This window comes from Clupea harengus, chromosome 4 (genome assembly GCF_900700415.2).
Source record: "Clupea harengus chromosome 4, Ch_v2.0.2, whole genome shotgun sequence".
Lineage (NCBI taxonomy): Eukaryota > Metazoa > Chordata > Actinopteri > Clupeiformes > Clupeidae > Clupea > Clupea harengus.
Genome location: NC_045155.1, coordinates 25,767,179 through 25,839,267, shown reverse-complemented (window position 1 = coordinate 25,839,267; position 72,089 = coordinate 25,767,179). Strand labels below are relative to the sequence as shown.

At 42.4% G+C, this 72,089-nt stretch overlaps 3 protein-coding genes across 3 annotated transcripts; 1 reads left to right on the top strand and 2 right to left on the bottom strand.

Annotated features, from left to right (window-relative positions):
• Positions 1-7,030: 7,030 nt before the first annotated feature.
• LOC105900906 (sialidase-3-like) lies at positions 7,031-12,263 on the bottom strand. The gene is made up of 2 exons (XM_031565591.1): positions 12,010-12,263; positions 7,031-8,008 (listed from the first exon to the last, which is right to left on the bottom strand). The coding sequence occupies exons 1-2, from the start codon at positions 12,190-12,192 to the stop codon at positions 7,031-7,033; spliced, it is 1,161 nt and encodes a 386-aa protein (XP_031421451.1). The 5' UTR covers positions 12,193-12,263.
• Positions 12,264-46,563: 34,300 nt separating this feature from the next.
• On the bottom strand, positions 46,564-50,350 carry LOC116220349 (sialidase-3-like). The gene is made up of 3 exons (XM_031566865.2): positions 50,181-50,350; positions 48,934-49,199; positions 46,564-48,090 (listed from the first exon to the last, which is right to left on the bottom strand). Exons 2-3 carry the CDS (start codon positions 49,183-49,185, stop codon positions 47,155-47,157), a joined length of 1,188 nt encoding a protein of 395 aa, XP_031422725.1. The 5' UTR covers positions 49,186-49,199; positions 50,181-50,350; the 3' UTR covers positions 46,564-47,154.
• Positions 50,351-58,576: 8,226 nt separating this feature from the next.
• Positions 58,577-60,289, top strand: LOC116220237 (piggyBac transposable element-derived protein 4-like). The gene is made up of 2 exons (XM_031565590.1): positions 58,577-59,150; positions 59,535-60,289. The coding sequence occupies exons 1-2, from the start codon at positions 58,577-58,579 to the stop codon at positions 60,287-60,289; spliced, it is 1,329 nt and encodes a 442-aa protein (XP_031421450.1).
• Positions 60,290-72,089: the final 11,800 nt, after the last annotated feature.

Below are 72,089 nucleotides of genomic sequence, written 5' to 3'. Positions count from 1 at the left end.
AGTGCTGCAGATTTGTGCCACTTTCTCTCAGCCGCTCTGAGATTGGAGCGCTGCGTTCGGAGGGTATCACTCAGCCACGAATGAGACTGGGTAGAACGAGCAGGTCTGGTGGAAAGTGGACACAAAGTATCCAAGCATGAGCTCAGAGTGGAGCAGAGTGATTCTGTGGCATCATCGACACCTAGTGAGGAGAAAGTGGATAAAGGTGGAAGAGCAGAAGAAACCAGAGAGGAAAAGTGGGTGGGAGAGAGGTTGCGGAGGTTGCGCCGGAACGAGACCATCGGAGGGGGGACAGAGGGTTGCTCAATGAGCCGAACATCGAAGCGAATGAAGAAGTGGTCCGAGCGATGCAGAGGGGTTACCGTTAGGTTGTCCGTGGTGCAGTTCCGAGCAAGGATGAGGTCAAGCTCTTTTCCTGCTTTGTGAGTTGGAGGAGTGGGGACCTGTTGTAGGTCGAACGAGTGAACCAGGGTCCGAAAGTCAGCTGAGTTGGGATTGTCTAGGTGGATGTTCATGTCGCCAAGGATGAGTGTTGGACACTCCTGCTCAGGGATGGATGACAGCAGGGTGTCCAGCTCATGGACGAAGTCACCCTGTTGTCCTGGTGGACGGTAGATAACAATCACATAAGTTTTAACAGGAGCAGTTACCATAATTGCATGATATTCAAAGGAGGCATACCTGTTTGAAGGCAGCAGTGGAGTGAATTTCCAGTTGTCTGAAATCAGCAGCCCCGTCCCACCTCCACGACCAGATGGCCGGGGAGTATGGGAGAAGGCATAGTTGGTGGAGAGTGCTGCCGGGGTAGCATTGTTTTCAGGTGTGATCCATGTCTCCGTGAGAGCTAAGAGCCCTAGGGAGAGGTGGTTGGCATAACCTGAGATGAAATCAGCTTTCCTGACTGCAGACTGACAGTTCCACAGGCCAACAGAGAAAGAGGTTACAGCCGAAGAGGTATGTTGAAGTGAGCGGAGATTACCCAGGTTGCGCTGTCGTCTGCTGCGCTGTGATCTTTTTTGACAACCAGTGACAACAGAGATGCTACTGTGACACATGGCTATGGCAGAATCAAAATGAAAAGTTTACCTTGTTTGTGAGCCTTGTTTCGGTGGACTTGTACAGGTAGACTTGCACGTCTTTACCCAAAAAGGGCTGAGCACGAGGGCTGACACTTCCGCTGACGCTTCAGCAACAGCCCTATGGAAGTAGCATGTTCACTGATTGCACCCGGCTGAAGGCCCTCCCAGTTTCTGCCTTGCCAAAGTGACCTGATTGCTGTGGGAGTGTCTTTCAACTGCAACCCAGCAATTAGTAGCCTTTCTTGATTTGAGTGAAACCAACTGAAGCCAATGGTGGTGGCAAGTTGGAACAGTTTCAGAGTAGTCTTGAAATACTTAAAATACAATCTAAGAGTGAAGCAGTACAGTTAGATATAATTACACACACAGTCTAGTAGCCCTGTAGCTCCTCTGAAGTGTCTAAGACTGGAGTCAAAATAAGCACAGTAAGCACAGTAAGCACAGTAAGCACAGTAAGCACAGATCCAGCAACCCTGACTTTATGTCACAATAAAAGTCTTGCCCAGACCCACCCAGTGACCATGTAGGAAACAAGGAGAGGAGTGTGTTCCATTCTGTCTCTGTTTATCACTGCTAGCGTCACTCCACACCCAACATAACTTCTACATCAATCTACTCCTTCCCTCACATGGGGAAGAGCAGGTGGCCAGAGAAGGTGGTGTGGTGGTTATAGCTGTCATAGACCCGTGCATTGGGCCACAGCTTCAAATAGACCACATCTCCCACCTCCAGCAAAATATCAATGATACTAACCATAATCAAGATAAGGGACTAGGCCTCATTATCATGTCATCCAGAAATAAGAGCAAGAGCTGCTGTTTAGTAAAGTCAGATATCCTGCTTTCACCCCTCTGGTACTGGGTACTGGAACATATAAGTTCATAGGGGAGTATAATGTTTCTTAGGATCCCATCATATCCTTAGATGTACTACATCAAAGTGTCCACTAGGTGGCGCCAGATACCCAGTAGTCAGAGAGGTACCAGTGTGTGAGCTCAGCAGTGGCTCAGACGGAACATAAAGAGGATCCTCTTCCTCTGGCTCTCCCCCATAGATGTTTCTCAGGCCCTTCTCACAAGTGCACACCGTTTTACATTGATGGAATCAAGTAAACACAAACAAACAAACTAAATCTCCTGCCTGTTCCTCTGTACCAATCTATGTCTGCATAAGGTCGAATAAGGCAAAAATATGAAACATTTCTATTAAGTATTGCAAACCATCAAATTGTAATGCAACTCCTACACCTGTCAATTCAAATTCTGAAGCTCAGCAAAGCTATGGAAATCATTTCACTGCAACGGCATGTTGTACAAACCTGTGCCGTTGGGCATGGTTACATGCACTGTGTGTGAGTGTGTGTGTGTGTGTGTGTGTGTGTGTGTGTGTGTGTGTGTGTGTGTACATGAGTGTGTGTAAGTGTTTGTGTGTGTGTGTGTGTGTGTGTGTGTTTGTGTGTGTGTATGGGGCAAAACATGGGAGGGTATTGGCCAGCATTTAACTATCCTTGCTATCTCTAGTTTAGGGAACCCTTTTAACAGTTGGCAGCTGCTAGCACGTGATAAACTCATGTTAATATGTTTGAACATGAACTCATGAATATGAACTTGTTGATATGAAGCTGTACAGGCACCCAGAGGGTTTCTACCTTTCTCTGCTATAATTGAAAGTTAAATCGAGGAGACTATAACATCGGCTAGATAACTAGCTGTCATTTCATGCCAATGGCACTCATCCATTTAAAACATTTAAGGTCATTAAAAAGTTTCCTTAACAACTATATATAACCATAGCAACCAGGAAACACAACGTCAGCTGCAATGTTTAATTTCTCAAAATCAGCTCACAAATAAAAGTCTTGGGTTCAAAGTGATCACAACCACTTGCGGGTGACGTTACATGGCTTCACATAGACATTGAACAATCTTGAGAGAAATAATGGGACATCGACAGAGCAAGGGCCGACTCTGATACAAATGAAATGTTAGCCAATGAGGGGGGAGATGTCCCCCCTTACCCTTCTCAAACACATACATTTAATGGTTGCAATTCCCACTGCAAGCATTTCAGAACGTATCGTTCATGGAACTAGAACATCAACTAACAATTAGACTTTCAATTAGCAACACTTAATGTCCATTCCCACACCACAACACTAAATACATTTTCAAGAAATGGTCTTCGCTGTGAGTGAGAATGGGGTATTTGTGTGTGTGTGTGTGTGTGTGTGTGTGTGTGTGTGTGTGTGTGTGTGTGTGTGTCTGTGCATGTGGGGAGGGGTGTAAGTGTAGTATATTCCTGCTTGAAATGACCTTCCCTACTTTATGCAACTTTGAAATGGCTAGTAGCGCCCACACCACAACTACATGGCATGGCGTAGTGTTCAATAACCTGCGATCAATACACCGGTTTGTTTTATGAAATGACATGAAATACTGTAATGCGGTTTATATACAGTGCGGTTAATAGGCTGAAATACTCTAATACGGACCAATACACCGGTTTGTTTTATGAAATGACATGAAATACTGTAATGCGGTTTATATACAGTGCGGTTAATAGGCTGAAATACTCTAATACGGACCAAATACTCACTTTATAATACTCTCATACAGGCCTATAATAATCTCATACATGCCAATAATACTCTAATACTGGCCTATAATACTCTCATACTGGCCTATAATACTCTCATACATGCCAATAATACTCTAACACAGGCCTATAATACTCACTTTATAATACTCTAATACAGGCCTATAATACTCTCATACAGACCAAATACTCACTTTATAATACTCTCATACAGGTCTATAATACTCTCATACAGACCAAATACTCACTTTATAATACTCTCATACAGGTCTATAATACTCTCATACAGACCAAATACTCACTTTATAATACTCTCATGCAGGCCTATAATAATCTCATACATGCCAATAATACTCTAATACTGGCCTATAATACTCTCATACTGGCCTATAATACTCTCATACATGCCAATAATACTCTAACACAGGCCTATAATACTCACTTTATAATACTCTAATACAGGCCTATAATACTCTCATACAGACCAAATACTCACTTTATAATACTCTCATACAGGTCTATAATACTCTCATACAGACCAAATACTCACTTTATAATACTCTCATACAGGCCTATAATACTCTAATACAGGCCTATAAAACTCTAATACAGGCCTAATACTCACTTTATAATTCAATTCCAATTCAATTCAATTCAATTCAACTTTATTTCGCCATGTATACAGATACTAGGAATTTTTTTGGTATTCTCCATGCAGGCTATAGTATCACCAAACTATCTCCTGCACGAGATCTCCACGGCCGCTACACAAGCGCCATTATGAGAATAATACTCTCATACTGGCCTATAATACTCTCATACAGGCCTATTTATACTGTAATACAGGTCTATAAAACTCTAATACAGGCCTAATACTCACTGAATAATATGCCCACACAGGCCAATGTTTTGAAAGGCTTTTGCCCTTGTATGTTGCACCCTGTTACCCCAAAGTAAATAAAACTCACTTAAGGTGGTCTGAGTCCTACCTGATACCCTGACACCTAGAATATTCTAATATCACTCCATCTACTCGATTCCTCTCGATCTCATACTCACTGTACATTACAGATGGGAAGTGGTATGATGTGAGCATGACACACATGGTATCTACAGCCAGAGATACCTGAGGCAGAGGTCAAAGTCAGTCATTTACATTTAGTCATTTAGCAGACGCTTTTGTCCAAAGCGAGGTACAAGGGAGGGAACAGTCAAGCTAAGAGCAATAAAAAACATGGTGTAACAATAAATACTACTTTACATAAGAATTAGAAAAACGACCTAGAAAGGAAAAAGAAGTGCAGGAATGTAACTGCTGAAGTGCAAGTTAAGCGCTAGTCAAGGTGCCAGTTAGGAAGGGAGGTGCTCTCTGAAGAGTTGGGTCTTCAAAAGCTTCTTGAAGGTAGAGAGGGACGCCCCTGCTCTGGTAGTACTAGGCAGTTCGTTCCACCAACGTGGAACTACAAATGAGAATAGTTTGGATTGCCGTGCTTGCACAGACGGCAGTGCCAAACGACGCTCACTAGACGAGCGCAGCGTCCTGGGTGTAACATTTGCCCTTACAAGAGCATTTAGGTAGGTGGGAGCAGAACCAGCAAGCACTCTGTAGGCAAGCAGTCAAGGTGCGCTAGTGCAAATTGCAGTCTGGGTAATGTAGTTTAATGTCTTCACCAACACTGGAAATGCCTACAACCCCAATACAGGTATGACTGTAAAGACAGCCCAGATTCAAACTGTATAAATCATACTACTGTCATGCTGACATCATAGATATGTTGTATAATCATTTTTCTATTTTCCCTCTACTGTAGGTGTCTTCACGGCTCCAGTCAGAGGCGTCTACTACTTTGCCGTATCTGCGCATGGAGATGGTCATGCATCTATACCTACAGGAGTCTCTCTCCATAAGAATAAATAATGGAGACGGTCATGCATCTATACCTACAGCAGTCTCTCTCCATAAGAATGAAGAATGGAGACGGTCATGAATCTATACCTACAGCAGTCTCTCTCCATAAGAATGAAGAATGGAGATGGTCATGCATCTATTCTATACCTACAGCAGTCTCTCTCCATAAGAATGAAGAACATGTTGTCATTGCTTACAATCACCAGCCAAGCTACAGTATAAGCCCCTCTAATGGAGCTTCTCTGCTGCTGGAGGTGGGAGATGTGGTCTATTTGAAGCTGTGGCCCAATGCACGGGTCTATGACAGCTATAACCACCACACCACCTTCTCTGGCCACCTGCTCTTCCCCATGTGAGGGAAGCAGTAGACTGATGTAGAAGTTATGTTGGGTGTGGAGTGACGCTAGCAGACAGAATGGAACACACTCCTCTCCTTGTTTCCTACATGGTCACTGGGTGGGTCTAGGCAAGACTTTTAGTGTGACATTAAGTCAGGGTTCTTTCTATTTGGTTGCTGGATCTGTGCTTACTGGTAAAATCTGTTGTTTTGATTATTTAATCAGATTACAGGATTGAATGGTCTGTACGTATTCTGCTAAATCAGGTTTTTTTGCATTGTTATCTACCGATTGTTTTGCTGGATGTTAAAGGACTTTTATACACTATTAGTATGTTAACATGCATTTGCAGGCACTATAGTTATGAAACCTTCCTTCAAAGGCTTTGTCATTTTTATTGCTTACTCAGATATATTCGTATCAACTCACTGCGGTCCTTCATATTTCTCGTTACCCATTTGAGTTTATACTTGTTATATTCGCAATCATTCTTGAATGCAGAATCTCTCTCTCACACACACACAAACCTCCTTGTGTCTAAAATTTGCGTTGTTTTTAATGAGAGCACTTCATGAGAGATTGGTCAGTTAAGTTACGAGAAGTAGACCAAATGACATAAACACAAAGAGTCCTGGGAGGAGTGACTGGATATAAACACTTATATTATTTATTACTTTTAAACAAAAAATAAATTCAAATCAAAAATCAAATAAACTATTTATTATATTTACAGCTGATGGAACATGAGAGTTGGGATATGACATCACGGTCAAGTCACAGGAAAGAACATCAGCCTCTCAGAAATATGTCTCAGAAATAATCAAACAGCAGAACTAATCAGACTACAACACATCACATTTCATTTTCACTTTTCATTCAACATTACCAAACGACTGTAACTATGGAGTTAAAATAGTTTCAGAATTCAGAAATATATGTCACATGTTGAATGTATTAATACATTTAAGTGGTGAAAACAATTGACCCCACTATTTACCATTATTATTATTTAGTTACATATATATTTTTATATATTATTTACTATTATTTAGAAGCTTGTTCCTCTATGTGTCTGTGGTGGGTCTGTAGTCAGTCACAGAGCAATGGCTTCACACAATTTCCCCTCTGTCTACATCTGAATGATTAACTATGTGCAGTATCTCCTTGAGATCGAACTCTTTGAAGACAATATGAAGACGTTTCTCATGGCCACACTCCATCAGACAACCAAAGTGACCCTCCTCCTCACAGCAGGTGAGGTCTGAGTATCCACTGACCCCTGGGTGGATGATGAGGGGTTTACCCCAGGGGTCGTCGTCCTGGAGAGACTTTCTCAGGTAGACCCCGAGAGCCAGCCTGTCCCCGCCCTCCCCTTTGGTCGGGTGGCTGAAGAGCAGAGCCGTCTCTGAGGATCTCCCTCCTCCTGCTGGAAGCTCCCTGGCAGGGAACCCCAACACACTCCCCTGGCAGCCTTTAGGCCTCTCCTTTAGCGTTAGCGTTAGCTTGTTTAGCTTAAAACTTTCCCCGCCGTCGTCACTCAGTGCCTCTACTCGTGGCTCCGGTGCTCCGGTGCTGCGAGCGTTCAGATACACCTGCCTCCTACCCTCCCTGTCAGACACCTCAGCCAGCTGGCACTCCAGGGACTCCAGGGCGATGGGCTGGCTTGCCTTCCAGGTGTTCAGGTCCTCGCTGCGCAGCACCACAGCATGGGTGCTCAGACACTTACAGCAGCACCAGCAGCACCAGCAGCACCAGCAGCACTTCACCTCCTTCACATAGGCAGGCACGAGTAGTGTGCCGCTGCTCAGCTGGATCCCGTGGCCTGGTCCCACAGCGAAGGTTTGGTAATTGGTAAAGTTGACACTGCTCGTTAAGTCTGTTAAATCGCTCCAGGTCTCCCCGCGGTCTGTGCTGGTGACGTAGCATAAACAAGACTGGCCTGGCTTGAGGTCCCATTCTGGAATTTTCCCCTTGAGGCAGATGAAGAACAGGAACAGTCTTCTTGACTTCCTTTCAAAGACTGGACAGGGGTTCATGGTGCGGTAGCCATCTTTGAATGCCTCCTTCACGTCCTCGGTGGGAGACCACTGGAAATAACATAACAAGTTTGAAATGAACAGTGGGCACAAAAAGACTACAGTGTACATGATTTATTGGCCACTACTGTAGTTTCTATTCCATTCCATTCCATTGGGAAGCTTCTACCAAACAGTGTTCAATGGAAGGTGTCAGAGGCACTGACCAGTATGAAACCAGAACCTAGCAGTGCTCCTAGTCAGTCCCCCCAGGATTTCGCGGGCCTTTTTTTGATAGTTGCAGCCTAAAATTACTGATTTTGCGGGGGCTTTTCCAAAAAGTTGCGGTGAAAGTTGCTGTGTTTTTTAGGTGTTTGTTGCGATGAAATTGCGGGAGCAAGTGAAAGTTGCGATAAAAGTTGCGAATTTCCCTCTTTGTAATTATAATTGAGTTATTTGTTGGAAAATAAATAATTAATAAACAAACATTCTTTAAAGAACAAAACCATTGAGAAATGGTCCTCTAAATAACCTTACCAACATGCCAAACAAAAGATTACCAGGACTACAAAAATGTAGCATAATAGGCTGTTCTGCCCTCTGCTTATTTAGGTCAGAAAATGTATATTGCTTGAATTGTTGTTATGGAAACGAACACAGTATAGTAAAGGACTTTTACTTTGACATCATTCAAATGTTCGTCTCGTGGGAATGGCAACAGTTATCTAGATACATAGCTAGTTATGCTAAACACGTAGGGGGAACAGTACTTAGGATTTACTTATCCACAACGAAGTGCACCTGTTGGCATTACAGAAGGAAATTATAAAAAAAATCAGAATCTTCAGTGTGGACATGGGCTGTGTTCAATTTCCATGTCTGGTGTAGCTAATCTCATTGTTTACAACGGATTAGAACTCTGCTAGTGTCTGCATCGTGTCCACAGGGCAGAATTTCCGCCCTTGGTGTAGCGGAAGGGAGAAAGTTGTGGGAGACGACAATGATTTGTCAAATTTGCGGTGAATTCGCGGGAAATCGTTGAATTTGCGTGAATTGGTGCGATCGCAACATCGCAACTTCCTGGAGGGTCTGCCTAGTGGTACTTACCAGTGGTCAGTGAAAGGTGTATACCATCTGGATTTCTAAATAAGAAGAGGCGCCATATACAGGTGACCTATACAGTAACTCTATAGGTGCAACAAAACCATATCAGGACTTATACTCTGAGCTAAATATGAAATATACTGTCACCATCCACAGTCAGCATCTGCCTACAGGTATGGGGTGTAGACGTGGCAGGGGAGTAGTATTAAAACACAGATGTGAGGTGTAGGTGTTCTCCTGGGTACCTGCAGTGAGTGGTAGTATAGTTCTAAAACACAGATGTGAGGTGTAGGTGTTCTCCTGGGTACCTTCAGTGAGTGGTAGTATAGTTCTAAAACACAGATGTGAGGTGTAGGTGTTCTCCTGGGTACCTGCAGTGAGTGGTAGTATAGTATTAAAACACAGATGTGAGGTGTAGGTGTTCTCGTGGGCATGGACGGATTAGGAAACCACGGGCCCCTGGGCCTGAATATTTTGAAGGCCCCCCCCCCCCCCCCGCGAAAAAATAAATTGTGCGCCCGCAAAACACGCACGCACACGCACACACAAACACAACCCAATGTGTTGGATTTTACGGTCGAATTAGATACTTTGGCTATTGTATTGGGAAAGTAAACAGGTCAAAGTTTACTCTGTAACATCCACCTTCGGTGAGGTGTGCACTGCCCTGCTATTGTTTCTGACAGGGGCGTTTCTAGGATTCAAAGAAAGGGGGGGCTTAGCCCCAAGGGGAGTGGCATGTTTGTGTGCGGCAATTTTTCTTTTTTAAGGCCCATTTGGGGTCGCGGATATCCATTGTTTCAGACAGTTCATAGATTGGTTTAATCAGAAAGAGTGTGATTTTGCTCTGTAGTTTTGCTTGCATTCAGTATATGATAACACAAGAGACAGAATGACAGGGTCATAGTGAAATTTGACAACACAAATATACCAGCTGTGGTGAAATGACCTGTTCTGAGCACCAAAGCTGTCCTGTGGGTAGCTCTTCAGCTTAACCTGTCTGGGCCCTGTGTCTTTTTCACCTAAATCATTAGTTGCTGCAGCTGCTTGGTCTGTCTCTTACTCTCTCTGACTCTCTGCCTCAGCCTCTCCTTCTGCATGACCATTTAAGATAAGTTCAAACATTGAAACATTAACTGATCGATATCCAGAAGCCAATTGTATGACTTGGCATAAAAATATCATGTAATAATCTAGTTTAGGCTAACCCTTGGAGTAGCCTAGGCCTGACAACAAATGCCTATACATTTCTACCACAGTAGAAGAAAATAAAAAAAACTCCACTCATTCCCTTCTAGACCTGTAGACCACTAACCTCCATCACACCGGCTCCTTCAGCCCTGTCAATCTCCTGCTTCTCTCTCTCATCTGACTGGGCGGAGCTTCCACCCCTCCTAAAGAATGTTCTTATATCCATCTGGTCAATGAATTGGATGATATACCGGACAATAGCGTTATGACTTATGAGGGACACTTAGGACACTTAGTATGACATTTAGTTTTCACTAGCATTAACTGATTATAAATAACAACATTCTATAGGGACTGATAATATTGTTTTGAAATACTAGAGAGATATATCAATGCAAAGAATAGAGAGATGTCGATAGTTATTTCTTGTGTTTCGAATTCGCTCGTTCACACTCTTGCTAACTGGTGACAGTTTCTAACAAAGTAGCAAGCTAGCTTAGTTTTCATATAGCCCACTACAATATTCGCTTTCATTTGCCTCATATCAAGTAAACCTAAAGCAGGTAACACTCGTTAACAACTACAGATAGCCACATTCTGTAACTTCTTGTACTTACAATTTCACTCCGTGCATCATTTACTTTGAAATCCTTGTCTATAATACTGGCTGTCGTTGACGAGAGACGGTACTAGTGCCCGGGGTTTATATCGTAAAGTATGATGAAAGGCTATTGGATTATAATTTGAAGGGGGAGTAAACATACAAACCAGAACGCACGCACATAAGTAGCATGTTAGAGTTATAAATAACTTGTCCGTGTCAAAAACAATAGTTTAATTATTTTTTTTTTTTTTTAAGCCAATAATGCCAAATGATTTGGGGGGGCTGAAGAACATTTTAGGGGGGCTTCAGCCCCCCCCAAAATAGGCCTAACGACGCCCCTGGTTTCTGACATTATATGTGACAGAGCAACAGCCGAGTGATTCTTTTCCAACTTGAAACGGATTAAGACCTACCTGAGGGGCAGCATGGGGCAGGAGAGGCTGAATGGGCTGGCTATCCTGTCCACTGAAACATCAAATCATGCATCACCACTTTTATGTTTGAAAGGCGTCGTCCGGCAGGTGTAGCCTACTGTGCCTGCTTGTAGGTCTTGACTTTCAGATTCTGCGCCTAAACTAGCTATATCGTATCGTCTCATCACATGATCAAATAGAGACTTGACATTGGACAAGATACATATTACCCAGCAATCATCATTGCATATCTGTATATGACAAAAATAACAAAGAAAATAAGAAATTATTAATTTAATTGAATCGTTTTTTAATAGTTTCTATAGTGTATGTAAGATAAGCATACAGTATAATTTTGTTATAGATTGCTACTGACGATTCCCCCTAAAAATGATGAAAACCATGACAGAGACAGGTTTGCCATTTTGAGGGGATATATAGCATAAGGTATCCTGCGCAGTCCCAAAAAGTTAGGCTTGATCACTGTCGCATTAATCTAGCTTTTTTCTAACACAGCACAGGTACACTCAATTAAAGCCATTAGCAAATGAATAAAATACACCTTTTTCAACCACAAATAAGAGATACATAACAGCGACTTCACGCAGAGGCTCTGGCCTAGGGGCCCCCTGAGCTCATGGGCCCCTGGGCCTGGGCCCGGTAGGCCCGTTCATTAATCCATCCCTGCTCGTGGGTACCTTCAGTGAGTGGTAGTATAGTTCTAAAACACAGATGTGAGGTGTAGGTGTTCTCGTGGGTACCTTCAGTGAGCCGCTGTGCCGCGTGCCTTTACTCATCACCAGATTCTTTGCGTGTGCATCGTTGGGAGAGGTGCGCTTCTCTGCAAATGCCAGGAATGTATTCCATTCTTTAACGTAAAGAAGAGCTGGAATTCTGAAGTCATAGTCTTGATCACCGAACACAAGTGTTTCACTGCTTCCCATCGTCAAGGTGTGTTCTGTAAGAAGAACAAATAATTTCAGTCAGTCTATCAGATGAATTCTGTAGTCAGAGATACAGTCAAATCTGTTGAGCAGGCCCCTCTGTTTACACACACACCTCACCACAAAAATAACAGGAAAGAGACAGGGAGAGAAAGAGGGAGGGAGAGAGAGAGAGAGTAAGAGAGAGAGAGAGAAAGAGGGAGGGAGAGAGAGAGTAAGAGACAAACAGAGGAAATAACGTTTTGCATGCAAAACATAATGCACCACTTATTATAATCCTCTCTCTCTCTCTTTTTATCTCTCTCTCTCTCTCTCTCTAGACACATACTCACACACAAACATCTGGATATCTTTGGGATATTACTATATAAATCACACACATTTGTTAAGTTTTCTGCTTTACTAAATGTGTGTGTGTGTGTGTTCCTCAGGCAAAGCAGTCTCTTGCCACTCTCACAAAGGATGTTCCCAAGCGCCACTCTCTCGCCATGCCAACGGAAGCGGTCATCAATGGCAACCAGGAGTGGGTGATGCATGCCGATTTGCCACTGACAGACCCAGCAGACACTCTACCATGCACACACACACACACCGTAGACCGACCAGTAGAGGTGGGAAAAAAATCGATTCTTCAATTTCTCTCGATTCTCTCTAGAACTCTAGAACGAAAAAAAAAAAAAATGAATATATATATATTTTTTTTACACATCCATTCTTTTTAAATGCAAGCTGCATCGATTATTGCATTGTTCATTGAAAGTCATAATTGTGACAAGGAAAAGCTTTTTCTCTAATAAAAAGTAGAGAAGGTAATTCATCTGTTGATTTTCTTTAATTATCAAACACAAAGTAGGAAGTGATTTGAGACTCTGAGGGCCTCATTTACTAACAGGATTGCGCCCATTTCAGGCGTAAAATAGCGGGTAAAGACATAAAACCGTATTTCCAAAGGAGGCGCACCTGAGTAAAAGCGCATATTACCTCTGCTGGGAGGGTATAAGGGAAAGTGGGTGTTCGTAGCAAAGAGATGGGAGGAGATGCGTAAAGTGCGCCTAATTGTGTATTAGTAACGAAACAAGAGGTGTTTTAGCATGACATATCAGCTGCTAAATGAAAACTATGTGCCTGCGAGAAATTTGAAAAATACGAACATCAGAAATGTTTTTTTTTTTTTATATATATATAATTTAATATAGGCATATACAAACTGTCCCACCAGCTAGCTGTTACCCAGAATCACCGCTCATTGCATGGTTTAAACCGTATTTTCACTTATAGTTCAAGCACACCGAGTACAGTGCACACCTTCTGCGTAGGAGTAACGCGTATCTATTCAGGAAAAGTACTTGTACTCGAAGTACACTAACTAAACTACCGGTAAGTAAATTGTAGAGACAGAGCAGCATATTCATTTCACCTTCCATGTTTATTTTGACGTTATAGCCTCTCGAGCGCAAGCTACCCCCAGTGCCATGGCAACCAAACGTCTGAAAACTTCAGTTTCCCCTGTCCAGGCTACAACTCCAGTTTTCAAATGTATCCGCCTAGAGCAGCGTTTTTGAAAAGCATGGTTTTCAGTGCTGGAATACGCCGTTTTAAAGTAGGGGGTGTTGTGTATTCCTACAAGACTATTTAACAGGATGCTATGGAGCAGTTAACCTGGCTATTAAGTATCCTAGCTATCTCTAGCTTAGGGAACCATCTTAACAGTTTGCAGTTGCCTGTGTGTGATTAACTAATATGTGTGAATATGAACTTGTGAACATAAACTCGTTAATATGAAACTGCACAGGCACCCTGGGGGTAACCATAGCAACCCAGAAACTCAATGTTCGCTGAAAAGTTTAATTTCCCCAAATCAGCTCACCAATAAAAGACAGTCTTGAATTCAAAGTGATCACAACTTTTAGTGTGGACGGAAGGGCTAAACGGAGAAATATTTATGAGTTTCTATATTTACCCGGGTTAGTTTGCTGTAACCTCGTGAACCAAAAGCTCTAATTCTAATTCATCATCCATGGTGGCAGGAACATGCACCGTGCACAAACACCATAGACCGACCAGGTTCACGCACGCACGCACGCACAGACACACACACACACACACTCCTCTACGCCTAGTGACATCAACTCCCCTCGCCACTGCAAACACTCCCTCTGCAACGTAAGACACACACACACACACACACACACTCCTCTACGCTTAGTGACATCAACTCCCGTCGCCACCACACACACTCCCTCTGCAAAGTAAGACATACACACACACACACACACACACACACACACGTTCCTCTACTCCCAGTGACATCAACTCCTATGGCCACAAACTCCCTATGCAACATAAGACACACACACATACATTGGGACTTATACCATCAATTATACATTTATCTTTTTCTCTCTAAGTGTGTGTGTGTGTGTGTGTGTGTGTACAGTCCCTAAAGGACATGGATGACCAGAGGCGTAAGAAGAAGAAGGAGAAGATGTACTCAGAAGAGTATGAACTTTAACTCACCTCACAAGAGTACACTCAGTTTTAACTCACCTCAGAAGAATACACTCAGTTTTCACTCACCTCAGAAGAGTACACGCAGCTTTGACTCACCTCAGAAGAGTATGCTGAGCTTTAACTCACCTCAGAAGAGTATCCTGAACTTTAACTCACCTCAGAAGAGTATGCTGACGGTGCTGATAGTGGTGCTGTTCTCCAGCCTTCAGCAGGAAAGTGAGGTCTCCTCCACTGTCTGAGTCTTTTTAAAGTTTTACTGGCTCCTCCTAGTGAACACGTATTGTGAACTAATGCATCATAGAAGTTGGACAGCCCCACCTTCTATTTGTTCTCTCTCTCTCTCTCTCTCACACACACACACACACACACACAGACAAACACACATACACATATCTCTCACTCACACACACACACACACACACACACACATATATATCTCTCTCTCTCACACACACACACACACACACACACATTTCTCTCTCTCACACACACACAAACACAGACACACACATATCTCTGTCTCTCTCACAAACACACACACTCATATCTCACACACACACACACACACACACACACACACACACACACACACACACAGAGACACACACAAAAGCATCTGTTATCCTGACGGAGCCAAACCAGTGCATGCAGCAGCATGTTGCCACAGCACATTCCCACAGTATAGGCATCCATGATCCATTTGAAAGACAAAATACATTTCTCTCAGGGCCCTAGTTTCAAGTCCAGTCTCTCCAGTGGTGTCAAAAGTAAACACATTCGTTACTCAAGTAGAAGTATTGATACTGGAGTTTAAAAATACTCTGGTAAAAGTTGAAGTATCGACTTAACCTCTTTACTCAAGTAAAAGTAAAAAAGTACAGGCTCTAAAATGTACTTAAAGTATAAAAGTAAAAAGTAACCTTAATAAAAAAATAAAAAAAAACATTTAAAGCTAAACTAGTTGGACTTAATATAATTGACACGACTGTAAGAAATAGAAGCTTAATTTAATAGCTGATGAGTGCTACATGGAGCCCAAGACATGGTAAAAACTGTCATACAAAAATATAATAATGCTGTCAAAGACATCCAACTAGAAGAGCATGTTTTTCTCAAACTTTATTGGAATTCAAGTAGACCTCCACCCCATTTGCACATTCGTCTCTCATCAAGGGCCTTTGCAACTAGGTTAATAGTCTTCGCATATTCTGCCAGAAATGCAAGCTCGACAGGAGTAAACCTGTTAAAAAAACAAATAAAAAACTCAAAATGTCATATTTCTTTCATGAAACACCTTCAATTCAATAACAAACCAATTATGTAATGCTAATCATCTGTGCTGAGGGTTTAGTAAATATACTGTATATATAGTGTTTTATAGCTTTTCAATTCAAAGTGAAAGAATATAGATATATTTCAGCTTTAAAAATTAAAAGGGGCAGGTACATACATGGGTATTTTTAGTCGCATTCAAACCAACAGGACGGCTCAAAACAAATGTGACACTAAGGACTACATGAATTATTTTGGCGTGATACATTTTTCAGTTATCTCCCAGGACAATCACAAGCCTAACTAACACATTTTCTGTGGGAAGCACTGATACATAAACTGAATATTAAATAGCCTTTCATTAGCTTACTACTGTGCAGTGGCGTTTCTACATTAGGGGCACGTGGGGCATTGCCCCACCAGATCCCAATGGCGCTGTTTTGCAGAAAGCTCAATCTGTGCTTTGTGGCATATATATATATATATCTTATTTTATTTCATATGCACAGTAGTGTGAATGTGTTTGTGAATGTGTGTGTGAGAATAAGCATGACTCACAAGCATTATAGTCCTGTTTTGGAGTTATTTGATTAATGTGTGTTTCTGTCTGTGTGCTTGCTCTGTGAAATGCTGCTCTCCGCTGTCCTTCTCTGCTCTGTGGGCTACGGCGCAAGCTTAAGACCGTTGCCATGGAAACATTAATGAGCGTGAACCACACAGGGCAAAGATAACATTGGGAGATGGGGCACTATCAGATGTGCCCCACGAAATCTGCCTAGCAACTCGACTCGAATATTGCGAAAACAGCGAGAACTGTACCCTGTGACTAAGAAAAAAAAAAACATAGTCAGATCATATCAGACAGACCAATGCCAGTACCGTTCCTGCTAGTTAGCTATCGCTAGTTTTCGAGTATTTTGGAAGTTTTAATTCAGACTACAATGAGGAATGTAGACTATTTTTGTGACTAAATTGCCCCACCAGAAATGTCAGGCTAAAATCGACACTGCTACTGTGTAGTACATTTTAGATCGTGGTAGTGAATTAGCCTACAGCTTATTTGTCAAACATCACAGAGAGCTAACTAGGTTAACCTGTAACTTAGGATCCTTCAGTAGGCAACTGCTAGCAAGCAAACCAAGGCATGTTGGCATGTTCCTCTGCTGGCCAAGCTGTCGCAAGCATTGTAAATCGACCATTATAATAATAATAATAATAATAATACAGAGCTTACCTCTACATGTTTTGAATGGCAAAAGTACATGGTTCTTGGGTTCGAAAAGTTCTTTTTGCTCCCGACGATTTCGAACAATTCTTTGAGGTAGGGCCAGGGATGTGGAACGTTTTGCTGTTCTCCATCGCCACTACTTTCTTGCGTCTTCAGACCCTTCAGACATCTCGCCAGAGTTGCCATCTCTTTCTGACACTACCATTGCCGCGCGTTGTATCATTTGTTCGCCTCTGTTGTCTTGTTTTGCGTCATGCGTAAAGAAGATGGATAGCCTAACCAATGAGTGTTATGGGTTTCTATGCTTCATCCAATTACGCTCGAAATCAGTATATCTGGATGGCGCCATTGATCTGTATTGGATGGCGCACATTTGAAACTTTTGAAATAAAACCGGAACCAAGAGTAATGAGCCTGTTTTAAAAATGTAAGGAGTAGAAAGTGCAGATACTTGTGGTAAAATGTAAGGAGTAGAAGTAAAAAGTTGCCAGAAAAATAAATACTTGAGTAAAGTAAAGATACCTAAAAATTCTACTTAAGTACAGACACCTCTGAGTCTCTCCCAGGGCCCTAGTTTCAGGTCCAGTCTCTCTCAGGGCCCTAGTTTCAGGTCCAGTCTCTCCCAGGGCCCTAGTTTAGTGAGTCTCCTGTTTGTGTTTCTGTAGCAAGAGGTTCTTGTACAGGAAGGGTTTGCTGGCCCCTTGCCCAACCCTCCTCCTTGTTCAGATGGGCTTGGGACTGGGTGCTGCACTGTTCATGAAAATGAGCATTAATAAATATATATGAAGAGAAATGATCATGAATAAATATATATGAAGAGAAATGAGCATGGATACATATATATGAAGAGAAATGAGCATTAATAAATATATATGTAGAGAAATGTTGAGGGCACACCTCCTTTCTGTAAGGCTGGGGAACCACATCAGTGTCCGCACTAAACACACCAACCAGATTTAAATTCATGGAGCATTGTGTGTGTGTGTGTGTGTGTGTGTGTGTCTCTGTGTGTGTGTGTGTGTGTGTGTCTGGTGTGTGTGTGTGTGTGTGTGAGAGAGGGGTGTATATATGTGAGGGAATGTAAAGGAGACATGGTTTCTATGTGAATGTGTTTTTTCTATGTAACTGTAACTGGACATTTCCATTCAAACAACTAAACAATAATCTACAGACAATGAGAGGTTTATGACTGACATTCTAACCATTTCCTGGTCTGTTCATGTGGATGATTTGTGACTTGACCAGGAAATCAGAGGGCTAGCTGACAAAGGGGAATTCCCACAGCCAGTTAATGTTCTTAGCCATGAGGGGGGGTCCAGTCTGCTATGGAGACATTGAGTTCCGTGCTGCAAAGAGGAACTAAGGAGATAAACACACAATATTCCAAGCCAGTGTGACACATCTAACAGTAACACACATGTCGAGTTTCTCTAGTTGTTTGATAACCAGACTCTTTCTTTCTTCCTACATGATCTTCCTGTATTTTTGTCTTTAGCCTTTGACACTAAGAAACAGAAAAACGTTTTTGGCAGGGAGTAGTGTGGTTAATGTGTAGTGTTGATCTGTGCATAGTGTCAAGAGTGGTTTCTCCCACAGACAAATGAGAACTTGTAAACTGCCTAAAACCTGCCTTTGTTGTTCAAGAAAACATGTTGACTGTCATTACTGACAGACTCTATTCACTAGGGGTGGGAATCTCTTGGCACCTCACGATTCGATTCGATTCCGATTCAGTGGTCAACGATTCGATTCTAAACCGATTATCGATTCTAAACTGATTATTGATTCTAAACAGATTATCGATTATCAATTCTAAACCGATAAAACGATTATTGATGCATGTCGATTTTTAAAACATTTAAGTTTGCTACTCAGAGTCTCAAATCACTTCCTACTTTGTGTTTGATAATTAAAGAAAATCAACAGATGAATTACCTTTATTTTTTTATTAGAGAAATAGCTTTTCCTTGTCACAATTATGACTTTCAAAGAACAATGCAATAATCGTTGCAGCTTGCATTTCAACACAAAATGGTTGTGTGAAAAAAAAAAAATTAAATTTAAAATAAAAAAATCGATTATGAACTTTTCTGAATCGAGACAGAATCGTTCTAGAGAGAATCGAGAGAAATTGAAGAATCGTTTTTTCCCCCACCCCTACTATTCATGTACTACATGTAACCTGTGAGGAATAGTGAGTGAACACAACGCACACACACACAGACACACACATACACACACACACAGAGACACAGACACACACACACACACAGACAATCTCTAGTACTGGTGTTCTGCATTCTGTACGTTTCCATGGCGCCTCCATCAGTAGAAAGATGATCTGAATGAAGAGTGGAAAAGGAAGAGTTTGTCTGTCCTGCTTTTGCATCACGACTTCTTGATTCCTTGTGTATTATATACACTTTTAAGGAGTCAATATTGATGCTGATGTTGTGGTGGATGGCCTGTTTGGCTGGAAAGACCATATACATAAAATGATTCAGTTTCCCCACTCTGACCTCAGGCCTAGTAGAACACAGCAAATCTACAAAGTGCTTGCATTACATTCATAAAATATTGGAAATGACACTAAATGCAACATTCATCCCTTTAAATACAAGGGTCCAGTACTGAGCAGAAGCTTCTAAAGCGACTGCTTTCACCCCTCTGGCACTGGTACTGGGAGGGAGGTGCAGAGGAGTTCACACTCACATCTCAGCTTAGCGCTAGCTCCTTTAGCATAATGCTTTATACATTAGAGGTGTAATAGTCACACATACTGGAAGGGGCACAGAATGACTGACTTCATGAAAGAGTCATTTTGTCTTCACACACATGGGGGAAGCAGCATCCAGACAGCAGCCCAGAGCTCCAGCTCCATGTGTCCTGTTTTCCCCCAGCCTTACCTCTGAATATGAGCTACTGATTCCTAACACCAGAGGGAGACAATTCACACTTTATGTTTCTAATATAATACTATATATATATATATATATAGTATTATATTAGAAACATAAAGTGTGAATTGTCACCGTATATATATATATTAGGGCTGTGAAATGATAAAAAAATGTAATCAAATTAATCACAGGTTTTTGTGGATTAATCATGATTAATCACATATTACCGATTTTCTCTGTATATTTTTGTGATAATAAAAAGATGTATGACAAAAGACGGATATATACATTTAACATGTTTTCTTTTTTATTCATAAAAAAAAACAATGGTGCTGCAACTCAGCAGTTCTTAACCAGTTATCTTTGCTATTCCATATGGAACATTAATATAATCTTCATCCTAAACAGAATTTGGGCTTCGCGAAAGTGAAGCACTTCCAGACGGAGCGCGTATCGAGGCTTGTATCGCTTTGCTGAAATGACGTCACTGGTGACGTCCGAAGCCTCATTTGAATCAAGTGCTTCACCAAGTGGTTCGTTGGTTCACTTCTGGTGGGAAGCTTCGAGTCCCATCTCGTATTCGTAGTTGTTGTCAGTGGTTGGAGACGTAGCGATAGTTGGAGACTCTCAGATTTAGCGATAGTTGGAGATTTAGCGGTAGTTGGAGATTTAGATTGTTTGCTGTTGTTAGTAGTATAGATTATTTGAGATAGAGTTATGGAGCCAGTTAGGAAGAGAAATTTGCACAAAGCACTTTCGCCCCCTTTTCACTGCCCTGCACTTTCACTGACCAGTTGTCCAAAAGCACTCTAACTACCTTGGTTTTACAAAACTACTGACCAGCGTTCAAAAACACTTTAACTACCATCTGTTCCAACAGCATAAAAAAGAGAGTAAGGATAATTACAATGCGTTTTTATCCAAAGCATCGGATTAAAATTTGCTTTTACCAAGAATCGAACCCCAATCGGACCGTAGCCTATAGGCGACGTCTCTATCCGTTGTAACACCATAGAACCCATAAATTAGACGTCAAACAATTATTAGAAGAAAGAATAGAAAAAGAAAGCCTTTATTGTCATTTTATTCTCATACAACGAAATTTGAATTAATCGAGGTTCCTTTTTCTTCCCCACACGCTTGTGTGCATGTTATTTTAGTAGGTCTTGCGCACCACAACACATTCAACAAATTCACTGTCCCGAGAAAATCTTTCCTACACCGTATTTTTATTGAACAGCAGGTGTCACTAGAGAGCGAACGAAGCTTCGAGTAGTGAACCTTTTTTTAACACGTTTGGCTGGAAAGCTTCAAAGGTTCATGAAGCTTCATTTCGCCATCACTACTGTCTGTCCCTATAGTGGTCGTTTTGTCTTCAATTGCCCAGTTGCTTGCAACAGTTTGGAACTGTTGTGCACATGCCTCTGCAAAGTGGCGCTCTTCTGTTTTCATGCACGTTAGTGTAAACGACTTTAACTTCCATTCGTCGGTGATTAGATGTGCAGTTACACCCAGGTAGTTATCGTTACTCACAGAAGTCCAGCGATCCCCTGTCAGCGCCTGATGTTTCGTAGCAGCCAAGTCATTTTCCTTTTTTTTCTTTTCAGCTTCATACAGCTCGTGGATTTTTGTCATTATTGTGCGTCTTGGTGGTGTTTTGAAGTTTGAGTCCCCCGTTGCCACTCGCAAAACTTCGGTGAACCCCTCGTCCTCAACAATATTAATCGGTCTACAGCTTTTTGCAATCCATTTGGCAACTGTGCTAGTCAACTTGTCACAGGCAGACTAATGAGGGGCCTACGTTGTTCAGTGAGGGTGGTTTGGCGCATTCCACTTTAACTCCCCTCGCCGACCAACGCATGCATCGCGTAGAGGTGGTACTTAAGGCTGGTATTGCTACGGTGAAACGTCTTCCCGCAGAGTGTGCATATCACTTTGGTTTTATTGAATGTTCCAACTTTGTTTTTTTGAAACACGAACTTCCCATTACAGCGGCGACTAATGCAGATTGGGCGGAATTGTGCGTATATTGGAAGCTCATTTTGCGCATGCGTTAAATGTGTTAAATTTTTTTTACTAATTAATCCTGTAATTTAATCATAACGCGTTAACGCGTTATTTTTCACAGCTCTAATATATATATATATATATATATATATATATATATAATAAATACACACAAAAACACAGACTTGCTGGCACTTTGAGAACTTCTGTGCAGGTGAAATATTTGTGTTATTTTTTTCTGATCAGAGATCAGTCAGTCCTTTAAGTCTCAGGGTGCTTAGAATTTACCCCAAATACCAGCCATGGTTGTAATTATAATAATAAATAATATTTTAATTTAATATAATAAATTCATACTAATTTTTGTACTGCTGCCTGTGGGCCACCAAGATAATAATTAACAAAAATCTCCCCTGTCAGCCTACAGCCCAGTGCCCCTACCCTGAATCAGGAGCACTTCACCAAACAACAAGACAACATGGACACAATAACTGACAAACTAACTACTTCATGAGTGTATTATTACCAATAATTAACAAAAATCCACCCTGTCAGCCTACAGTCCAGTGCCCCGACCCTGAATCAGGATTTACCTACAGTAAGGAGGAGGGTTGGGGGCTGGGTACACACACATTAACATTAACTACTGTAGGAGAATACTGGAGACTGGACACACACACTATTTAACTACTGTAGGAGAATACTGGAGACTGGCCACACACACATTAACTACTGTAGGAGAATACTGGAGACTGGCCACACACACATTAACTACTTGGGGAGCATTTAGTGTGCACCTCATCACCCATTCACACACACACATGGGGTTACAATGTTAATGTTAGTTGAGCTGATCTCTCTTCACATCTCATGAAGAGACAGCGGTCAGCATCTCCGATGCATTTCTCTATTATTAAGCAAACAGAAGCAGGAGAGGCCTGAGGAAACCTTAAATAAGTGTGTGATTTGTAATTATAGTGATTTTTCCTCTGCGATTAGAATTCAGTGTCACTAAGAGGAGAATAATGCCACCACCTCAAACTGACTGTTCCTGTAGAGCAGTGGTTCCCAAACTTTTTACAGTCCCGTAAACCTTCCGACATTTAATCTCCCCCCCCGTAAAAAAAGTTTTCCTTTTCACCTTTTAGTTCCGTTTTATTCCGTTTCGGCTCATTTTGCCACAAGTGACAAGTGACCGCACGCACGCACGCACGCACGCACGCACGCGCTTTGGATAAAAGCCTCTGCTCAGTACTGGACCCTTTGTATTTAAAGGGATACATGTTGCATTTAGTGTCATTTAGTGTCATTTCCAATGTTTTATGAATGTAATATCACTTGTCACTTGTCACTACAAACACTTGTTGTAGATTTGCTGTGTTCTACTAGGCCAGGTCAGAGTGGGGGAACTAAATCATTTTACATATATGCCAAAATGTATTATAGTACACAAAAAATCAAGAAGTTATGATGCAAAAGCAGAACAGACAAACTCTTCCTTTTCCACGCTTCATTCAGATCATCTTTCTACTGGTGGAGGCGCCATGGAAACAGGTACAGAATGCAGAGCACCAGTACTAGAGATTGTCTGTGTGTCTGTGTGTGTGTGTGTGTGTGTGTGTGTGTGTGTGTGTGTGTGTTGTGTTCACTCTCTATTCCTCACAGGTTACATGTAGTACCTGAATAGAGTCTGTGCTTGATCACAGTAATGACAGTCAACATCTGCTCTTGAACAACAAAAGCAGGTTTTAGGCAGTTTACAAGTTCTCATTTGTCTGTGGGAGAAACCACTCTTGACACTATGCACAGATCAACACTAGACATTAACCACACTACTCCCTGCCAAAAAAGTGTTTCTGTTTCTCAGTGTCGAAGGCTAAAGACAAAAATACAGGAAGATCATGCAGGAAGAAAGAAAGAGTCTGGTTATCAAACAACTAGAGAAACTCGACGTGTGTGTTACTATTAGATGTGTCACACTGGCTTGGAATATTGTGTGTTTATTGTGTGTTAGTTCCTCTTATCTTTGCAGCACGGACCTCAATGTCTCCATAGCAGACAGGAACCCCCCTCCTGGCTAAGAACATTAACTGGCTTTGGGAATGCCCCTTTGTCAGCTAACACTCTGGTTTCCTGGTCAAATCACAAATCATCCACACACAGGCCAGGAAATGGTTAGAATTTCAGCCATAAACCTCTCATTGTCTGTAGATTATTGTTTAGTTGTTTGAATGGAAATGAATCACAATTACAGTTACAAAGAAAAAACACATTCACATAGAAACCATGTCTCCATTACATTCCCTCACACACACACACACAGACACACACACACACACACACACACACACACAGACACACAGACACACACACACACACACACACACAGACACACACACACACACACAGAGACACACACACAAACACACAGACACACACACACACACAGAGACACACACACACACACAGACACTCACACACACACACACACACACACACACACACACAGAGAGAGACACACACGCACACACACACACAGACACACACACACACACACACACACAGACACACACACACACACACACAGAGACACACACACAAACACACAGACACACACACACACACAGAGACACACACACACACACAGACACTCACACACACACACACACACACACACACACACACACACACACAGAGAGAGACACACACGCACACACACACACACACACACACACACACACACACACACACACACACACACACAATGCTCCATGAATTTAAACCTGTTTGGTTTGTTTAGTGCTGACACTGATGTGGGTCCCCAGCCTTACAGAAGGGAGGTGTTTCATCATCACTTCTCTTCATATATATTTATTCATGATCATTTCTCTTCATATTTATGTATTATTCATGATCACTTCTCTTCTTATATATTTATTCATACTCATTTCTCTTCATATATTTTTTATTCATGCTCATTTCTCTTCATATATATTTATTCATGCTCATTTTCATGAACAGTGCAGCACCCAGTCCCAAGCCCATCTGAACAAGGAGGAGGGTTGGGCAAGAGGCCAGCAAGCCCTTCCTATAGAAGAACCTCTTGCTACAGAAACACAAACAGGAGACTCACTAAACTACGGCCCAGAGAGAGACAGGACCTGAAACTAGGACCCAGAGAGAGACTGGACCTGAAACTAGGGCCCTGGGAGAGACTGGACCTGAAACTAGGGCCCTGAGAGAGACTAGACCTGAAACTAGGGCCCTGAGAGAGACTGGACCTGAAACTAGGGCCCTGGGAGAGACTGGACCTGAACTGTAATTTATTGATTATATGTATTGTGCATCTTCCATGTGGGCCTTGAGCCTGTAATAAAGTTATATAATGAGAGGCTATGAACTCATGTCAATTCCTGATGATTCATAAGATATAAAGAAATGAAATAAAGCACAATAATAATTAATAATTCATGTACCCTTACTGTAAAGTGTCACCATAACTTTAGTTCAAGCCTGTGGCAGCAGTTCAAAATAGTTTGTTTATCGCCATGCAATGAAAAATACCTTTTCACAAACTTTTTCACAAGTTCAGTGGGTGCATTTTCCAAAAGAATGCTTTAATTCTGAAAAATAAAGTTGGTCCCACAAAAAACTCACTCAATGTCTTTTAATATTATTTCTTAGATATGTAGGCTACATAGAAAATGCATGAATATTAACTGAGATACCCCATTATGTTGTGAACAGTAGGCCTACGTGTGCTGTTGGCAAAATCTATGTCTATGTCTGACCTGGGCTGGCACATGTTCAGGATAAAAAGATTTTGCGTGCACGAGCATTACGGTCACGCGCAAAGTGTCCCCGTTTTAGGTCTGGGAAATCTGATCAGCCTACTCTGAGGGGAAAAATAGTTTAGCGGCTGCAGGATTTCATGTAGGCCTAGATTTAAAAAAATCACTCCCACTCGATAAGCCTATGGGCAACGAGAGTGAAAATAAGTAGGGGAAGGTAAAGTAGCTAGTTTGGAAAAATCCCCCTACTCTCTATTTACTGTAACTGCGCTGCTGCACACCTGCACCTGAGAGCCTGCATCTTTGCCTCGAGAGACGGTCACGGTTGTCTTGTGAGACGGTCACGGTTGTTTAGCTGAACCTGGCCAAAACGGAACTGATGGTCTTTCCAGCCAAACAGGTCATCCACCACAACATCAGCATCAATACTGACTCCTTATCTCTTGCTCCATCAAAAACAGCAAGAAACCTCTGGGTCATTATTGATGACCAACTGACTTTCACGGACCACATTGCCTCTGTCTCCAGGTCCTGCCGCTTTGCGCTATTCAACATCCGCAAAATCAGGCCGTACCTAACCCAGTATGCCACCCAGCTGCTGGTGCAAACCTAGGTGAGTTCCCGCCTTGTCTACTGCAACGCCCTCCTAACGGGCCTGCCGGCTTGCGTGGTGAAACCACTACAAATGATTCAGAACGCGGCGGCGCGTCTGGTGTTCAACCAACCGAAAAGGGCACACGTCACCCCGCTACTCATTGACCTCCACTGGCTGCCTGTAGCTGCTCGCATTAAGTTTAAGTCACTTATGCTTGCCTACAGAGTGCTTGATGGTTCTGCTCCCACCTACCTAAATGCTCTTGTAAGGGCAAATGTTACACCCAGGATACTGCGCTCTTCTAATGAGCGTCGTTTGGCACTGCCTTCTGTGCAAGTACGGCAGTCCAGACTATTCTCATTTGTAGTTCCACGTTGGTGGAATTAACTACCTAGCACTACCAGAGCAGGGGCATCCCTCTCTACCTTTAAGAAGCTTTTGAAGACCCAACTCTTCAGAGAGCACTTCCCGCCCTAACTGGCACTTCGACTTATATTTCTTATGTAAAGTAGTATTTATTGTTACACCAGGTTCTATTGCTCGTAGCTTGACTATTCTCTCACTTGTACGTCGCTTTGGACAAAAGCGTCTGCTAAATGACTAAATGTAAATGTAATCAGTATTGGTCATTCCAAATAAATGAATCATCTGTGTTTGCGTGTGTGTGTGAGAGTATGTGTGTGTGTGGGAAATGAGCACATGCACTCCAGTGCACCCTGAGAAGAAGAAAGAATCACACACACACACTGCCTGTATAAAAGGTGTTGTTGGTTGTGTGGTGGCACTGCACGGCTCTCACACAAGAGTTTAGTGTTACCTCAGTAACGCCAGTACAGGTTCAGAGAAGACTGATGATGGAGCTGGGTGCGAACTACACTCCTTCTAACACAAACAAGATGTCAACATTCAAACAGACAGGCACAGAGGAGTGCATCTCTTTGACAGACAGGACCCCTGAGATGACCCCTGGATCGCAACCCTCCGGTAAATAAAACCTCTTACAACTGTGGTCATTTTTATAGTTAGTAAACATGGATTAACTCATGAATGTAGGACTAGCCTCACTCAAAACGATACCAAAAAAGCTGACTGTTGACAGATGCAGAGCCAGGTTGTAAATTTGATTATTTGACTATGCCACTATTATCCCAGGAAATGGGAGTGGTGCCAAACATGCAACAAGTTCTGATTGGGTAAAAGTTAAAGGACAGAGTTAGTTTCAATTGTCCATAAGGAATAGCCAAACACCATGGACCATCTTCATTGTGGCTTAGTGACTGCAATAAACTTCAGATCTACACATTCAGGGCCTCATTTACTAACATTGCGACCGCAGCGCAATCTGCGCCTTTGCCAACCCGCATATAGCGCACGGTATTTTGCATCGTATTTATCAAACAAGAACCTCATCTGAATGTGTCGACACCTTACCAGCGTAATCAGCGCCTAACCCCGCCCATTAGTGTTATTTAGCGCGCAGCTAAATTAGGGAAGGAAGAGCCTGCGTGTTCCTTCCACCCATGGATGATGAGTTGAAATTAGAATTAGAGCTTTTGGTTAACGAGGTTACAGCAAACTAACCAGGGTAAATGTAGAAACTCATAAATATTTCTCCATTTAGCCCTTCCGTCCACACTAAAAGTTGTGATCACTTTGAATTAATTTTATTGGTGAGCTGATTTTGGGAAATTAAACTTTTCAGCGAACATTGAGTTTCTGGGTTACTATGGTTACCCCTCAGGGTGCCTGTGCAGCTTCATATGAACGAGTATGGCCCTGTCCCAATTATCTTCCCTTCACCCTACCACTCAGTGACGTGCGGTGAGGTTCGTGGCTGGTGCACTGATTCAGGCACTGATTCTTTCAGTCAAATTTACAAATACATAAACCCAATAGAGTATCTAAGATCAGCATTCAATTGGCGGCTTTCACATTGACTACTGGTTGTTTTTCATATCAGCATTCTTTACACACACATAGGTAAGGTGCATACAGTAGGCAGCTGCTAGCTTATGATGAACTCATGTGTAAATATTATGCACTCATGAATATGAACTCGTGAATATGAACTCTTTCTTACGAAGTTGCACAAGCACCCTGAGGGTTTCTACCTTTTCCCATTATAATTGTAATAGTTAAATCGAGGAGACTATAACATCAGCTAGATAACCAGCTATCATTTCACGCAAATTGAACTCTTCCGATTAACTCGTAAGGTTATTAAGTGTCCTTAGCTAGCTAATTAGCTAACGTAGCAACAGGATAACCATTGCAACCAGGACACACAATTTACCTACAATTTAAGTTTAATTTCCAAAATTAGCTCACCAATAAAAAGCAGTCTTGGGTTCAAAGTGATCACAACCACTTGTGTGATGTTAAATGGCTTCACATAGACATAAAACAATCCCAAGAGAAATAATGGGAAATCAGCGGAGCCGCCGGTGTAAGTTCAAAACCAAATTTATTCTTGAGGTTCCAAACATGTTCAAAGGAATTCAGCTTTGAATGTGAGAAGTCGATCGAGTTATCTTCTGTCCCGTCGCTTGAAGCATACCTTTCAGCTCCGGCATGGGTCTCCCATTAATAATCATTTCACGTTTGGACTGAAAGTCCAGTTTTGAGAACTGCTTCAGCTTAGCAATACAATCTTCCATTCCACAGAAGTGTAGAAGAAGAGCAACGTTCCCCAGCATAACCCCGACAGGTGCGCTCTCGCACGCCCCCTTCATTGAGGCAGAGGTACTGTGTGCCTCACCTACATGATTTTTCAATGCGTTTTGAGCTCAGCTCAAAGGTTCTACGCATGCGCACGCATGCGCAAAACCCAGTTTGGAGCGATTGCGCAATCTTAGGTGAGGCACTGCCTCACTAGCTCCCATAGACAATACATGGTGCCTAACCTGACCGCACGTCCCTTGTTTTCTCCCGTCTATTTGAATAGGACATGCGCAAATTCAGCGAATTCAGCGATTTTGATTATAAAAATGGTCGAAATGATTGGAATCATGCAGAAATTACACCTATACCACAGATTAGTAGAGAAATATGAATATTTATTTAATTTTATATATATATATATATATATATATATATATATATATATATTTTTTTTATTTACTTTTCAAGATGACGGGTGAGGCTCTGCCTCACCTGCCTCATATGACCGCACGTCCCTGCTACCACTTCATTCACTCTCAGCAGCATAGACAGACGTTCATTTGTGAAATAGCGATTTTTTTCTAACAATCATATTCTACTCAACTGTAAGGAATATTATTTTGCATAATGATCAGCTAGATATCCCGATGTGTTTCACATTTCTTTTTATAGTTATTTGCGAAGATATACTACATTTGTAAACTTCTTTTTCTGCACTGGCAGCCGTCTTTCTTCAAAATGTTTGGAGTCAGTCGGTTACCAAGGTGTTCGCAAGGCATCCTGGGAAATGTAATCTTTCCCTTCAGCCGTAGTCTGCCTCTGATCGCACTCCATTTGAAGGGGTTGTTTGAAGGGTTGAACAACACTTCCCCTTCGGTCTAAAAGAATTGTGACACCCTACCCCTTCACGCGAACGTGCAAACGAAGGGGAAGGGCGAAGTGCTAGGGTGAAGTGGTAGTATTGGGACGGAGTTCATATTCACACATATTAACATGAGTTAATCACACACAGGCAACTGCAAACTGTTAAGATGGTTCCCTAAACTAGAGATAGCTAGGATAGTTAATATCCAGGTTAACTGCTCCATAGCATCCCGTTAAATAGTCTGGTAGGAATACACCCCTTACTTAAAAACGGCGGAAAACCATGCTTTTCAAAAACGCTGCCCTAGGCAGATACATTTGAAAACTAGTTCTAGGTTGCCATGGCACTGGGGGTAGCTTGCGCTTGAGAGGCTATAACGTCAAAATAAAAATTGAAGGTGAAATTAATATGCTGCTCTGTCTCTACAATTTACTTACCGGTAGTTTAGTTAGTGTACTTCGTGTACAAGTACTTTTCCTGAATAGATTCGCGTTACTCCTACACAGAAGGTGTGCACTCTACTCGGTGTGCTTGAACTATGAGTGGAAAAATACCGTTTAAACCATACAATGAGGGGCGATTCTGGGTAAGACGTGGCCAAACTTTTCCCGAACAGCTAGCTGGTGGGACAGTTTGTAATTCGAATTGTTTGTATGCCTATTAAATGATATATCAAATATAAACATTTAAAAAAAAAAAAGAACATTTCTGAAATTTCTCGCAGGCACATAGTTTTCATTTAGCAGCTGATATTTCATGCTAAAACACCTCTTGTTTCGTTACTAATACATAATTAGGCGCACTTTACGCATCTCCTCCCATCTCTTTGCAACGAACACCCACTTTCCCACACCCACTTCCCAGCAGCGGTAATCTGCACTTTTACTCAGGTGCGCCTCCTTTGGAAATACGGTTTTATGTCTTTACCCGCTATTTTACGCCTGAAACAGGCGCAATCCTGTTAGTAAATGAGGCCCTCAGTCTCTTGACTCTTCTTGTGGAATTGCAAGATAGTGGCTGGTTTTCGCCGCGACACAATTTAAAAAGATAAACATCTATAAATAAATGTTTGTGTCACTGGGGAATGATAAATCTCTCATCACAGCTTGTTTTTATAGTTTTAGTATCTTATGAAGTATGCTCGTGTGATTTTAATGTCAAAGGAATGTGGCACTGTCAACACTTCACAGAATGGATTTGTATTCAGTTTAAAAAATTGATTTAAATGAATGAAATAAAATAGCTTTTTCAGTTTTATTTTGTTTCTGTCTGTTAGATACTTAAAGGGGCTGTGGGTATCTGATACCCGCATGTCATTACATGTGGCTCATGCAGCACAGCTTGGTCACCAGAGAATAATGATCCAAACTGTTGATACCGATGTTGTGGTTTTGGCGGTGGCAGCAGCTCAAGGGGGGTATTCGTCGTAGCTCGCTAAGCGGTTTAGCGAGCTAATTTTCAGGCTAAGATAAAAAACGCCCCTCTTTTTGGTTTGTGGAAGTAACTTTTGATAAATCACCATAGTTACATATCGATTAGCACTAACCTGCTCCAGGGCAGGCTAACTTAAGTGTAGCTGGATAAGCTTGCCACACCCCCAGAAAAAGGAGGGATCCCATTGACCAAGGACTGATATTAGATAGGTAATAAGATTAGCGGAGGGAGAGAGTTCTTTGCAATCGCCAAGATCAATTATTCTTGTATGAGCGCTACCGATTCAGCCGACAAGGAATCATTAATTTACAAGACCTTCTCGAGTCATTTATTGCAAACACCACAGTCGAACATTGACTGTCTTGCGCTTTTTTGCGAGTGGTACATTTTTGTAGTATCGGTGATGCGGAGAACAAAGCACTCATAATTATATGAGCGTTATTAGTACACCATAGCATATCATTATTGTAGAAAATGATTAAGGTGGACTCATGATAAGAATAGAGAGAAATACAGACAATTTATTTTCACTGCTTCAATTTATTGCATTTGTTATTAATACATCATACTTTTATTCAAAGCGACTTACAAGAAAATGTAGAATTTTATCAAGGAAGGAGGTGAGGGGATTTGAACTAGCAACCTTGTAGTTTCGAACCGGTAGAGAGAACCTCTGTACTAGTTGACACTTGCCGTCAGTTATTCATACATAGATATCACCCTATAAACATCCCAACACACCTTGCTCTCACAGTGGTGGCGGTGTTGAATTTTGCCATGATTATGGTCTTGTATTCTTCATAAGCGTTCATGTTCATCTCCTGCTGGCAGGCAGGAAAGGTCGATCACCAAAACAATGATTTTCTAGCGGTATAATGGTTCTAAACTCAAAGAAAAGGGCTCTTTTTTTCTCCGCTGGCCAGCAGGAGATGAACATGAACGCTTATGAAGGATACAAGACCATAATCATGGCAAAATTCAACACCGCCACCGCTGTGAGAGCAAGATGTGTTGGGATGTTTATAGGGTGATATCTATGTATGAATACCTGACCACAAGTGTCAACTAGTACAGAGGTTCTCTCTACCGGTTCGAAACTACAAGGTTGCTAGTTCAAATCCCCTAACCTCCTTCCTCGATATAATTCTACATTTTCTTGTAAGTCGCTTTGAATAAAAGCGTCTGTTAAATGACTAAATGTATTAATAACAAATACAATAAATTGAAGCAGTGAAAATAAATTGTCTGTATTTCTCTTTATTCTTATCATGAGTCCACCTTAATCATTTTCTACAATAATGATATGCTATGGTGTACTAATAACGCTCATATAATTATGAGTGCTTTGTTCTCCGCATCACCGATACTACAAAAATGTACCACTCGCAAAAAAGCGCAAGACAGTCAATGTTCGACTGTGGTGTTTGCAATAAATGACTCGAGAAGGTCTTGTAAATGAATGATTCTTTGTCGGCTGAATCGGTAGCGCTCATAAAAGAATAATTGATCTTGGCGATTGCAAAGAACGCTCTCCCTCCGCTAATCTTATTAACTATCTAATATCAGTCCTTGGTCAATGGGATCCCTCCTTTTTCCGGGGGTGTGGCAAGCTTATCCAGCTACACTTAAGTTAGCCTGCCCTGGAGCAGGTTAGTGCTAATCGATATGTAACTATGGTGATTTATCAAAAGTTGCTTCCACGAACCAAAAAGAGGGGCGTTTTTTATCTTAGCCTGAAAATTAGCTCGCTAAACCGCTTAGCGAGCTACGACGAATACCCCCCTGGTCTAAAGCCATCGGATGAACTTTGCTTGGCATTTGGTACTAGAAAAGGTTTCAGAAAGTTTCTGATTAGTCAGTGTGACGGTGCACATACGTGCATTTTGCACATACGCATTGAGCTGCCTTCATCAAGGAACAGGGTGTTTCTCTTATGTGTGTGTTGCATGTTTTATGTAGGCTACGTGAGTTTGTTTGTTTAGCGAATGTTTTGCTTGTGTGATTTAACCCAAGTTATTTATAATAATATTTAGGCTGCTTTATTATGTGTCGGCTATGCCGTCACCAAGCCAGTGTTTACTACGATTTGAGTAGTCCGTGTTCCCAGCAGTATGGGACTGTTTATTTAAATATGGCTGATTTGAGCCACAGGTGTTGGTGCCTGCTGATGACACACCTGCAGGTAATGATTGACATGAGCCAATTGCAGGATAGTTCCTAGGCTATTTAAACGTGCATTTTGTTTGTTTCGGGAGAGTTGCCTGTTAATAAGACGTTTAATTTATATTTATTTATTATTGTTATTGTTTTTACTAGTGATGGCGAAATGAAGCTTCATGAACCTTTGAAGCTTTCCAGCCAAACGTGTTAAAAAAAGGTTCACTACTCGAAGCTTCGTTCGCTCTCTAGTGACACCTGCTGTTCAATAAAAATACGGTGTAGGAAAGATTTTCTCGGGACAGTGAATTTGTTGAAAATTCATGATGGCCCTATGTGCACCAAATTTCACGCTTTTATAACAAAATGCACAATTGTTCAGGTTATCTGCTCCACAACAAGACAAAAACTAGAATACATAAAATACATAACATGAGATAGAAAATAAAACTCTGCAGAGATATAGTCTATCCAACCCCTTAACATCACGCCAAAAATATTTTGTACATATACAGAATCGCAGCTAGTTAAAGGCTAAGGTGAAGACGTACGTTTTTAGTTAAAATAATGTTTAGCGAGCTGGCTTCCCTGATGTCTATAGGCAGTATGTTACTCATAATAGCATTAACCAAAATATATGATTATATCAATAACTGTATGGCTGTAATAGATTAACTCTTAGGACAAATACTGAGTGTATTTAGTGTATTTACTAGTTTTACCATCCATTGTCTAATGCTGCATAGGTCCGTCTTTGGTTCTTAATCTTTTGGTCACACCTCTCATCAGTGACCCTCTTTGTGCTTGGCTTGTGTGCATTTAGTAGTAGATTTGACCAATTCAACCTACAGTATACACACACACACAAATATGCATACATACTCTCTCACCCACACACACATTCCCTCACACACACACACTCGTTTCTTGAATGTACCTAAGCTGTTGTCTGTTCGGGGCTGGGAGTACCTGTCCTAGATGGACCACTATCTGTCTGGGACTGCTGTGTTTGCTGCTGCTGCTGGGAGCAACGGGACTGTGTGTCATGTATGATATACAGAAGGATCAGCTGCAGACAGAGAAAGACCAGCTACTGATCGGTAACTCCAATCTCACTGTATAGACAAAACCAGCTGTAGACTATAGACAGACCCCAATAACCGAAATCTGACAACAGAGAAAAAAAATATTTAGACCAGCTACTGACCAGTTGTTCTAGTTTGACTAAGTGAACTAGCACCAAACAGAGTGAGACAAACTATTGATCAGTTGTCTAATTTTATTAGAGGCAGAGAGAGACCAGCTCCTGACCAGTCATACCAACCTAGTCACTTAGATAAAACAGGCTACAGATAGAGAGAAACCAGATTAAAAAAGTACAAGCCACTGCTCAGTAACTCCAATCTAACTGCATAGAGAAACCAGCTACAGACAGAAACAGACCAGCTACTGACTAGTTACTCTAATTTGATTGTAAAGATAAACCAGCAACAGACAGACAGAGAGAGAGAGAGAGAGAGAGAGAGATAGAGAAAGAGAGAGAGAGACAGAGGGAGAGAGAGGGAGAGAGGGAGAGAGAGGGAGAGAGAGAGAGAGCAGCTAAGGACAAGTATCTCTGGCCTGGCCATAGAGAGTATACAACTACAGACCAAGACAGACCAACTACAGACCAGTAACTCTCATCTTACTGCAGGGAAAAAACTGCTACAGACAGAGAGAAACCAGCTACAGACAGAGATGGACCACCTAGAGACAGAGAGGGACCAGCAGAGGACCAGTTATTCCAACCTGGCCGTGGAGAAGAAGCAGTTTCAGGCCAGAATCCTTCATCTTGGTGACAACACTATCTAATGCCAGCTAAAATGGTGAATGGTCTGTCTTGATCTTAATACCATTTTGTAAGTATTAAGCATGTGTCCCCTTTTTTCCTGGCAAGAGTCACCATGTGAAACTGGATGGACATATTTCAGCTACAAATGCTACATCCATAAGACTGAGACACGCAGCTGGACTGAGAGCAGACACATTTGCCAAACCCTTGGAGCTGACCTGGTAGTCATCAACACGGAAGAGGAACAAGTAAGATTGCAAAGCGCATGTGTATCTTAAGGGTGCGATTTTCCCGGGGGGCCAACTGAAAGAAAAATGTAAAGGATTCAGCGCAGGATATCGTCATAGGACAAGGACAAGTCAAATGTCAAAAGATGCGTTTTAACACATTTGTGGGAAGAATGGGTCAGATTCCTTCCTGTCCAGCAAGCTACCTGCTTAACACTTTAGCAGAGGGCGAAAAGAAAGCTCTTTTTAAGGCAGCACCTGCTTTAACATGCTGCAAGAAATAGCCTATCAGGCTTCAGAGTCTACTGTATGTAGCCCCCCCCCCCCCTCCCGATTTACCCACAAATCGCACCCTCTGTACCTTTATGTGTGTTTGTGATGCTTGTGTCTGTGGGCACATGTGCCAGGTGATTATACTAATCCAATGGACTTTAATGCAAACAGATCTTCTTTGACCAGTGGCAGGCATATGGGTGGATCGGCCTGAGGAGGCAAAACCAGACCTGGACTTGGGTGGACAACACAGAGCTGTGTAGAGGGTAAGAGGCAAAAACTGTCTGGTGTCAAATATGACAACTAGAGTCATTATGCTGTGTTCCCAATGAGACAAATATGGCAACTAGAGTCATTATGCTGTGTTCCCAATGAGACAAATATGGCAACTAGAGTCATTATGCTGTGTTCCCAATGAGACAAATATGGCAACTAGAGTCATTATGCTGTGTTCCCAATGAGACAAATATGGCAACTAGAGTCATTATGCTGTGTTCCCAATGAGACAAATATGGCAACTAGAGTCATTATGCTGTGTTCCCAATGAGACAGCAGCCGTGTTTCCAACCAACCCTCTAATTTGGAATGTTGAACATTTGAATTGGAAATCCCAAATGGAAACATCTGAAATGGGCATACAATCGAATAAGTAAAATCAGAAATGTATACGCCAGAGGGGGATGGATTAACTCCTGATTCAGTTGATGGTAACTGATTCGGTTTTTGGAAACTTGATTGTGCCTTGTCCTTGTCTTTAGGACACGTACCTTGTGCTTTTACTTTGTTTCCCCCCACGTGCTCTTATGTTACTTCCCGCCTGCCATTGTTTACTTCCTGTGTCTAGTCCTTTGTGCTTCCTTGTTCCTGCCATGTGCTCCAGTGTTTACCCTTGCCTTGTGTTCCTGTTCTGTGTACCTGTGTCTCCACCCCTCCCCTGTTCCCAATTATTAGTCTTGTTAATTCCCTTGTTTAGTTCACCTGTGTCTTATTATCTGTTTCCCCCTTTGGTATTTAAGTTCAGTCTGTCCTGTGTTCTCTGTCGGGTCGTTTGGTGAGAGATTCCAAGCCCTGTTTGTTTTTGAATGCCCATATTACTTCTCTGCCTTGTTTCTGTGGGATAAGTTTTTGCTTTTTATCTTTTTGGATTCCTAAGTTGGGAACTTCTGCGTTTTGGAATTCTGAATGCTGGCTTGGATCTTTTGGGTCCTTTCCTGCGAAACCCTAACAAAAACTGATTTGGTTGTTGGAAACTGATTTATTCACATCAAATTGCATTTGTTTTGAGTTCAAAATGTGATTCCCATTAAAGTCCTGACAACCTCAAGTTTTAAACCCACAGCTGTTCACAACCCCAATTCACAACAATATCTAATTCGCATAACATAGCTGATGGAAGCGCACACACTTGCATATGATGGAAACCCAGCTTGAGTCATCACTTGGGCTGTGTCCCTAATTAACCCTGTTAGATTTTCCCTAATGAAACAGTCTTGCCAGTTAGACTGTTCCCAGTGTTTCCAGTTAGGGAGTTTGTATTTTATCAGGAACTAATACTGCACAAGAACCTGTTAATATTAAGAATGTCTTGCCTTTGTTCCAGGTACTGGGAGCCTGGGCAGCCCAATGGTGACTCAGAGAACTGTGTTGCATTTCTGAGCCATGCAAATCCCAAGACTACTTGGCATGATTACCCATGTGACCAACGTGACACCAAGCATTATTTCATTTGTGAGAAAAACATCCAGCACTATTAGTATATGTTTTGGGTGAATTAAACCACTAGAAGTTCATTGGATTCACATGCATGATTTATGTCTTTTTCAGTTCAGGGAATGTTTTAGCATTGTCTTCTAGTATTCTTACACATAACTGAATAACATGCTTTTAAAATCGCTTTCTTTGCAACCTATCCTTTACGTAAGTTAAGTTCTCTTTACTTGTCACACACACACACTCTTTCAGTGAGCAGTGAGATTCAACCTCTGCATTTAACACGTCCTCTGCATACTTAAGGCCCCGTCACACCATAACGTTCTTGTCAACGTTCTATGACGTCAGAGGAAACGTTGGTAATCGTCCACGGTCGCTGGTATAGCACCAGAAGAGCGTTGTGTGAAAGCTGGTGAACGCTGTAATCGTCAGTAATCGTCTGTGATCGGCGGAGAACGCTGGTCCGAAAATACATTTTTGAACATGCACAAAAGTTCTCATGGAGACCAGCGTTCTTCAACGTTTAATTTAAAACGCTGGAGAACTTTCGTGGAACGTTTTATTAACTTTGCACGCATTTGGCTATCGTAGTCAGTCGTTGGGTAGGGTAGACTGAATACAGTTGATACACCCGAAATAACTTATGTGCGCAGCAATCCTGAGACGTGATTTTTAGTTTGGACATGCCTACTAACGTCCTCTTTGATCCCGGGAAATTTGAGCACCTAACCCATCTCTCATACAAAGATATCGGCGAACGTTTTTTCACCAAGGGAAGATCTTGATTTTATCATGTCCCTTTACAATTAATATTACATTTACATTTAGTCATTTGTCCAAAGCGACGTACAAGAGAGAAGCGACGTACAAGGGAGAAGCGACGTACAAGGGAGAGAACGGGAGAGAATAATATGTTATTAACCATAGTGATCAACAAACGCAACTTACATCATTGCAAACGTTATTCTGTGCACTATAAATCTACATATTCCATGCTATCATGTCATGCAAGGTCATTGCATAATCTAGCGAAAAGCGGAGTGGAGGGTATATATGCTTGCTTGAGCCTAGCATGAAGTAGATGTACTGAAATTGAACATAGCTGAGCACTGTTATAGCTGGTGCTGTTCCATGGCAGATGGATATGATATGAAGACTCTTGTGACATGGACAATGTGTGTGGATGTGTTGATGTTTTCTAATAATAAACATTGAGAAACACAAATTCAGTGTCAAATTTAAATCATCTATTTAAAAAAACATAAAACCCCAGGAATAACGCCCGTTATTTCGTAAATCACAGTAATAATAACAGTAAATCTTTGTCCGAAGACATTGCTAGTGAAAGACGCTTTGTATTCTTCTTACTTTCAGCAGCATTTATCATCTTCTTACTTGCAGCAGCGCTAGTAGCAGACACGTCAGCACACGTTTGTCGCGCACCAGTGACACGTCACTTAGTCGCTGTTACATGCTCCTCATGCGTGAGTCCCACGCTAGTAGTCATGCGTCATTCCTACGCTATTCTTTCGTTAAGTCACACGCCAGATGTGTCCACCTCGCCCTAGAATGCTCGAAATTGAACGATTAGAAAGTTCAGAGAACGTTGACCAGAACGATATTTCGTGACGGGGCCTTTAGGAGCAGTGAGCACACACACACACACACACACACACACACACATCAAAAGCAGTGAGCACTCAAACACATGAGGAGCAGTGAGCACAAACACTAGGAGCAGTGAGCACACACACACACATGAGGAGCAGTGAGCACACACACACACACACACACACACACACACACACATCACAAGCAGTGAGCACTCAAATACACACACACACATCACAAGCAGTGAGCACTCAAACACATGAGGAGCAATGAGCACACACACTAGGAGCAGTGAGCACACACACGCATGAGGAACACACACACACACACACACACACACACACACACACACATGAGGAGCAGTGAGCAGTGGGCAGCAGCAGTGCCTTGCCCAGGGAGTTGGGGGTGTCTGGCTCTAGGGCACTTCAGATGTGGATGTTGAGGGAAGGGAAACTAATTCAATTCCATGTGTGCAAATGAGAATATTATACATGGGAATCTTCAGGTCTTTTTTCCAGTTTCCAGCCTTATGCTTAAACTGCTTCATGCTCATTGTTTGATTCAATAAAAGCACGTGTTAAAACTCACTTTGCAGTTGAGGAATCTTTTCTTTCGTATAAGCGCATTGTTTACTTTATTGAGTCAACAATTCCCTCTGATGATACGATTGAGGAAGCCTTTGAGAGGAGGAAGCTAAGTAGTATGCCGAGCTGATAGTGGAAGCGAGGGTACGAGGTTGGCAAGCACCAGTGGTGAAGGAAGTACTGAAGTTTAGTACTTAAGTAAAAGTACAAGTACCCAGGAAGATAAAAGTAAAAGTACTACATCAACAATCCTACTTAAGTAAAAGTAAAAAGTACTTACTTTTAAATTTACTTTAAGTATTAAAAGTAAAAGTACTCACGCAATGGGTTGTCTCAATGTCTAGGCTGTGCCATTTTGATAAAGAAATAGCTACTGGTAATAAATGCCTCTACAGATGTCACTACTAGTAATAATTATAAGCAACAACATTTGTTAATTGGAAAGGTTGGTGTACTTATTGTGCCTACCATCTGTAATACTGTTCACACTATATCTTACAATTCTGCGGATGACAAGTTATCTACCAGGGATTATTTGCAAAGTTAATATTAAATACATATATCAATATTCAAAAGTCAGGGACATTAACTTAGCATAGCAATCACTGCTTACCTCGATATGCTACTTTAAATTTGAGGGCGAATTATTGAAGGCTAGCAACTCCTTTTTTTGAGGGAGAGAGGAAACGCATTGAAACCTCCAGGAGTCATTCTTCGGGCCTTTGAACTCGAACATATCTTTTAAATAGGGCCAAGGGTGGCTCATATCAGAGGGCTCAGTTCAGGCCGACTCTGGATCCATGTTGCATAGGCAGTAGTCAGGCTGAATGTTCAACTATAACAGGCAAAGCTACCGCTAGTGCTGCTGCCAAACGCGCACTCTGATATCATTGGAGTTGATAGAGCCACCTGATTGGTTTAAACTTCCAAAACAGCAACGCAATCCATAGTTTTGTGTAGGCAACATTTTGGCGAAACTATGTTCATAAAATGTAAAGAGTAACAGCACATATTGTAGAAATGTAGCGGAGTAAAAGTATAGATAATAGCTAGAAAATGTAATGGAGTAAAAGTAAAAAGTATGCACTATTATTTTTACTTAAGTAAAGTACAGATACGTAAAAATGTACTTAAGTAAAGTAACGAAGTAAAAATACTTCATTACATTCCACCACTGGCAAGCACACACAAGACCAGTGGAGATAGGTGTTAGAGGCTTTGTAGCTAAATCAACCACAACATATCTGTTGACTTTTGGTTTCAGAGGGCAGTCACTCATAGGAGCTTTAAAGGTGTTGTCTGAGGCTGCTAAAAGAGCAAGCCAGTGATTGTGGCACTCGCAGACTACTTGGGGTCGGGAACTAACACTGAGATATGTGAAATCTTGTGGTGTATCTTGAGGTGTATCTGTTGTTGTCTGTGGTAGTGGCATGTGTCCTACACCATCATGAGTATGAAGGGGGGGTATGTCTGGGATGGGAGGAGGTTTTGTGGGCCCAATGGTAAATGGACTGCTTTCATATAGCGCTTTTCTACTCATATAGCACACAGCAGGGACGTGCGGTCAGAGGAGGCAGGGGAAGCAGAGCCTGTCATCTTGAAAAGTAAAAATGATAAAATAAAATAAATATTCATATTTCTCTACTAATCTGTGGTATAGGTGTAATTTCTGCATGATTCCAATCATTTCGAGCATTTTTATAATCAAAATCGCTGAATTTGCGCATGTCCTGTTCAAATAGACGGGAGAAAACAATGGACGTGCGGTCAGGGGAGGCACCGTGTATTGTCTATGGGAGACAGGGGAGGCAGTGCCTCACCTAGGATTGCGCAATCGCTCCAAACTGGGTTTTGCGCATGCATGCGCATGCGTAGAACCTTTGAGCTGAGCTCAAAACGCATTGAAAAATCATGTAGGTGAGGCACACAGTACCTCTGCCTCAATGAAGAGGGCGTGCGAGAGCGCACCTGTCGGGGTTATGCTGGGGAACGTTGCTCTTCTTCTACACTTCTACTTGACCTTGACGGCGAAAATGGAAGATTGTATTGCTAAGCTGAAGCAGTTCTCAAAACTGGACTTTCAGTCCAAACGTGAAATGATTAATAATGGGAGACCAATGCCTGAGCTAAAAGGTATGCTTCAAGCGACGGGACAGAAGATAACTCGATCGACTTCTCACATTCAAAGCCAAATTGCTTAGCCTGGATACCAGACCGAACTTAGCCCCGCCCACAACATTTGAAGTCGGGAAGTTCGGTCTGGCATTACTCCATTGGGGAGAAATTATCTCCGGACAGAAATTGCCGGACCAATCAAATTGTCAAGGCAGGCTTTATACGATGATGGACAGATGATCAACAATAACGTAATCAAACACGTCACCAACACACGGGTTGAATTTGTTTTCAACAAACATGGCTGCCGCTGGAGAGCTGAAATGTATAGATTCGAGTCCATTTAGACATTGACAGTGCATTCATTTTGAAAGAGGAACAGAGAAACGCGATCAAGGCATTTGTCGATCGAAAAGATGTTTTTGCCTTCCTTCCTACGGGATCCGGTAAAAGTTTAATTTATCAGCTGGCCCTGGTCACATACTACGTTGTTCTGATTGGTTCTAGGCAGAGGTGTAAAAAGTACTGAAATGTTGTACTCAAGTAAAAGTACAATTACTTTGATGAAATTTTTAAGTACAAGTAAAATTACCCATCTAAAAATCTACTCAAGTAAAAGTAAAAAGTAGTTCATTTAAAATGTACTTTAAGTAAAAGTTACTTAGTTACTTTCAACAACTTGATGGGGGCCGCTCCTATATAGTGCAAAAAAGGACAAGGGGTCATAAATCCAATACAAAAACTAGTTATTTTTAATTAAAGGAGAATCTTGAGGAATATAGGTGCAATGACATTAAACATGTTAAACATTAAACATGTCAACACAACATTTAAGAACTTTTGGGGGGACATGAACCACATGACAGCTAAAATAAAAAGTTAAAATGCCGCTGCCCCACTGTAAACTTTGGTTACTTTACTTATGTCCACCTTTAGAACATTAGTCTACAAACTTCTTGTTGAGTTTGAGCAGCAGCTGATGTTCAAGGTGAGTAGAGTTCATCCGGGCTCGCTTTGCATTGAACAGCAATCCAGCACAGCTGAAGAGTCGCTCGCAGGCGGCCGAGGCAGGTAGGCCAGTATTGAGTTTCCGGGACAGTTTTTTGATATTCTGAAAGGCGTTCAGCAGATCCATATTGACTGAGACACAGGCTAGGTACCTTTCTAACTCCCCTGTACCTTCTGACCTTTTGGACTTCATTGAGGAAAATAAATCATCTTCATCTGATGAATGTTGTCCAACTTGCTCCAGCCTCCAACATCTGGTCAAGGTGTTGTCTGACATAGACTAGACCTGTAGAATGACAAACAACATTTCTAGACAATTAAGTATTGAGCTGCCATCAAGATTCAAGAGTGCATCATAACACAGAAATAGCTATAAATAGCAACTTGAGATGACAGACCTACAGTATATATACAGAATTATAGCATTATTTTCTATTTCTACATGCATCACAATTCATAATCCTCAATTCTTGCTAACCGAGACCCCTGAGCATGAACATGAAAGACCTGCACGTTGCAAAGCCACCACTTATCTGACTAAACATCGTGATAAATTCCAGATAACGACATACACATTGACTTGTCCAACTGTCTGACAACGATGGTGTGCGCATTCACGTTGCTCTGTTTCAAGGCATGGGAGCCAGCCAAATGATTAGCCTAATATCAGTTTATGTGGTGTATTTCATTGCTGATGACTGATCTGCAGTCTTTAACACAATATGAGAGACTGAACATAATAATGCTATGACCTGAAACGAATGGAAGATAGGAATGGAATTATTATTAGTCTATTGGATGACGGCTGTCGACGTTAGCATACTCAGGGCGGTTGCAAGTGCTAGCCAAAATGAGGCTACTAGTGCCATGAAACGCATATTTTGCTTAATGGAGCAAAGCTAACTAAACGACAAAAATGCTGTCTGAACTACTAATGGAAAGGGACAAATACTGTACTTACCAACACATGTTTGCGCAGATTTGAAGATACATTTTTATAAGCAGAAAGTTCTGACTGGCGGGTTAGGCACAGTTTACACAGCATTATATAGCTGTTGCCTCTTTTACGTTGGAAGGCAAACTGCTTGCTGAGATGTGGCCACAGGTTTTCTTCATCTTCTTTAATTTCAACTGGCGGAAAGTTCGGTGCTTCAGCTTGTTGGTTGACCGCAGCTTGTTGGCAGTCGGCACTATCATCTTCCTCCATCTCTATCTCTCGTGACTCGGCACCGGTGCCTTGCATCGACTCCATCATCCACTCTATGCAGCATCCATCACTGCAGCGAGAATTGTCGTGCGCGATTCCCACCTTGAACTATTTATTTTTTGTTTTTTACTCAGTAACGGATGTAATTTCCAATGTAGCGAAGTACAATACTTCAGTCAAAATCTACTTAAGTAAAAGTAAAATTACCGATTTCAAAAACTACTTAAAAATTACAAAGTACACCAAGAAACTACTCAATTACAGTAACGTGAGTAAATGTAATTCGTTACTTTACACCTCTGGTTCTAGGTAACCAATTGAGCGAAGAGGCATTTTTTCTCCTGGTTCAGTTGAAACACGCCCCATAATCAGAGCCCAATGGAGTGGTATCAGACTCATATTCTGACTAGAATTATGAGTATGACATCGTCAGGCTACAAATTGCTTTGAACATGTTTGGAACCTCAAGAATACATTTGGTTTTGAACTTACAGCGGCAGCTCCGTTGATTTCCCGTTATTTCTCTTGGGATTGTTTTATGTCTATGTGAAGCCATTTAACATCACACAAGTGGTTGTGATCACTTTGAACCCAAGACTGCTTTTTATTGGTGAGCTGATTTTGAGAAATTAAACTTAAATTGTAGGTAAGTTGTGTTTCTTGGTTGCAATGGTTATCCTGTTGCTACGTTAGCTAATTAGCTAGGTAAGGACACTTAATAACCTTACGAGTTAATCGGAAGAGTTCAATTTGCATGAAATGATAGCTGGTTATCTAGCTGATGTTATAGTCTCCTCGATTTAACTCTTAAAATTATAATGGGAAAAGGTAGAAACCCTCAGGGTGCTTGAGCAACTTCGTAAGAAAGAGTTCATATTCACGAGTGCATATTCATGAGTGCATAATATTTACACATGAGTTCATCACAAGCTAGCAGCTGCCTACTGTATGCACCTTACCTATGTGTGTGTAAAGAATGCTGATATGAAAAACAACCAGTAGTCAATGTGAAAGCTGCCAATTGAATGGTGATCGACTTAGATACTCTATTGGGTTTATGTATTTGTAAATTTGACTCTGAAAGAGTCAGTGCCTCACCAGCCATGAACCTCACCACACGTCACTGGCAGCTTCATATCAACGAGTTCATATTCATGAGCTCATATTCAAACATATTAACATGAGTTTATCACGTGCTAGCAGCTGCCAACTGTTAAAAGGGTTCCCTAAACTAGAGATAGTCCCCCCATGCTTTGCCCCATACACAAACACATATACACACACACTCACGTGTACACACACACACACACACATACATACATACACACACACACACAGTGCATTTAACCGTGCCCAAGGGCACAGGTTTGTACAACATGCCGTTGCAGTGAAATTATTTCCATAGCTTTGCTGAGCTTTGAATTGAGTTGAATAACAATTTGATGGTTTACAATACTTAATAGAATCTTATTGTACCTTATGCAGACATAGATTGGTACAGAAGAACAGGCAGACGATTTAGTTTGTTTGTTTGTTTGTGTTTACTTGATTCCATCAATGTAAAACGGTGTGCACTTGTGAGAAGGGCCTGAGAAACATCTATGGGGGAGAGCCAGAGGAAGAGGATCCTCTTTATGTTCCGTCTGAGCCACTGCTGAGCTCACACACTGGTACCTCTCTGACTACTGGGTGTCTGGCGCCACCTAGTGGACACTGTAGTACATCTAAGGATATGATGGGATCCTAAGAAACATTATATACTCCCCTATGAACTTATATGTTCCAGTACCCAGTACCAGAGGGGTGAAAGCAGGATATCTGACTTTACTAAACAGCAGCTCTTGCTCTTATTTCTGGATGACATGATAATGAGGCCTAGTCCCTTATCTTGATTATGGTTAGTATTATTGATATTTTGCTGGAGGTGGGAGATGTGGTCTATTTGAAGCTGTGGCCCAATGCACGGGTCTATGACAGCTATAACCACCACACCACCTTCTCTGGCCACCTGTTCTTCCCCATGTGAGGGAAGCAGTAGACTGATGTAGAAGTTATGTTGGGTGTGGTGTGACGCTAGCAGTGAGAAACACAGACAGAATGGAAGACACTCCTCTCCTTGTTTCCTACGTGGTCACTGGGTGGGTCTGGGCAAGACTTTTAGTGTGACATAAAGTCAGAGTTCTTTCTATTTGGTTGCTGGATCTGTGCTTACTGTTGTTTTGATTGGTTAATCAGATTACAGGATTGAATGGTCTGTACGTATTCTGCTAAATCAGATTTTTTTGCATTGTTATCTACCGATTGTTCTGCTGGATGTTAAAGGACTTTTATACACTATTAGTATGTTAACATGCATTTGCAAGCACTTTAGTTATGAAACCTTCTTCCAAAGGCTTTATCATTTTTATTACTTACTCAGATATATTCGTATCAACTCACTGCGGTTCTTCATATTTCTGGTCAGTTAAATTACGAGAAGTAGACCAAATTACATAAACACAAAGAGCCCTGGGAGGAGTCTCTGGATATAAACACTTACAGTATTTATTACTTTTAAACAAAAATAAATTCAAATAAAAAATCAAATAAACTATTTATTATGTTTACAGCTGATCTAATGAAATGGAAGCATGAGAGTTGGGATATGCCATCACGGTAAAGTCACAGAAAAGAACATCAGCCTCTCAGAAATAATCAAACAGCAGAATTAATCTACAACACATCACATTTCATTTTCACTTTTCATTCAACATTATCAAACGACTGTAACTATGGAATTAAAATAGTTTCAGAATTCAGAAATATATGTCACATGTTGAATGTATGAATACATTTAAGTGGTGAAAACAATTGAACCCACTATTTACCATTATTATTTAGTTACATATATATTTTATATTTTATTTACTATTATTTAAAAGCATGTTCCTCTATGTGTCTGTGGTGGGTCTGTAGTCAGTCACAGAGCAATGGCTTCACACAGCTTCCCCTCTGTCTACATCTGAATGATTGATCTCTTTGAAGACAATCTGAAGACGTTCCCCATGGCCACACTCCATCAGACAACCAAAGTGACCCTCCTCCTCACAGCAGGTGAGGTCTGAGTAGCCACTGGCCCCCTCGTGGATGATGTGGGGTTTACCCCAGGGGTTGTCGTCCTGGAGAGACTTCCTCAGGTAGACCCCGAGGTCCAGCCTGTCCCAGTCCTTCCCTTTGGTCGTTGCGGTCGGGTGGCTGAAGAGCAGAGCCGTCTCTGAGGATCCCCCTCCTCCTGCTGGTATGTCACTGGCAGGGAACCCCAACACACTCCCCTGGCAGCCGTGAGGCCTCTCCTCTAGCGTTAGCTGGTTTAGCAGGGTAAAACTTGCCCCGCCGTCGTCACTCAGTGCCTCTACCCGTGGCTCCGGTGCTCCGGTGCTGCGAGCGTTCAGAAACACCTGCGTACTACCCTCCCCGTCAGACACCTCAGCCAGCTGGCACTCCCCGGACTCCAAGGTGATGGGCTGGCCTGCCTTCCAGGTGTGCTGGTCCTCTCTGCGCAGCACCAAAGAATGGGTCTTCACACTCTCACCAGACTTTACCTTCTTCACATAGGCAGGCACGAGCAGTTGGCCGCTGCTCAGCTGGATCCCGTGGCCCGGTCCCACAGCGAAGGTTTGGTAATTGGTAAAGCTGCTGTCCATGACACTACTCGTTAAGTCTGTTAAATCGCTCCAGGTCTCCCCGCAGTCTGTGCTGGTGACGTAGCATAAACGAGTCTGGCCTGGCCTGAGGTTCCATTCCAGAGTGTTACCCTCGATGCAGATGAAGAACAGAAACAGTGTTTTTGAGTTCCTTTCAAAGACTGGACAGGGGTTCATGGTGCGGTAGCCAAGTATTGTTGCCTTCATCAAGTCCACTCTAGGAAACCACTGGAAATAACATAACAAGTTTGAAATGAACAGTGGGCACGAAAAGACTACAGTGTACATGATTTATTGGCCACTGCTGTAGTTTCTATTCTATTTCATTCCATTGGGAAGCTTCTGCCAAACAGTGTTCAATGGAAGGTGTCAGAGGCACTGACCAGTAATTAACCAGAGCCTAGCAGTGCTCCTAGTGGTACTTACCAGTGGTCAGTGAAAGGTGTATACCATCTGGATTTCTAAATAAGAAGAGGCGCCCTATACAGGTGACCTATACAGTAACTCTGTAGGTGCAACAAAACCATATCAGGACTTATACTCTCTGAGCCAAATATGAAATATACTGCCACCATCCACAGTCAGCATCTGCCTACAGGTATGGGGTGTAGACGTGGCAGGGGAGTAGTATTAAAACACAGATGTGTGGTGTAGGTGTTCTCCTGGGTACCTTCAGTGAGTGGTAGTATAGTATTAAAACACAGATGTGAGGTGTAGGTGTTCTCCTGGGTACCTGCAGTGAGTGGTAGTATAGTATTAAAACACAGATGTGAGGTGTAGGTGTTCTCCTGGGTACCTTCAGTGAGTGGTAGTATAGTATTAAAACACAGATGTGAGGTATAGGTGTGGCAGGGGAATAGTTCTAAAACACAGATGTGAGGTGTAGGTGTTCTCCTGAGTACCTTCAGTGAGTGGTAGTATAGTATTAAAACACAGATGTGAGGTGTAGGTGTGGCAGGGGAATAGTTCTAAAACACAGATGTGAGGTGTAGGTGTTCTCCTGAGTACCTTCAGTGAGTGGTAGTATAGTATTAAAACACAGATGTGAGGTGTAGGTGTTCTCCTGGGTACCTGCAGTGAGCAGTCAGGCTGCCACGTGCCTTTCCTCATCACCAGATACGTTGCGTCTGCATCGTTGGTAGAGGTGCGCTTCTCTGCAAATGCCAGGAATGTGTTCCATTCTTTAACGTAAAGAAGAGCTGGAATTCTGAAGTCATAGTTTTTATCAGCAAACACAAGTGTTTCACCGCAGGAGGATTTATCAACAACTGTTTCACCGCAGCAGCATTTAGTGGCACAGCATTTAGTGGCACTGCATCCCATTGTCAAGGTGTGTTCTGTAAGAAGAACAAATCATTTCAGTCAGTCTATCAGATGAATTATGTAGTCAGAGATACAGTCATATCTGTTGAGATGGCCCCTCTGTTTACTGACTTAAGGAGGAGTGTGTGTGTGTGTGTGTGTGTGTGTGTGTGTGTGTGTGTGTGTGTGTGTGTGTGTTGAGATGGCCCCTCTGTTTACTGACTTAAGGAGAAGCAAGCCCAGCAGAACTTTATTAAACATGAGAGAACTTCTAGAAATTATTTTCTTGTGTACTGCCTTGCAGATTCCGAAACCTGTGGTCAGTTGGTTGACCATATTGTGTTAAATGGTTTCTTAAGTTCTATTCATAGTTCAGTTCAGTCCCTGAAGCTTGTCACCTACAGGACAATCGCAATAGCTGTGATAATAAATGCCTAGACCAAAACATTTAAAAGTGAATTTACATTGATAAATAAAGCATTAATCCCAGCAAATGGTTATTTGGTTATGATTATGGTTTCAGGTTATAAAATGTGTCCACAGGTTATGAAGTCAGTGACTGTGAGTGTGTGTCCTGCATGGGTCCAGAGCCGAAGGTGTGTATCTGTAGTTTCGGATTCTACATCAAATATGAATATTACAAAAATGACAATTTGTGAAGTACCATATTTACATACAAGAAGGTATAAAGTATCATTGTCCATAGAGTCTAAGAATGAAAGAAGTCCTGGGGGAGTCAAAAAAAAACATTTGTGTTCCATAAACCAGAGACAGGAGCCTGGAGTTTATGGCATAGAGTCTCCAGGCTCCTGTCTCTGGTTTATGGAACACAAATCTTTTGTCTCTGACTCCCCCAGGCCTTCTTTCCTACAAACAGACACTTAATGATTGTGTGACTGACTCAGCTTTGACTCACCTCAGAAGAGTACACGCAGCTTTGACTCACCTCAGAAGAGTATGCTGAGCTTTAACTCACCTCAGAAGAGTATGCTGACGGTGCTGAGAGTGTAACTCACCTCAGAAGAGTATGCTGACGGTGCTGATAGTGGTGCTGTTCTCTAGCCTTCAGCAGGAAAGTGAGGTCTCCTCCACTGTCTGAGTCTTTTTAAAGTTTTACTGGCTCCTCCTAGTGAACACGTCTTGTGAACTAATGCATCATAGAAGTTGGACAGCCCCACCTTCTATTTGTTCTCTCTCTCTCACACACAGATATATATCTCTCTCTCTCTCTTTCTCTCTCTCTCTCACAGACACACACATCTCTCTCTCTCTCTCTCTCTCTCTATCTCTCTCTCTCTCACTCACTCACTCATATACACACATACACACACACATCTCTCTCTCTCTTTCTCTCTTTCTGACACACACACACATCTCTCTCTCTCTCTCACACACACACACACACACACACACACAGCTTAGCTGTCTTGCCAGCTTCAAACACGGTTCTGACATCCCATGTTCTGATGGTAATGGTGGTCCTGGTAGAGAAGATTGGCCTTGGAGCTTCCAGATTAATCTGACTTTCATACATCCTCCAGCCTTGAGGTCCAGTCTCTCCCAGGGCCCTAGTTTCAGGTCCACTCTCTCAGGGCCCTAGTTTCAGGTCCAGTCTCTCTCAGGGCCCTAGTTTCAGGTCCAGTCTCTCTCAGGGCCCTAGTTTCAGGTCCTGTCTCCCTCAGGGCCCTAGTTTAGTGAGTCTCTTGTTTGTGTTTCTGTAGCAAGAGGTTCTTCTACAGGAAGGGCTTGCTGGCCCCTTGCCCAACCCTCCTCCTTGTTCAGATGGGCTTGGGACTGGGTGCTGCACTGTTCATGAAAATGAGCATGAATAAATATATATGAAGAGAAATGAGCATGAATAAATATACAGTATATGAAGAGAAATGATCATGAATAAATATATATGAAGAGAAATGAGCATGAATAAATATATATGAAGAGGAATGTTGAGGGCACACCTCCCTTCTGTGTGTGTGTGTGTGTTTGTGTGTGTGTGTGTCTGTGTGTGTGTGTGTGTGTGTGTGTGTGTGGATGTGTTTTTTCTATGTAATTGTGAATCATTTCCAAATCAAACAACTAAACAATAATCTACAGACAATGAGAGGTTTATGATTTGTGACTTGACCAGGAAATCAGAGAGCAAGCTGACAAACAGCCAGTTCATGTTCTTAACCAGGAGGGGGGTTCAGTTATGGAGAAATTGAGTTACGTGCTGCAAAGATAAGACTTATCCATGACTTCTTGATTCCTTGTGTACTATAATACATTTTGGCAAAAACGTAAAATGATTCAGTTCCCCTACTCTGACCTCAGGCCTAGTAGAACACTGCAAATCTACAAAGTGCTTGCTTTGGTGACAAGTGATATTACATTCATAAAATATTGGAAATGACACTAAATGCAACATGTATCCATTTAAATACAAGGGTCCAGTACTGAGCAGAGGCTTTTATCCAAAGCGACTGTGCCGTCTTGTTTTCTAAAAAGCAGCTCAAAGGCCAGGCTCAGGGGTGTGTTTTATTGGTGTGCTATTGTGTGTGTGTGTGTGTGTGTGTGTGTGTGTGTGTGTGTGTGTCTCTGTGTGTGTGTGGATTTGTTTTTTCTATGTAATTGTGATTCATTATTTATGACCAGGAAATCATTGCTAGCTGACAAAGGGGGATTCCCACAGCCAGTTCAGGTTATTGTTCAAGGTGATGTTATGGTCAAGGTGATTATATCTCACTGCCAGACAAATCTTCATCCTCCTGAGGAAGAGGAGGAGCGTCTTGATATGCCGCTATTCTTGTGTTAAGTAGTGTGTGTAGCCAGTCTCCAGTATTAAACTACAGTAGCTAATGTGTGTGTACCCAGCCCCCAGTATTCTCCTACAGTAGTTAATGTGTGTGTACCCAGCCCCCAATCCTCCTCCTTACAGTAGTTAATGTTAATGTGTGTGTACCCAGCCCCCAATCCTCCTCCTTACAGTAGTTAATGTTAATGTGTGTGTACCCAGCCCCCAATCCTCCTCCTTACAGTAGTTAATGTGTGTGTACCCAGCCCCCAATCCTCCTCCTTACAGTAGTTAATAATTACTGTATAATTGCCTGGTCATTTATCTGTTTTTGCATGATGATGTGTGTGTGTGTGTGTGTGTGTGTGTGTGTGTGTGTGTGTGTGTGTGTGTGTGTGTGTGTGTGTGTGAGTGTGTGTATCTGTGTGTGAGTGTGTGTGTGTGTGTGTGTGTGTGTGTGTGTGTGTGTGTGTGTGTGTGTATGCATGTATATGTATCTGTGTGTGAAGGAACTGTAGGGGTGATGTGGTTTGGGGGGAGTGAATGTTGGGTGAGCAGACAGAGTCTCGGTCAGAAGACCCAAACGGCAAGGAGTGGAGTGAGAAAATGATGCAAGGGAGAAGGCAGGTTGGATGTAACACCAGCAGTTTTATTTCCTTTTTGTAAGCTTGATATTTATTCTGTGTGCTGCATCAAAAACATAAACAAAGAAACACAATTAAATACAATTAAATTAAATAACGGAGTGGTCAATCAAACAACAAACAATCCTACATGGCTCCTGGCACATGTCTGAGAACAAAGGAATTGGTCAACATAGCACATGTCACAAAAAGGCATCACAAAGGTATATAAATTAAACAATCAAAAGGATAAATTGAATTGACCACTCACGTTAACTTGAATACTCACACTTCAGGATACGCTGGAGTACTGGCAGGGAGTGGAAAAAGGTGAACTGCCAGGGGAACAGACTATTTATAGTCTCCGCCCCCTTAGTCAGCAGGTGAAGTTTGATTGAGTCCAGCAGATTCACCAGACATTTATAAAGAAATTAACAGAAAAAAGCCCAGGTTCCAGGGAGTCTTTTCAGTGTGTGAGTGTGTGTGTGTGAGTGTGTGTGCATGTATATGTATCTGTGTTTGAGTGTGTGTGCATGTATATGTATCTGTGTTTGCATGTGTGTGTAGGTCAGGTCTGCTTTACGTCACATTTGACATCAGGCGTTTTAACATTGTAACTAGATGGCCGTGAGTGTAAGACATATGTCAACATAGGCCCATGTATCCACCTGTATTCAAAATAAATACCAACAATTCGTGTTACATTTATTTGCAAAATTTTAGGTATTGGTACCAATGCCCTCCATCTCTCCTCTCGTTTTATGTTTCCTTATAATCAGATTTGCTTCTTTCTCTCTCTCTCTCTCTCTCTCTCTCTCCCCCTTTCTGTTCAATACCCACCCTTGACCTCCATCTCCCCCCTCTTCTCTCTCCCTCTCTCCCTCTCTCTCTCTCTCTCTCTCTCTTCAATACCCACCCTTGACCTCCACTCCCCCCTCTTCTCTCTCTCTCTCCCTCTCTCTCTCTCTCGCTCTCTCTTCAATACCCACCCTTGACCTCCATCTCCCCCCTCTCTCTCTCTCTCTCTCTCTCTTCAATACCCACCCTTGACCTCCATCTCTCCTCTCTCTCTCTCTCTCTCTCTCCCTATCTCTCTCTCTCTCTCTCTCTCTTCAATACCCACCCTTGACCTCCATCTCCCCCCTCTTCTCTCTCTCTCTCTCTCCCTCTCTCTCTCTCTCGCTCTCTCTTCAATACCCACCCTTGACCTCCATCTCCCCCCTCTTCTCTCTCTCTCTCTCCCTCTCTCTCTCTCTCTCTGAGTGGATGGTCTGAGCGAGTGGGCGGAGTCAGAGCATTCTGAGTGAGTGTGGCATGTTGGCCGCCGAGCCAGGAACGAGTGTTCTATTCTATCTATTTTTTCTATCTTTTCTATCTTTATTATTAACGTTTTTTTCTTTAGTTAGTTAAGGTTTAGTTAGTTTTGGTTAAGGAAATTAGCACGTAGGGTAATTTTGTGGGTGATTCCCGGGCGTCTGTTTCCAGTGTTTGGGCTGGGAGCATGGCTGTCCCAGGTATGGGGAAATAGGAACAGCTTACACGGCGTCATGCTGTAAAGATAGCTTCGACAGCCAGTGTAGAGCAGTGTAGTTTGCCTGCTGGTGAAATTATACAACATGAAAACATTCTGTCAGCGTCCCGCATGAATAATGCGATAGTTCTGTTTCTGCGAACGGTTGACTTCGCTAATGAATTGATTGAGAATGGAATAGTAGTGGATGGCATTTTTACCCCTGTTCTTCCTCTCTCTACTCCATCGAAGAAAGTAACCTTGTCTAATGTTCCCCCATTCATTAAGGATGAGGTTCTGGAACAAACGTTGTCACGCTATGGCAAATTAGTATCAACGGTTAAAAAGATTCCAATGGCGAGCAAATTCCCGCTCTTGAAACATATTGTGTCTTTCAGGAGATTTGTATACATGGTCTTGAAAGATAATAAGGATGAGCTGGACTTGACACTGAACGTAAATATGGACAATTTTAATTATGTTGTCTATGCTACCACGAGTTTGATGAAGTGTTTCGGTTGTGGCCAAACGGGGCATCTTGTACGTGCTTGTCCCGATAAAAAGGGGAAACCGGATAATGGCAACAAACAAAGTGAAAATACCAGTAAGCCTAATGATAATGGGGGTGAGGCACAGTCTGCCGAGGCTGGAGCATCCAGTGCTGGGGATACAGCCTCCGACCAGTCCAGTGCTGGTGAATCAGCCAAGGCAGTAGAGCCCCAGGAACTAGCAGGAGTAGTTGTGTCAGAAATGACGAGGGATTCCTCTAATCATACACAGGAGGAAGGTAATTCAGCAACATCATCTGGGGGGAACAATGCGGACAATCCCGAGTCTGAAAATACTCAAAACTCGCAGAGTAGTGAGAATTCTGTTGTCATTGGTGATCAGAAGTTGGCCCCAAATGAATGTCTCAGTGAAATGCCCTTCATGGAAATGGAGGGGACTGTTTTTAAAGTACCGATCAGTAAAAGGAAACGGGTCCGTGTGAACCAAAAGAATGCTAAAAAGGGTGACAGTTACATTTCTCCAAGCACAACAGATAATGAGAGCGAAAGTGATTATTCTGACTGCAGTTTAACCTGTAGCTTACGTCCGAGTGGGGTCTCCAGTCGAAATTATGAAATGGAAGATATCAGATCGTTTTTAAAAGAAACAAAACACATACGGAATGTTCGGATTGATGACTATTTCCCTGACGTGGAAAAGTTTATGACAAAAACACGTTCTTTTATGAGTGAGGGGTGCTTCACTGGTCAAGAGACTTATCGTCTGAAGAAAATTCTGACTAAGCTTAACGTCTTGTTAAGCAATAGTGATGTTTAATGTTCAAGCCAATTTTTCCGTGTTTTATGATGCTAGTGTGTACACAATTCATATATATCTTTTTATTTTGTATCATGATTGAAGTTCGCACAGCTTCTCTGAACCTTAATGGCGCCAGAGAGAGAAGCAAGAGAGCTGCAGTGTTTGAGTCAATCAGACAAAATAGAGTTGATGTTTTACTTGCTCAGGAAACACACACTGACACATCCAATGCAGCAGATTGGGCACGTTCAGAAGACGGAGTACTCATGTCTGACTTTGCAGAGATACGTAAAAGAGCAGTCAGCTTTTACAAGGAGCTGTATAAGAAAGAAATCCCACAGGATGGGGTTGATAACAGTGCCTTTCTTAACAATTTGCCACAGGTGTCCGAAGAGGCTAATGCAGACCTTGAAAGGCCTCTGACCCTTGAGGAACTGTATAGTGCCCTCCAAACTATGGACTCCGGGAAGGCTTCAGGCCTGGACGGCCTACCGGTGGACTTTTATAAGTCCTTTTGGGCGGAATTGGGTACAGATGTGTTGACTGTTCTCAGTGACAGCCTTTCTGAGGGACAGTTGCCACTGAGCTGCCGAAGAGCAGTGCTCACTCTGATACCAAAGAAAGGTGACCTGAGTGATATCAGGTCATGGAGACCCGTGTCAGTCCTGTGTACGGAATATAAACTGCTCTCTAAAGCTCTGGCAATCAGACTGGGTGACGTTTTGGGGCAGGTGATTCACCCTGACCAGACCTACTGTGTGCCAGGTAGGCTGATACAGAACAACATTTATTTTATCAGAGACATAGTTGACTTAGGTAAGTCTTTTAACCTGGAATTTGGTCTTGTGTCAATTGATCAGGAAAAAGCCTTTGACCGAGTGGATCACAGTTATTTATGGAGTACTCTGGCAGCTTTTGGATTTAGTCCTGATTTTATTAACAAAATTCAAGTTCTGTACTGTGGCATACAAAGTATACTTAACCTGACTGTTCACAAAAGTGCGTGGACGCCTCGCGGACCCCCCCCTCCACGTTTTTAACACGTGTTCGAATTCCCCTTAACTAATCGCGGCCAAGATAAATATATTTTTTCTGAAACAAACCTTAATAATAAAAGCCATATATGTTCTCTACGAAACTGTGTTGTTACAATTCGCCAAAGTACATTTAATTCCTTGTGCTTCGTTCATTTTCATTTGTACTACACACTTCTACCTAACTTTGGTATCGCTGCTGGTTTTACGAAAATGGCTATTCCTCCTATCAAGTTACTAGAAACTGATTGACACTTACTTTAACCAATAGTACTCATTCTCAGGTTTAAAATGGTACCTCCTTTGCCTGTCATTGAGTAATGTAAAGGTCTGATTGGATAATGCGTAACCGAGTGAACACGATTTATGACCCGCGCGTAATGACGCAGCTCATTGCTCTCTTCACTCTGACAGCCTGCAGACGAATTTGGCGCGACACCGAGATACGAAATACGAGTTTCATGCGAGTTTAGATAATAGTTTATATTATAGTCCTATAGTTCTATAGTTTATATTATTTTATATTTTATATTATTGTCTATATTATTGTCTATTCCTTCATTCAAAAATGAAGAAATATACCACCGAACAAGCTTTGGAGTTCATGTTTGAAGACAGCGAAGAAGACGATGTTGGAAGCTGGGCAGATGATAATTCCGATGGAGCAAGTATTGATTCCTTCGATGAGTTGGATTGGGAAGAACGCATTGACCGTGTCCTTGACATGTAAGTACATATCTGCATTTACTACTATGAGCATGCATTTTGGTATGTTTCCACGATATTATTACCAAGTATTATCTGACTAAAAAGCATGAATGCTAGCAAGCTGGCTGTTGTTATGTTATGTTGAGCGTCTTATTTGTTTGCTGTTTACATAGTAATAGTGTTGTAATAGTAGTAATATAATAGAACTAATAGTGTTGTTTACATAGTAAGAAATGCTCATAAAAAGCACAAATGCTAGCAAGCTGGCTGAGCTACTTAGGTTATGTGGGTGGATGCAGCCTTCATCACGCATTGCTTATTTTATATTGACGTTTTCCTGGTCTTATTTGTTTGCTGTTTACATAGTAATAGTGTTGTAATAGCAGTAATATAATAGAACTAATAGTGTTGTTTACATAGTAAGAAATGCTCATATGACTGATGAAACAGAATATACTCTTGTCTATAATCTTTGATTTACGGACACGCACCTGACCCATTCGCACCTCGATAAACCAGCCGCATTCCTGCTATCAAAACCCCCCTCTTTACCCTTTGTCCCCTGATCTCATCCCATCAACCTTAGATTATCCTCATTAGTATGTATTATCAGACTCTGTAACCCAGACATCTAGATATATACTCTCTTTTGTCTCACAGATAAATGAGCAATTAGCATCTAGAACTCTATAAACCAGCTCCCTTCCTGCTATCAACGACCCCCTCTTCACCCTTTGTCACCTGTTCTCATCCCACCAACCATAGAGTATCCTCATTAGTATGTATTATCAGACTCTGTAACCCAGACATCTAGATATATACTCTCTTTTGTCTCACAGACAACTGAGCAATTATCACCTAACCCCACCCCATAGCAGGAAGGAATAAACCAACCCCATGTTCCATATATCTTATTTTTAGTTGCATATTGTGTTTTGTTATTTTAAAAAGTTGTTTTGGAGATGTTCAGTTGTGCTTACTCAGTAATCTATAGTTTTATTTTCGCTGGGTTGTTTGTATAACATTTGCCAATTGATAATTTTTTTTCAGAGATGTCCCTGCACGAGACACACCTGTCCTCTCCCCTCATCCAACACCCCTCAGCTCTTCTGACCTGCCTGGACCGTCAAGGCCTCCAGCTCGAAGGCAGATGAAGGCCAAAAGGAGAGTGAGGTCATCCTCCAAGGTAGCAACAGCATCCACACCATGGCTGCTTCCTTCAAAGAGGAGGAGACCTGCCCCACTGGGGGATAGAGGGCATGCTGGTGGTTCTGAGGAGAACGTGTGCCCTTCACAGATTCCTGCAAGGCAGACGAGGGCCAAAAGGAGAGTGAAGTCATCCTCCAAGACAGCAACAGCACCCATACCACTGCTGCCTCCTTCACCGGTGGATAGATGGCATGATGGTGCTGAAGAGGACGTGTGCCCCCCACAGTTTCCGTTCTGCCCTAAGAGGATGCCTGGACCGCAGCTTGATTCCCAGAAATCATACAGCCCCAAGGAAATCTTCGACCTGTTTTTCACAAACAATGCCATTACAACGCTGTGTATCAACACAAATAAATATGCTGCCCGGAAGATTGCGGAGGGTGCAAAGATGCGGTGGAAAGAGGTGAAGCCATCTGAGATGTGCAACTATTTGAGCATTGTGCTGTATCTCGGCCTGGTCAAGGTGACCGCTGCAAGGGACTTGTGGAAGAAAGAAAACTTTTTCAAGTTTCCCTATCCTCGCAGTGTCATGAAAGGCTACAGGTATGAGGCCATCACAGCAAATTTACACATGAGTGACCCAGCTGCTGATGTGGTAAATGACCAGCTCCGTGGTCAGCCTGGGTATGATGGCCTTTTCCGCCTGAAGCCTCTTCATGATGACATCCTCACGGCCTGCAGGACACACTACCACCCACACAAGAACCTGTCAGTGGATGAGCGAATGGTAGCCACAAAGGCACGGAACGGGATGAAACAGTACATGAAGGACAAGACCACCAAGTGGGGCTACAAGCTGTTTGTCCTGGCAGTGGTTACACGTGTGACTTCACCATTTACGAGGGAAAGGCGCCGTCTCCGAGTGGCAATGGACTAACTTTTGACGCAGTTGTCAAACTTACATTTACATTTACATTTAGTCATTTAGCAGACGCTTTTGTCCAAAGCGACGTACAAGGGAGAGAACAGTCAAGCTAAGAGCAATAAAAAAGCATGGTGTAACAATAAATACTACTTTACATGAGAATTAGAAAAAACAACAACCTAGAAAAGAGGAAAAAGAAGTGCAGGAATGTAACTGCTGAAGTGCAAGTTAAGCGCTAGTCAGGTGCCAGTTAGGAGGGGAGGTGCTCTCTGAAGAGTTGGGTCTTGGGTCAACCTGCTCAAGGTGCCCTATCTTGGCACGGGGTTCCATGTTTATGTAGACAACTTCTACACCAGCACCAAGCTTTTCAGCCATCTACACCAGGTGCGGTTTGGGGCCTGTGGGACCATCCGGGAGAACCGTGTGGGGTTTCCACGGACAACAGACAATGCGCTGGGCAAGAAGGCTGCCAGAGGGGACATGCGCTGGATACGCAAGGGCTCCTTGCTTTATGTAAAGTGGAAGGACACACGTGACGTTACCATGTGTTCCACGATACACAAAGCGAACAGTGGGCAGAGTGTGCAGCGCCGTGTCCGCAACCCCGATGGTACCTGGTCCAGGAGGGAGTTTCCTGTGCCTGATGCAGTCAAGCAGTACAACAAGAGCATGGGGGGGGTGGACCTCTCTGATGCTCTCATAAAATATTTCTCTGTTACCCGGAAAACAAGCCGCTGGTACCTGAAGTTCTTTCTACACTTTGTAGATAATGCGGTGGTGAACAGTTTCCTCATCCACAAGGAGATGGCAGAGATGAAGAACCAGAAACCCCTCACCCAGAAGAAATTCAGGATTGCACTGTGTGAGCAGCTGGGTAAAGTTGGGAAGGAGCTGGCATCCAACGAGGCATCCACGGACCACGTCCCATTGGAAGCCTGCGGACTCTTCAATGATCCACACCTGAAAGCCACCAAGGGGAGGAGGAAGTGCCGAATCTGCAAGTCATCCACTATATGGCTATGTGAGGCTTGTGACGTGCCCCTGTGCATTATCCCAGGGCGGTGTTGCTTCAGATTTTGGCACAAGCGTGTCTGATTTTTTTTTTTTCTTTTTTTTTTATATACATATTTGTAAATAGTCATTTTTTGTGTGTGGTTCATTTTCTCTTTGCCTCCTAAAATCCAACCCCTCATCCACGTTGTAGGAGGTGGTAACAGCACATTACATGTGAGGCATTTGTAATTGTTCTGGCCAACGGGGCTCTGGTGTTGACATTTTTTTTTTTTTTTGAATGCTGGATATACAGTGACTTTTGTGTTTGGTGATTTTGGAGAGGTTATGAGACACTTGGAGACGTCTAAAAAGACACCATATGGAAACTGATGTGTAGCACTTTTGTCTATCTGCTTCAAATTTTTTACACACACTGTCAAGATGTTGTTGAATCAGGAAATAAAGGTTTTGGTTTCCTCTGACATTCAAAACCCAGTTCTATACTGAAGAAACCACAAAAAAAAAATAGGTTGTTATGTTTTTTCCTGACAAATCCGTACTTTTGCTGCTCTGAAATGTAAACTAAAATGACATAATAAACACTTTAACTAGTTGCAGTTGATGGCCCAAGTGTCTTCTTTAATTTAAGCCATGGATGTTTATTATGCAATGTGTAGAACCAGAGATATTCAAGTTTTAAATGAAAGAGAGAGAACAGAGCAAAATAGGCGGAAATTGTCAAAAAACGCCCTGGTGAAGAGAGAGGTTAAGGTCAATGGTGACTTGTGTGCTCCTTTTAAGGTTCACAGAGGGGTAAGGCAAGGATGTGCATTGTCTGGTATGCTGTACTCTTTGGCTATAGGTTGAAAAGTGTTGCAATGCTGGTTGGAAATTGGTCAGATGGAGAGCCAAGTCTCCCAGATGGCTTAACTTGGACCAGGAATGGTTTTAACTTTAACTTTATCTTGGAGTGTTTTTAGGGAATGATTTGTTCATTCAAAAAAACTTTGAAGGGGTTGTTGAAAAGATAAAGGGCCGCCTGGATAAATGGACATTTTTACTTCATAAAACGTCCTACAAAGGGCGTGTTCTGATAGTCAACAACTTGGTGGCATCCTCCCTCTGGCATCGTCTTGCCTGTGTGGATCCTCCAACCCACCTCCTATCAAAGATCCAGTCAATCCTAGTGGACTTTTTCTGGGACAAATTACACTGGGTACCACAGAGTGTTCTGTTTCTACCTAAGGAGGAAGGTGGGCACGGACTTGTTCAACTGCAAAGTAGAACTGCTGCTTTTCGTGTGCAGTTTTTGCAACATCTGCTCACTGGAACTGTGGATTCTAATTGGAAGTATGCAGCTTGTGCCATTTTACAGACTTTTGATGGTCTGGGGCTGGATAGGCCATTAGTTTGGATGGACCCAAAGACATTGAATTTAAGCAAATTCCCAGTGTTTTATCGCAATCTTTTTAAAGTCTCGTCTCTTTTTACAGTGCAGCAAACGAGGAGCGTAATGTCCTTGCACTGGATTTTAAAGGAGCCGTTGATCCATGGTTCAGCCCTGGATATAACTGCGGAAAAGCCTCTTCCCAAACTGGAATATACTCTCGTCAGGGCTGGAGTTACAACCCTGGGGGATTTACTGCAGTTGGCTGGACCAGATCTGGGTAACAGTGGAAATGTAGCGGATCACTTGGGGATGCGATCCACCCGAATTGTGGCCCAATTGCTCAAGAGTTGGTGGGCCTTGGTAACAAGAGAGGAGAGGGAAATGTTGGGGGACTACGTCAGGGGGTTGTGCAGCCCCGACTGCAAGGACCCTTTCCCCAATTTAACCTATCCCCTAACCTAACAGGATGTACTGGTTTTTGTTGCAGTTCGGAAAATTTGATTTTCCTGGGTCCAAAACAGGCAACTGGCAAAGCTCTGTATAAACTGTGTGTAAAGATGTTAAACAAGAAGGTTCTGGACAAGAGGGTAGATACACCCTGGCGTTCTGTTTTACAGATAGGGGATGTTGTAAGACCTCAGTGGCGAGCATTGTACAAGTCACCCTTACCCAAAAAAGCAGGGGACCTACAATGGAGAATTTTGCATGGGGCAATCGCAGTGAATGCTTTTATTTCAGTTCTCAATCCTGACGTGGGCCAAGACTGCCCTTTTTGTTTTCTAAGGGAGACAGTCTTCCATGTTTTTATGCAGTGTGTGAGGCTAAAACCTCTATTTGTTATTTTACAGGCACTTTTTGTGAGTTTGAATGAACACTTTTCAATGGAGACTTTTAATTTGGGTTTTAAATATGTGCAAAAGCATCGCTTCAAGTGTCAGTTGATCAATTTCCTGCTGGGACAGGCAAAGATGGCGATTTATGTTAGTCGCAGAAACAAAATTGAGCAAATGTCCAGTGATGACATGATGATGGTGTTCTCAATTCTCGTAAGGTCTTGTGTTTTAATAGATTTTAATTTGTATAAAGCAATGAAAGATCTTGAACCTTTTAAAGAGATATGGTGTTACAATAGTGTGTTGTGTGTGGTCAAAGATGATAACTTACGGTTTGCACAGTTCTTAGAGAATGCTGGATAATTTCTGCAGTTTGCACTTTATCTTTGTTTTTATTTATTTATTCCCCCCCCCCCCTCCCTTTTTTTGTGCATATTGTGACAATTTGATGTGGTAGTGTCATGTATGTTTGTTATCTTGTTTGTTTGTTTTCGAAAACAGAAATAAAAGAGTTTTCAAAATTCAAATTCTCTCTCTCTCTCTCTATCTCTCTCTCTCTCTCTTCCTGGTTTGCGCATGGACTGAGTGTGTGGGCGGAGCCTGAGAGCTGTGAGCGAAAGCTGCGTGTGGCCGCCGTGCCAGTATTGCTGCTTTTTTCTAACTTTCTTTATATCTATATCTATATATGTTTGTTTGTGTGTGTATTGGTTTCTTTGAAGGAGTTGTAGTTTTTTTTTGTGTGTGGTGTGGTGTGTGTGTAGTGTGGTTGTTTTTTTTCTCTTACCTGGGCGTCTGTTTTCTGTGCCGAAAACATGGCTGCCTCAGGTGCGGGAAAGTTTGATTTTCTTACTAGGAGGCACGCGGTCAAGGTTGCCTCTACCGCCAGTGTTGAAATTTATAGTTTGGCTGTAGGGGACGTTGTTGGGCATGACAACATTTTGTCCGCGGCACGTATGAATAGTGCTATCGTTATGTTCCTTCGGACGGTAGATATGGCCAACGAAGTTGTTGAGAGTGGAATAGTGGTTGATGGCAGTTTTACACCTGTGCTCCCTTTATCTACCCCTTCTAAGAAGGTTATCATCTCTAATGTCCCACCTTTCATAAAGGATGATACTCTTGTTAATATTCTATCTCGATATGGTAAACTAGTTTCACCGATTAAAAAAAATCACGATAGCGAGCAAATCCCCGTTACTGAAACACGTAGTGTCTTTCAGGCGTTTTGCTTACATGGTACTGAAAGACAAGAAGGATCTTGATTTAGCGTTAAATATGAAAATTGATGATTTCGATTACACTGTATTTATTACAACGAGCATGGTTAAATGTTTTGGATGTGGGCAAGCGGGTCATCTGGTGCGAGCCTGTCCAAATAAGCAAGACAATCCCGGCAATAATAATCGCTCCGATGAAAATCAGGAGAAGGCCGAAGAAAGCCAGCCCGCCAGTAATGAGGAACCCAGGAATGGAGAGGGTGATGGGGCGGACGGGGTTCAGACGACAGGAGAGGAAACAGAGGCACCCTATCACGCAGAGACACCTGAGGCTAGTTCCTCTGAGCAGGTCAGCAGTGTCCCCGCTGAACCACTGGAGGAAGAGGAAACTGAGGCTGGCATGAGTGTGGACAACACTCAAAACAGTGAAGGGTCAGTGGATACAGGTGATCACTTTCTTGCTGAGACAGTGGGGGAAAGAGGGCCTCTAGCTGAAACTGATGGAGGCTTTAAGGTGCCAAATATCCAAAAGAGGAGATCAACCAGCTCCCATTCAAAGGCCAAAAAGAAAGACAATCCAAGTTGTCCCGTTGCCACGGATACAGAAAGCGGGAGTGAATCCGATTGCAGCATATCTTGCTCTTTGCGACATAGTGGTTACCCCAGTCCCTCATACAGTGTCGAGGACATTAAGAGGTTTCTACAACAGACCAAACATGTCAGGAATGTTCGAATAGACGATTTTTTTCCTGACGTGGACCAATTTATAATGAAAACAAGGTTGTTTATGTCCGAAGGACGGTTCACACATCAGGAGGGGTACCGTTTAAAAAAAGTTCTCACGAAGTTGAATATTGTTTTAGGTGTCAATGAGAATGAAAATGCTTAGAGTTTTTCTTTTCTTTCTTTTGTTGTTTTGTTTTTGGGGGCTATGCAGTTTTTTCTCTTTTATTACACCGATGAGTGAGATTCGCATTGCCTCATTAAATATGAATGGTGCGAGGGACCGTTTGTTACGTTCCCTGCTAGGGTCAGGCAACGTAAACAAAAACAAAGTTCGAGGGAATAATGAAAGACATTCGGCAGACAACGTCGGCTACGGCAAAAATAATCGATAATTTATTATCGTTAAACTAACTCAACAATATATTAAATAATGAAGAAATATTGAATAATGGAAAAACGAGAAGACAACAAAAATAGGAACAACCAAAAAGCTCAAAGTAACAAAGAAACAAAGAAACACACGGGCCTCCCGATATAGGCCTCAAGGAATCCTGGGCCTCCCTCTCAGACTCTCACTCCGAGACTGGTAGATGGTCTGGTGACCTAGGCGAGGCACCGAGGCTCCTAACGTAGCAACACTGGTGGCGGCAAACACATCACTGCGTCTTTCCAAGAAGTCTCTCCTGGGTGACGTCACGAAGCGCCTTTTAAGAGAATGGCTCCGATTGCGTACCCAATAAGAAAACAGCAATTAAGCCGCTAGCTGGGCTGTCTGCAAAACATGGAACACAGGATGGTACACAGGCCACAGAAACTGATCAGGGACGTAACACCCCCACCACTAAGAATCAACATATACATGTTGATACAGAAATCCGAAATTCATAAAATGTTCATTGATATGTGCCTGCCAGAATGTTAGTAGACCCCTTCTTTGAACGGATTTCCAGGTTGACGACACATGATGCGCTGGTTGTTATTCTTCATCAGACACATTACGGATGATCAGGCCGTCCTCCTCTGGAGCATAAGAGAAGACCACAGGAGCTGCAGAAACAAACAAAGGACACACACTCGCAGTCTCAGGCCCAGGCTCCCTGGAGACATACGGCTTTAACAATTTAATGTGACACACACGAGCTTTACGCCTGAACAATTCCCTGTCGATAGGCAGAGACAAAGCAGATTTAGTAATTTTCGACTGCTTGGACGGCGATCGGGACATAATTGGAACTTCAGCACCAACGGATGTAGACAGCGACCGATGTGCTGAATCCCCTGAAGGCTTGGGTATAGGCATGAGTGGATGATCCAGTGACATACAGGTATCAAACAAATTAGCGTTGTTATACTTGCGCGCTTTAGCTCTAATCACAGCACACACTGGCACAGAAACACTGGATTCCACATCAGTGCGAGTCAACGGTTTCGAAATTTCTTCAAGAAGAAGAACTTTTCCGCCAGCTAAATCATTGCCAATTAGGAGACTGAAGCCTTCCATAGGAAGCTGCTGACGAATAGCCACTTCAAAACACCCAGAAACTAACGCACTCTTAATATGCACCGTGTGCAAGGGAACTTTTAAATGTCCTAACCCAATTCCTTGCACATATACATCAGAACCACCATAAGTTTCTTCCGAAAAGGGCAAAACAGAAGCAAGAATGAAACTCTGTACCGAACCGGTATCTCGTAACATCTTCACTGGAACATTATCCTCCTCACGTCCTGTGAGTGAGACCATTCCTTCCAAACTGAAAGGTTTAAAGACCGCATTTATTTTACTGTGCGAGAGAACTGGATTGCTCACACAGCCAGAACTTATGAAACGTTTTTGTTTCGAAGCTGTAGATTTCCTTTTCAGAACAGGACAGACAGCAATGAGATGGCCTTGCTCGTGACAGTAAAAACATTCACGCAACTCACCATTAGCAGATGGCAGCGGAGGTCTATCGGAAGGTCTTATTCTTTGACTCTGCCGCCAAGCAGAAGGCTGAGGGAAGTCACGACGAGGAGCAGAGATCGAAGAGAAAGAGCTTTTGTGCGTGAGCACAAACTCATCAGCACAGACAGCAGCATGCGCCAGTGTGGTTACTTTTTGGTCATTTAGATACATTGCCACTGTCTCGGGAATGCAATTTTTAAACTCCTCCAACAAAACTAGTTCTCGGAGTTGTTCTCTTGAATGTGCATGTTGGGAAGTAGACCATCGGTCAAATACCCTCTCTTTCTCTCTCGCAAACTCGACAAACGTAAGACTGTCTAATTTTCGAAGGCCACGAAACCTCTGCCTATAAGCTTCTGGGACCAACTCGTAAGCACTCAAAATCGCAGTTTTCAGAGTTGAATAATCTGAACTCTGTTGCATACTAAGTGCAGAATAAATACCTTGTGCTTTGCCAGTCAACACACTTTGCAAAAGCAAAGTCCAGACCTCGACGGGCCACCTCAACGTAACCGCAACTTTTTCAAAGTGAGTGAAATACTTATCAATTTCACATTCGTTAAAAGGTGGAGCCATTCGAATGTTACGACTGACATCGAAAGGCTGGCCTCGTAGTGACAATGGCACAAGCTCAGGGGCAAGAGGAACATCACTTAAATCACCCACTGGAGCATTCCTTAATAACGCTCCTGTCGGAACATTGTGCAGAGGTGCGGTGTTATCGCCACCCGAAGCAACGGAGATAGATGCACCTGAAAAGAAAGTCAAAGGAGCAGAAGAAACACGATCAGGAGAAGGATGTGAGCCTTGGATTGGGTGAGCTGAAGGAACTGGTGGAGTGATGGTAAGTTTTCTTGCAGCCAATTCCAATTCAAGCTTGCGCAACTCGAACTCGCGTTCCTCGCGTTTTTCGTTGTATTCAAGTTTCCTTAAGTCAAAATCAAGCTCCAATTTCTTCATTTCAATTTATTTCGCAATCTCCTTCTCTTTGAGGATTCGATTTTCTCTCTCAACCCTTAACTTAGCTGCTTCCAACTGTAACTTATGTTCTTCTAATTTATTTTCCCGAAGTTTGAGTTCCTGCTCCGACGAACTGCTAGCAGCTGACCCATCAGAAGCGGCATGAGAAACAGGATTTTCCTCCCTCTCAGGAAGAATCTCTTTTTCGATTAGGCCTGCAACAACAACCTTGAACAAAGTCTCCTTAAGCTTCTTATCATCAGCTGTAAGGCTAACGTCATAATGTTCCGCAATTTTAACTAACAAGTCTTTAGTACAATTCTGTAAAAGAACTTCGGAAGGACTCTCAATGAACTCATCCACCACATACATCTTTAACTATATTGCCTACAGAGTGCAATCTAAGTGGGGGAAAAAAACAATCCAACCGTAACAAACTTTATCTATGGTAGGGAGTCTATGACCAGTGGTCTAATTTCTTATTCTTATTTCCCCCTCCACCCCCAAAATAAAGGCTCAAAACCAGGAAACAAAGAGGGAAAATTCCAAAAGCCACGAACAAAACACAAGTCCACCATTTGCCACCAAATGCCACCTTTTTGTCCAACTGAACAAAGACGCATTTCAAAAATCTCTAAGCCAAAAGAAAATGCTTGGAAATAAACAAACTGTATCCCGACATTCTGCCAATTCACAATATTCAACAACAACAAAAATTAGCGAAATGCGAAAACTAACGAAATGTGTTAGCAAAAAAAAACTGTGCCATCCTTAAAAAAAATGACTCCTACGCACAGCACTGTAACCTGTAACCCATACTGGGCGAACCCTGGTCCCTGAATAATACCCCAAAACGAACTAACTAACTAACCTCGAATATCTTCGGCGCTTACCAGTTAGAGACAAGTCTCCCCCCAGATTTGCGTCAACAAAACCCCACCAAATCAACAAACAATCAAAACACTAATCTTACCAGCGTTCTTTGGTCACAGCGCGATTCTCATAGTGCAGAGTCAAAAAAGCGGAGAAGTGAATAGCGGAGGGATAAGCACAAACAACTTTCAAAAAACACAAAAGAAAGGCCAGATTCAAAAAGAACTCCCAAGTTGTTAATAGGAGTTTTTTAAGAAAAGTTGGACGAGCCCCCAATTTTGTTACGTTCCCTGCTAGGGTCAGGCAATGTAAACAAAAACAAAGTTCGAGGGAATAATGAAACGGCAGACAACGTCGGCTACGGCAAAAATAATCGATAATTTATTATCGTTAAACTAACTCAACAATATATTAAATAATGAAGAAATATTGAATAATGGAAAAACGAGAAGACAACAAAAATAGGAACAACCAAAAAGCTCAAAGTAACAAAGAAACAAACGGGCCTCCCGATATAGGCCTCAAGGAATCCTGGGCCTCCCTCTCGGACTCTCACTCCGAGACTGGTAGATGGTCTGGTGACCTAGGCGAGGCACCGAGGCTCCTAACGTAGCAACACTGGTGGCGGCAAACACATCACTGCTTCTTTCCAAGAAGTCTCTCCTGGGTGACGTCACAAAGCGCCTTTTAAGAGAATGGCTTCCGATCGCGTACCCAATAAGAAAACAGCAATTAAGCCGCTAGCTGGGCTGTCTGCAAAACATGGAACACAGGATGGTACACAGGCCACAGAAACTGCTCAGGGACGTAACACCGTTCCAAACGAGCGCAGTTTTTTGAACTAGCAAAGCAGAAACGTTTTGACGTTGCTCTGCTGCAAGAGACTCACAGTGATGCGGGTAACGCTGCTGACTGGGCTGTGGAGTGGGATGGGCTCTCTCTGCTAAGCCACAACACTTCCATTAGTGGTGGTGTTGCCATTTTATTTAGTAAGAGTTTTACCCCAGTATCATACGACGTTGTGGAGGTACTGAAAGGTAGACTCTTAAAAGTCAGAATTCGTTTTGAAAATTATGTGTTGGTTTTTATCTGTGTGTACGCGCCAACAAAAGCCACAGAAAGACTGTCTTTTTTAGACACACTGTCCACTGTTTTATTTGACTGCAATAGTGAGGAATATTTATTTGTGGGTGGAGATTTCAATTGTACAGAGCGTATTATAGATCGCAATCATACTGAGCCTCATATGCTTTCCCGAAAGAACCTTATTCAGGTTATTAAGACACATGAACTCAGTGATGTATGGAGGAATTTTCATGGCGAGCGGAGACAATACACATGGGCCCACGCTTATGATAATACTTTTTCATTAGCTAGGCTAGACAGGTTTTACAGTTTTAAACACCATCTCAACATTTTTAGAAACTGTTTGATTACGCCTGTTAGTTTCTCAGACCACAGTCTAGTACAGTGTGTAGTAACTTTAAGGCATCTTAAGCCAAGGAGTGCGTATTGGCACTTCAACACAAATTTGACACAAGACAAATATTTTAAAGATGTGTTTAAACTCTTCTGGGATGATTTTAGAACACAGAAATCATCTTTTAAATCCTTACAACAGTGGTGGGATGTTGGGAAAATGCAAATCCAACAGTTGTGTAAGCAGTACACTCATAATATCACAAAGGACATAACTCGGTCTATAGAGACTTTGGAGGAAGAGTTACTTGAAGCTCAAGATCTAGCTTATAACAATGGTCACGATCACATTGAGAATTTGATGGCAAAAAGAAGTGCTTTAGCTGATCTGTTGGGTACTAAGGTGAATGGTGCGCTGGTCAGATCACGGTTTCAGGGAGGTGATCAAATGGATATGCCATCTAAGTTTTTTTTTTATCTGGAAAAGAAAAATGGCCAGAGGAGATTGATTCACTCTCTGCGTTCAGAAACTGGAGCCTTACTTTCAGATGCTTCGGGAATTCGGAACAGGGCAGTTCAATTTTATAAGGAACTATACAAGAGTGAGGTCAATGGTGAAGGGGTTACCGATAACGCGTTTTTAGATAATTTGCCTCAGGTTTCAGCCGGTACCTTGGCCGGGCTTGACACTGCTGTCACTTTGGAGGAATTGGAGAGCACCCTTCAACTTTTGCAGGGTGATCGAGCCCCGGGCCTTGACGGCATTCCGACCGAGTTTTATAAGGTTTTTTGGTCGGAGGTGGGAGAAGACTTGCTGGCAGTTCTCAACGACAGCTTAGCCGGAGGGCGTCTGCCGGTGAGTTGTCGCAGAGCAGTCCTCACTCTCCTCCCTAAAAAAGGTGACCTCACGGACCTCACTTTTGTGTAGTGACTATAAGATTTTATCTAAAGTTTTATCCAAAAGGCTTAGCAAAGTGATGGAGCAAGTTGTCCATGCGGATCAAACGTACTGTGTACCCGGCAGATCTATAGCAGATAATGTGTCGTTGATTCGCAACGTAATTGACGTCTCGAGGATATTAAAGCTTGATGTTGGCTTAATATCACTAGACCAAGAAAAAGCTTTCGATAGAGTGGAACATAAATATCTATGGGACGTTTTAGGTGCTTTTGGTTTTAGTGAAACATTCATAAGCATGCTCAAAGTCATGTACTGCGATGTGGAGAGCATCCTGAAGATTAATGGTGGATTAAGCGCTCCTTTTAAAGTTAACAGGGGTGTGAGGCAGGGATGTTCTTTATCCGGAATGCTTTATTCCCTTGCAATAGAGCCTCTTTTAAATACATTGAGAATACGTTTAAACGGTATTTCCATACCCGGGTGTATCAATCCTCTCCGTCTGTCAGCTTACGCTGATGACGTAGTTTTATTGATAAATGGAGAAAGGGATATAACAGCACTTTTAAAGATACTTAATGATTTTGGGCTGGTATCATCAGCCAAAGTGAATTGGTCGAAAAGCGAGGCTTTATTGCTCGGCCAATGGTTGGCTAATGGAGTCCCTAACCTCCCAGGCGGTCTGCTTTGGAAAAAGGATGGTTTTAAATATCTGGGCATTTTTTTAGGAAATGACACAGTAGTGCAAAAAAACTGGTAGGGTGCACTTGAAAAGGTGAAAGGGCGTCTTGAAAAGTGGAAATGGCTGCTCCCAAGAATGTCTTATAGGGGGCGTACACTCATAATTAATAATTTGGTAGCATCATGTTTTTGGCACCGGCTGGCCTGTGTGGACCCCCCACCAGACCTTTTGTGCAAAATACAATCTTTGTTGGTAAATTTTTTTTGGGATCATTTACACTGGGTCCCTCAGGCAGTTTTGTTTCTGCCAAAGGACGAAGGTGGACATGGCCTTATGCAGATGCAAAGTAGGACTGCAGCCTTTCGGATGCAGTTCATAAAGAGACTTCTGAGTGGGCCTTCAGATGTTGCCTGGCGGGCTGTAAGCTGTAGTATTTTAAAAACTTGTGGAGGATTGGGGCTAGATAAGTCCCTGTTCCTGATGACCCCCCATTTAATGGACACCTCGGGATTACCACCTTTTTATAGAAGCTTGTTTAAAATCTGGGATTTGTTTATTGTACAGAGGAATGGACCAGTAACTTCTCTCCATTGGTTATTGCAAGAGCCATTGGTCTTTGGAGCACGTTTGGACATTACTGCTTATGGATTTCATGCACTCACGAGAATTCTTCTCAACTCTAAGACAGTGACTTTAAGAAATGTTTTTGATCTGGCTGGACCAAACTTTGTAGACATAAAGAAGGTGGCAGACCATTTGGAGGTTAGGTCTGTTCGGGCAACTGCTCAATTTTTGGATAAATGGCGGGCTGTTCTAACAGTAGATGATTTTAAGATGTTAGGAGAGTATTGTGTAGAGGCAGCTATTCCAAATGAGCAAGACAGGTTTCCAGATTTGATCCTCTCACCCAAGCTGGATGGGAGCACAGGTCTGTTCTTAGAGCCTGAGATGACATTGGT

Excerpts from the sequence above, each read along its gene's own strand:
- LOC105900906 (XM_031565591.1), bottom strand. The coding sequence starts at position 12,192 with ATGGGAAGCAGTGAAACACTTGTGTTCGGTGATCAAGACTATGACTTC. Across the intron at positions 8,009-12,009 it reads GGCACAGCGGCTCACTGAAG|TGGTCTCCCACCGAGGACGT; the intron begins GTACCCACGAGA and ends TGTTATTTCCAG.
- LOC116220349 (XM_031566865.2), bottom strand. The coding sequence starts at position 49,185 with ATGGGATGCAGTGCCACTAAATGCTGTGCCACTAAATGCTGCTGCGGT. Across the intron at positions 48,091-48,933 it reads AGCCTGACTGCTCACTGCAG|TGGTTTCCTAGAGTGGACTT; the intron begins GTACCCAGGAGA and ends TGTTATTTCCAG.
- LOC116220237 (XM_031565590.1), top strand. The coding sequence starts at position 58,577 with ATGCCTGGACCGCAGCTTGATTCCCAGAAATCATACAGCCCCAAGGAA. Across the intron at positions 59,151-59,534 it reads TGTCCTGGCAGTGGTTACAC|ACAACTTCTACACCAGCACC; the intron begins GTGTGACTTCAC and ends ATGTTTATGTAG.